Source organism: Stegodyphus dumicola, chromosome 8, assembly GCF_044657685.1.
Source record: "Stegodyphus dumicola isolate Sdum_Otavi_A_Nest chromosome 8, ASM4465768v1".
Taxonomy (NCBI): Eukaryota; Metazoa; Arthropoda; class Arachnida; order Araneae; family Eresidae; genus Stegodyphus; species Stegodyphus dumicola.
This window is the reverse complement of record NC_140775.1, coordinates 105,249,289-105,321,377: the sequence shown is the minus strand read 5'-3', so window position 1 is coordinate 105,321,377 and position 72,089 is coordinate 105,249,289. Positions and strand designations below refer to the sequence as shown.

Sequence of the window (72,089 nt, the reverse complement as noted above, 5' to 3'; positions counted from 1 at the left end):
CCTTCCGAGACCCATTTTTTTGGGGGTCCCTCTCTCATCCAATCTTGGAAAAGAACTTTGTCCTATTTTTCTAGGTCCATTCAAAAAGAAATGAATCTATCCATAAATTTTCTTAAAAGAAAAAAAACAAAAAAGATCCTTTACCTCTTGACGGTCCAAAGTCGAGAATCTTGGAAAAAGTTATCCACTCTCCATCCAGTCAAACTTCTCTGTAGAAAATCTAGTAGGTGCATCTGCATTCTTGAACACCTGGCAGTTATTATTGGACGCGAAACGTCGAATGCTGAAATAGTTAACAGTGAGCCCATTCTTAAAGAAACGGGGATGTTTTATTCATCCAGTCGAGTGCGGAAAAATTTCTGAGAGCCGGAGAAAAATTTCTCTGGTTGGAAAAAAAAAAAATACCCCCCTTTTAGTCTGAAAATTGATGTCTTCAATTTTTGAAAAATTGAAGACATGATAAAAATTAACATAAAGTTTTTTTTTTTTTTTTTTTTTTTTTTTTTTTTTTTTTTTTTTTACATCTCAGAATTTTTTTCTGAGCCAGCCGATCTCATTTCGTTTTTTCGACTTTCAACTCTTCTCTTTTCTATAAAAGCATTCCACGTTTCTGTTCAGAACACTGTGGGCTGTTCAAAAGGCAACACGCCTCCCTCTCTACCCTAATCGGGAATCCTGATCCAGGTGTTCCCCGCTTCACGCTACCTATCTTCACCCATTTCTAAAGAATCTCAGAGAAAACTAAAAGCGAGATTGCAAAAAAAGAAATAGCCTCCAGTGAACACAATTCCAACGACAGTGGATAGCTTTTTGGGGTCCTTCCAGATATATTACCGGTGACCGATAGGTTGTTCAGGGTCTACAGCACAGAATGTACCCCCTTTTGTCTGGGAATGTTGTCTCACCGTTTCTAAAAATAGACCAGAACCCATTCTTTTCTTGGAATTCTATTTTTAGAAAAGATGAGTCATGGTCTATTCTTAGAAACATTCCTGGACAGCAATCCTAGACAAAAGGGGATAGTTAATTGACAACATTCCTAGACAAAAGGGGATAGTTAATTTTTATCATGTCTAGAAGACATGATAAAAATTAACAAAAAGTGTTTTTTTTTTTTTTTTTTTTTTTTTTTTTTTTGACTCGAAATTTTTTTCTCGGCTTTCAGAAATTTTTCCCAGCCGATCACAAACACTCATGTTTTATCATTTTTTTTATTTTAGAATTCATCAGCCTTGTTCCTCCTCCCCTCTCCCTCTCTCTCTCTCTCTCTCCCTCTCTCTCTCTCTGAGGAGTCTATATAAACGGATCGTCAGCGAGCTCTTGTTCATATCAGACGAGTGTTTCGCCTTGAGAACGGAAAAAAAACACAAAAGCCATGCTGCTCAAACTGGAATATAACGATGACTATTACGTGCACGCGTATGTGGATCTAGGATTCCTGTACTGGAATGCCAAAGATATCTTGACTCTCTTGCCTACGAACGTCTCGCATACGACGAATGTTCTCCAAGTCTTTTTTCCTAATCGACACCATTTTCTTCGACAAGGCGATTTGGACAACTACTCCAAAGAATGGGGTCAACCGAACCAGATTGTCCTCACTTCGAATGAAGCGGCCTTCGTCGCTTCGAAATCCTTGCATAACAAGTCGCTCTTCCCTTGGATGTGTAAAATATTCATGAGACCTCTGACGAAAATTGAGGAGGACGGGGAAATGTATATCACCCTCCGAGAGACTGTGCAAGACGAACAAGAAAGGAAAAAGAGTCCTCTCTTTTTCATCACTCAATTCGGAATCCATCATCTCCCCAAAATCATCCAGACATCAAGCCTTCGTTGAAAAGTATCAGAAAGAGGATGATGGTGATGATGATGATGATGCGCTATGGTCTCCAGTCGCTTAAAGAAGGAAAAACGTTCTCCGCTTTCCCTATTCCATAGACTGGAGAGTTGAATCAGGAGACCAAAAAAATGGGTCTTGGAAGGAATGAGTGCATTTCAAAATGCATTCAATTCCTTCCGAGACCCATTTTTTTGGGCCACTCTCTCCTCCAATATTGGGAGAGAGAGAAAAGAAATTTATCATCTCCTGTCCACCCAAAAAGAAACTATGTATTTTTGTTTTTCTGGATGCGGCCGAATTTGTAGATGAATCGTCCAGAAACCGGCCCTCAAGCCCATTTTCAGACTATTTCTATACATATTCGGTCATCAAGATGGTCCGGGGACGACTTTGTTTGGACATCATTTCTATATAGATGGTGAAATTTGTATAGCCATTTCTAAAGAATCTCAGAGAAAACTAAAAGCGAGATTGCAAAAAAAGAAATAGCCTCCAGTGAACACAATTCCAACGACAGTGGATAGGAAAAGTGAAGAGTTGAAAGTGAAAGTCGAAAAACGAAATGGGATCGGCTAGGAAAAATTTCTCAGAGCTCAGAAAAAAATTCTGAAATGTGCAAAAAAAAAAAAAAAAAAAAAAAAAAAAAAAAAAAAAAAAACTTTTTGTTAATTTTTATTATGTTTGTTTATTTTATCTTATATTTTGTTTATTTTATATTCTAGAGATGATAAAAATTAACTCACCCCCCCTTTTGTCTGGGAATGTTGTCTCCCATTTTCTAAAAATAGACCATGACTCATCCTTCTAAAGAATAGAATTCAAAGAAAAGAGGGGACGACTTTGTCCGGAGACGACTCTGTCCGGGGACGACTCTGTTTGGACTCAACCATAACGTCATTTTAATATAGTGGAATGTGTGTAGAAATAGTCGGAAAAAGGACTCGAACGCCCGTTTTCAGTATATTCCAATACAAAATTGATTGTCCACAACATAAAAAAAGACATCATTTTTTTCTTGAATAGAGCTCCATTTGTATTGTAATATACTGAAAACCGACTCGAACGCCCGTTTTCAGTATATTCCAATACAAAATAGGGCAGTCCACAACATAAAAAAAAGACATCATTTTTTTCTTGGATGGAGCTCCATTTGTATTAGATTATACTGAAAACCAACTCGAACGCCCGTTTTCAGTATAATCCAATACAAAATTGGCTGTCCACAACATAAAAAAAAGACATCATTTTTTTCTTGGATGGAGCTCCGTTTGTATTCAAATATACTGAAAACCAACGTGAACGCCCGTTTTCATTATACTCCAATACAAAATTGGCTGTCCACAACATAAAAAAAAGACATCATTTTTTTCTTGGATCGAGCTCCATTTGTATTGTGAATGCCCGTTTTCAGTATATTCCAATACAAAATTGGCAGTCCACAAAATAAAAAAAAGACATCATTTTTTTCTTGGATCGAGCTCCACTTGTATTGGAATATACTGAAAATCGACGTGAACACCCGTTTTCAGTATATTCCAATACAAATAGGGCAGTCCACAAAATAAAAAAAAGACATCATTTCTTTCTTGGATCGAGCTCCATTTGTATTAAAATATACTGAAAACCGACGTGAACGCCCGTATTCAGTATATTCCAACGAACGCCCGTTTTCAGTATACTCCAATACAAAATTGGCTGTCCACAACATAAAAAAAAGACATTATTTTTTCTTGGATGGAGCTCCATTTGTATTGAAATATACTGAAAACCAACGTGAACGCCCGTTTTCAGTATATTCCAATACAAAATTGGCTGTCCACAAAATAAAAAAAGACATCATTTTTTTCTTGGATCGAGCTCCATTTGTATTGAAATATACTGAAAACCGACGTGAACGCCCGTTTTCAGTATATTCCAATACAAATTGGCAGTCCACAAAATAAAAAAAAGACATCATTTCTTTCTTGGATCGAGCTCTATTTGTATTGAAATATACTGAAATCCGACTCAAACACCCGTTTTCAGTATATTCCAATACAAATTGGCAGTCCACAAAATAAAGAAAAGACATCATTTCTTTCTTGGATCGAGCTCTATTTGTATTGAAATATACTGAAAACCGACTCAAACACCCGTTTTCAGTATATTCCAATACAAATTGGCAATCCACAAAATAAAAAAAAAGACATCATTTCTTTCTTGGATCGAGCTCCATTTGTATAGAAATAGCCTAGAAATCAGTTCGAACGCCCGTATTCAGTATATTGTAATACAAATGAAATGACATGAAAAATGCAAAAAAAGGAAAAGTAGCCTACCTTGACGGAAATTCTATTCCAAAAGGGGAAAACTTGTATCCAGGTGGGCCCACAGCACGGCCGGAACTCAAGCGAAACTCGATAGGTTGAAATCGATCCATTAAATAACATTCTTAACAAACAGTAAAGTTTTATTCACATCGAGTCGGCTGGGAAAAGTTTCTGAAAAAAAAAATTGAAGACATCAATTTTCAGAATAAAAGAGGGGTATTTTTTTTTTTTTTCTTTTCAACCAGAGAAATTTTTCTCCGGCTCTCAGAAATTTTTCCGCACTCGACTGGATGAATAAAACATCCCCGTTTCTTTAAGAATGGGCTCTCTGTTAACTATTTCAGCATTCGACGTTTCGCGTCCAATAATAACTGCCGGGTGTTCAAGAATGCAGATGCACCTACTAGATTTTCTACAGAGAAGTTTGACTGGATGGAGAGTGGATAACTTTTTCCAAGATTCTCGACTTTGGACCGTCAAGAGGTAAAGGATCTTTTTTGTTTTTTTTTCTTTTAAGAAAATTTATGGATAGATTCATTTCTTTTTGAATGGACCTAGAAAAATAGGACAAAGTTCTTTTCCAAGATTGGATGAGAGAGGGACCCCAAAAAAATGGGTCTCGGAAGGAATCGAATGCATTTGCACTCATTCCTTCCAAGACCCATTCTTTTTGGTCTCCTGATTCGTCTCTCTCTCTTCTCAGTCCATTTCCATAAATATAGGGAAAGCGGAGAACCTTTCCCTACTTATTTCTAAAAATCTTTTCTTTATTTTTTTCTCCTGAGTTTATGTATATATCAATTCAAATACTTTTGAGAACGGTCATCCCAATTCTCTGTCGTCTTTTCGGTTTCATCGTCCCAACACTCAGTGGACATAGTCTCAGTAGATTTTGGAGCATGGGTCGTCCGTTCATTGTCCCAACATTCAGTGGACATAGTCTCAATAGATTTTGGAGCATGAGTCGTCTGTTCATTGTCCCAACACTCAGTGGACATAGTCTTAGTGGATTTTGGAGCATGAGTTGTCCGTTCATTGTCCCAACACTCAGTGGATTTTGTCTTTGGATCCTCTGAAGATATTTTGGGGGTCTCATGAGATTCTTTGGAAGGTTCGTCCCAACAGGCTGCTGGATCGTAATGGGGAATATTTTCAGGTATGTCTCCCCAACCCTCCGTCTTCCTCGAGTTATTGGAGGAAGTTGACGACAAGGAAGAAGAAGAAGAGCCCATCAAGTGGAAAGGCGTATGTTCATCCGGATGTTCCATCACTTGGAAACAGGACAGATTATCCCATTTCTGGATGAGGTTATCGTACGCTTTTGGGGACGGATCCTTCTCTAACTGATCGTAGGCCTTATCAAAAGCTTGCAGAGGATTGTCTGCTTCCTCCTGAATCCTCTCCTCTTTCTCCGTTCCGTCTGGATAAACGTGATTGATATGAAAATCTCCTTCCGTAATATGCCATCGATAGTTGCGCACTTTGTTTTCGGCACAATGGAAATATTTCCTCCTTTGATGATGTCGGGCACATTTTTCCCGATACTTCCAAATGATTCCATCTGGCACATAAATTTCCGTCACGGGTTTTTGATAATCCAAGGCTTTAGCAAAGAATTTAGCTTTCTGGCATCCCACCACATAAATCGTGGAGAAGCTGTGAGTGAGCGATTGGAGAATGCGTCCTAAATGGTTGTAGGGAATATGACCCTCGTTCCAACGAAGTCCGTGCCGGTTTCTCGTCAGCCAGGCATTCGTCTTTTGGTTTTTTTCACTCAGTTGGTGGAAGGGGTGAGGAGGAGCAAACGTCAACGATCCCACGGTCAAAAAATCTTTTGTCGCATAGCCCAATTCTTTTAAAACGTAGTTAAATTCACCCTTCTTGTGGTTGTAGGACTGGAAACCCTCTAGATCGAGCACGATAAAGTTTTCTGAACACGCCATGGCGATGAATACGGTGATGTCTTCCACAAACAAGAGCAAAAAAAGAATCGAAAAGGTATATATGTATAACAGGCAAGATCTAGAAAGGAAAAAAAAACAATAAAACGTTTTAGAGTCGTCGTCTTGAAAGAGGCATTTTTCTTTTCAAAGGGTTAAGAAGTTTCAAAGTTTCAAAGGTCTTTTTAAATGAAGTTATGATTATTATGATTATTAAAAAAAACAAAGAATCAAATCGAGTTTATAGATAACCATATTCATAGGACCAAAGGGACTTACCAGCTGAGTTCACGTCTTCTTCTGTTCTCTGAAGAAATCTCGCGGAGGACACACACTTTTATACTCGCGCGACATCTGTCGGGATCGCGACCCCATCTAAATGTCAGGGTCATTCCAACCTCTTAAAACGATCGGAATGAAAGAAACACTTTGATAAAAAATATATTTATGAAAAGATATCTGAGGGTCGTGAGAACATTTTCTCTCCCACCCCCCGCCTATTTCAAAAAAAAAAATAAAAAGTCTTTCTTGCATCGCGTCAAGATTACAAAACAACTCACAGGACTTGTTTATCTCGATCTTGTCAGGATCACCGTTTCACATAAGAAGATGGATGGACCCTGAACTTTAGACATGATAAAAATTAACTCTACCCGCCTTTTGTCTGGGAATAGGGTCTCACCGTTTCTAAAAATAGACCAGATCTCATTCTTGGAATTCTATTCTTTAGGAAAGGAGGAGTGATGGTCTATTTTTAGAAAGTGTGAGACAACATTCCCACACAAAAAGGGGGTAGAGTTAATTTTTATCATGTCTAAGACATGATAAAAATTAACAAAAAGTTTTTTTTTTTTTTTTTTTTTTTTAAGGCTGAAAATTTTTTCTGAGAGAGCTGAGAAAGATTTTTCCTCCCAATCTTTTTCGACGATGAAAAGGGAAAAACTACTGATCCGATCTCCCTAAGCTTTAGGGAAAAAAACAAAAAAAATACTTATGAAATATTCATGTGTTGAAATTGACTATTCAAATAAGTGACATTTTGTTTCTCATTGGAACTGTTCAACGGCGAGTCCACTCGTCTCATTCTTTGGGGTAGAGGATGAAAGTACAGCGGTTTGTTGAAATCGATGATAGTTTCCTCTTTAGTCGGCGGAACTGTAAATCTATCCCGTCTTAACTCTTCTAATCTCTTTGAAAGTCTTTCCACTTGCTCTGCTAAGGTTTCCTCGGTACTCATGGTCTCTCTTAGTTTAGGGAAGTCTTGACGTATTGGCTAGAGAACAGAGGGTCTTTTTCTCTCTATACATATATCATGTGGGAGCGTGTGATTTATAAACCCTTGTGAAATCTTTCTACGTCTTGTGCAACTTGGAAGATTCGTCTTGTGTAACTTGGAAAATTCTTCTTCTTCTCGTCGATTGGGCTGGAGGTATGGAAAAGAAATGGGATTGGAAAGAAATCAACACATTACAAAAAAAAAAAAAAAGAACTTTTTTTTCTATTTTTTTCTCTAGGGATTTATATACCATTTCATTCATGAACATTCAAGGGTTCTCTCCAAGACCAAATTTTAGAAGAGGACCACAAAGAGTACACTTGAGGATCCTCTTTCAGGTCTAGGTGAGATAAGGGTTGAGACCAATATTCTTGGGTCTCTAAAGCATCCCAACTTAGACATTTATTATTATTATTAGAAAGTTCATCCTCCTCCTCCTCCTCCTCCTCATCGTCGCACGAGTTCTCCTGGGGAGATTCTTCCGCCTCCTCTTCGTCTTCGACAGCTTTGCTTTCGGAGGGGTAACAATGTAATTTCCGGAAAACGTAACTACCCTCCATCAAATGGTATCGAAAATTTCTCACCTTGTTCTCGGCACAATGAATCATCTTTTGGAAATATTGGTGTCGCGTGCATTTCGACTTGTTCCGCCACTCGGTTTTCCCTGGGATGTAAAACTCGTAAACGGATCGCTGGCAGAGCTTGCTGAAAAATTCGGCTTTATCGTATCCATTGACGTAGATCACCTCCACATTTTCGGTCAGCATTCTCAGGATTGTAGGAAGATGCTCGTAGGAAAGACGACCCTCGGTCCATTGCAGGCCGTGTCGGTTATTTGTAGTCTGGTTGACCACAGCTTGATTGCGGGACGATAAGTCATCGTAATGGACAGGAGGGAGAAAAATCATGGATCCGCATAAGGTTAAATCGCAAGTGATGTAGCCCAGTTCTTTCAAGATGAAACATATATCTCCCGTCTTTGGATCATAACAGTGAAAGTATTCCATGTCCAGAACAATGTAGGAATCTTTGAGAGGTTTGGCACTCAAAATGTCCATCTTCTTCAATTGAGGAAAAAAGAAAACAAAATTCTCTCTCTCTCTCTCGCTGTGTGTCCTGATGGAAAAAATGGATAGCGTTCTCTCGCCGTCTCCTCTTTTATATATATAGAGAGAGAAGGTTGCACGTGACAGGTCGTATGAATTCTGGGAAAGGTCACATTCGTATATATATTCGGTTTTGAATAATATCGTGCGTATCTCAATACACATCCATCATAATAATAATAAAGGTCACCTTGGAAAGAAAAAGAAATAAAAAACATGGAACTCGTGCTCGACTTTAAAGGTTTCTACGATTCTCAAGGAACCTTTATTGTGAAAGAATTGGCTTACGTCACATTAGACGGTACTTCTCGAGGGGTATTTGTTTTTAAACCCCCGTTTCCATGGCAAATGCTCACCGAAAAAGAAAAACGAACCGCTGTGTGGGCGAGTGATTATTATCACGGCTTGTCGTGGTACGAAGGAGAAATTCCGTACAGTTATTTTCCATGGGTGTTAACGATGTTGACGGAACCTTTTTCCATGATTTGGGTGCGAGGAGAAATGAAACGGCGGTTTTTAGAGAAATGGTTGCAAAGATCCATTTATTGCATTTCGGGATCGACGCAAGAGATTCTCAAATACAATGGGATCGAACACATGAATTGTCCTAACCATACAAAAGGTTTTTTCCATTGCGCTCTACAAAAAGCGGTTCGGTATCATTATTATTTAAAGACACTGAGAAGAAATTCGCAAGGTCGATCCTGCACAATTCAATCTTGACAGAACTCATTAAAAAAAATACATATATCACGTTACTTCTTCAACAGCACAGATGGTTCTGAAGCGAAACTTGGAATTTTGAAATAATAGATCAGGGAGAAATCATTCTTAAAAACAAATGGTAAAGTCTCGAATCGGCTGTGAGAAAAAAAATTTCTCAGAGCTGAGATAAAAATTCTCTAATGAAAAAAAAAAAAAAAATACTTTTGGTTAATTTTTATCATGTCTTAGACATGATAAAAATTAATGACCCTCCCTTTTTGTCTGGGAAGGATGTCTCACCCTTTCTAAAAATAGACCATGACTCATCCTTTCGCTATGGCAATCATTCCATGAATGAATTACGATTTGTTTTTCAAAAGAGTGAGACAACATTCCCAGACGAAAAGGGAAGGGGGTCGTTAATTTTTATCATGTCTAAGACATGATAAAAATTAACAAAAAGTTTTTTTTTTTTTTTTTCATTAGAGAATTTTTCTCAGCTCTGAAAATTTTTTTCCAGCCGACTCGAGACTTTACCATTTACATTTACGAATAGTCTTTGGATTATTTATTTATTTTCTTTTAAAAAGAAAAATTCTGAGCTAGACCTATCTATTGGCTTAACATTCTGGTCATAGAAACAGTCTACAATCTCATTTTTTTTCGAGGCTAATGCACGGGTTCTCCAATCAAAAGGGTTACTATAAAGGGATTGGTTTGAATGCATTTATCTGCAAATGTTGTAGGATTCTGTTGTTGAGAAGAGGGTATATTATTATTATTATTATTATTATTATTATGATTGTGGCAGATTCGTTTTCTACATGGAAGTCTAATCTCCTCCGAAGACCTTTTCTGGGGATCGTCGATAGATGGTTTTTCAATAGGAATTGTTTCCCTCGGATCCTCAAGAGATAGAGGGGGGTCCTGTCTTGAGACATGGAGCGGTCTTCCTCGAGAAGTCTTGAGAAAGGGAGGGGATTTTCGGTTCCCTTATTCTTGAGGGGTCTTGACAAATTGAGAGGTCCCTCATTTTCGAGGGGTCTTGATAAATGTAGAGGTTTTTCATCTTCGAGGGGGTTTGATAAAGGAAGAGGTCCCTCCTTCTCGAGGGGTCTTGAGAAAGGGAGAGGTTTTTCATCTTCGAGGAGGTTTGACAATGGGAGAGATCTCTCCTTCTCGTGGGGTCTCTCTTCCTCAAGGGGTCTTGAGGAAGGGAGAGGTTTTTCATCCTCGACGGGTTTTGACAAACGGAGAGGAATCTGAACAGGCTTCTCCTCATCCCCATCATTATCGAGGAGGATGAGGATAGGCTTTTGGAAAGGTTTTTCTTTTTCTTCTGAACAGGCTCCTCTTGATGCTCCTGGAGAGGGATGGGGTAGTTGTTCCACCATTCTATTTTTTCTTGCTCGAGGATTTTTTCAAAAGTCGTAGCCTCTCTAAGATAAGACGAAGGAGGAGAGTCCTCGAGAAGAATATAATAGGTATTCTTCCCAGTCTTTTCGATCGAGAGAGGTTCGTGCAAACATTTGTGCAACCATTCACTAAAATGAACGAGAATCCCTTTTGTCTTCTCAAGACGATCCATAATCCTATTCATTTGCGAGACGGTTAGAAAGTGGGAGGTGTAAAAATATTTGGCTCGTTTCATTAACAAAATTTGTGCATCCAAAGGTGGAATGTCACGAGCCATCAACACGTTTTCGTCGGATAAAAATTCGTCCCGCATCTTTTGATAACTCCCCACGGTATGATAACCCGCACATTTTGAAAAATCGGAGGCTTTCAGGTAAACGACTCCTTGGATGATATAAAAGGAAAGATCAACATATTTATATTTGAAAGGAATACACGTAGTGAGCTGGGGATGCCTCCTCATGATCCACTTGGACAAAAATACGACTTTGGGGCTCTCCCCTTTTATTTATAAAGAGAAAGAGAGTGTGACCTTCCCTTCCCTCCTCCTCTCTCCCTGCTTCCTCTATCTCTGGACGTCCTTGGATTGGAAAGGGTGACTTTGAAAAAAAAAAGAAGGTCATGGTTGGATAATTTTTTGTTTATTAAATTATTACTTTTACTTCCTCATTCCCACACACATTCATTTTTTAAGAAAAGAAAAAGAGGTCATGGAGATAAGATTTCTGGGAAAGAAGAGAGAGAGAGAGAAACAAAAAAAAACAAATAAAACGGACGTCATAGAGCCTCTATGTGTGTCTGTGTTTGTCTATATATATAAAGGCGAGAGTACTGGGCGAGATCATTTCTTTTCCATTGGGAGCCATGTCGCTATTAGACGTTTTTCCAACTCAACGGATTTCGAACGGGGAGGATTTGAAGACGCTAAAGCAAATCTCCAACTTGAAAATTTTTTTAGCGTGTCATTGTGCGACATTTATTCCGCATTTACCACCTCATCAAGCGATCGTTTCTTTCAACCAAGATGTCGAATCCTCCAACCTGCTCGTTCAGAATATATACAGAAATTTATTCGAATCGCAACAAACGAAAGAGGAATCTCCCTTCTCTTGGAATCGGATGGATCGAGCTTTGACACGGCCCATTCAAACAGACCGGCGATATACGGATCCGCGTACGAGTTTTCGGTGGAAGAATATTTTTCTCACGAAACGATATTTTACGTTTGGAGTGAGAACGACGGCTGAGGACGAAGTTCATATTGTTCAGACCACAGCCGCTCCTCTCGCCTATTACGAATCATCGTCCCCCAATCTGAAGGAAAGAAGTTTTAAAGTCAGCGACAGGATGAAATATAAGAAATATATTCTAAGACCTTTTCAAAACTATGTTGTTCCCTCGAAAACGCAATATCTCATCGTCACAACCCAGAAGAGTCTCTTTCTCGTCGATCGGTGCTCGTACTCGCTTTGGAAACAATTGAAAGAGGAGATTTCTTTCCAATCGCCGATGATGTTTCAAGAAAAAGAAGAAAACCCTCCGCCACCTTTACCCATCCCTTCCTTAGATGATAAGAGGAGCTGGACCAAACCGTCATGGTCCGAAACAAAATCGACCCGGCAACGGAATGAAATTGAAGTCATCACAATTGAAGATGAGGAGGAAGGAAAAAAAATTACCTCTTAAAAAACGGTCGACTTACCGGAACCTACCTGGCGTGCAAGATCCGCTTCAGAATCCAGAAGCTTCTTCTTCTCCTTCCCCGAATTGTTCAAACAGGCAACCTCTTTCGGACTCCTCACAGACAGAACCTCTTCCAGTATCCTCTTCTTCTTCTTCTTCTCTAACCTGTCCCGACATCGTAGAGGTAGAATGTCAGACGGGTCCACAAGCTTCAAAAAGTCCCGACATCGTAGAGGTAGAATGTCAGCCGGGTCCACAAGTTCCAACGGGTCCAGAAATCATGGAGGCAGAATCACAGCCGGGTTCACAAGTTCCAACGGGTCCAGAAATTATGGAGGTAGAATTTCAGCCGGGTAAACAAGTTCCAACGGGTCCAGAAATCATGGAGGTAGAATCGCAGCCGGGTCCAGACATCCTAGATCCCTCCACTCATCCCAAAGAGACTCCAAGTGTTTCAAGACAGCCTTGTGAGGATCCAGCCCTTCCCGTATGGAATGATTATATGGACTTACAAAATTTGGTGCAACAGGAAGGAGAAGAAAATAATCATACGGATGGGTGGGTCAAAGACTGTTTAGATCATTTAACCTCGAATGAAATTGAACTGTTATGGAATTGCATTTCTGAAATCACATCGGAAATGGGATAAAAACCAAAACAAAAAAAAAAACATTTTTTTAATAACAAATTGGAGGAGGGTCATGATGTCAATTAAAAAAAATATTATATAGAGTCCAATCTTGGTGGTTCACTTCAGTTTTCCAGCATGAGGTGATCCACGTTTCCCGAAATATGGATCCCATTCCAAGAGAGATTGTGTAGAGCCTTGACTTCAGTTCTTTTTTTTCCTACCAAGAGGAGAGGGTCCCCAAAGGGCTACCCATGTCCAAAGAGAGAAAGTGTAGAGCGTTCATTTCAGTTTTTTTTCCAAGTTTAGGGGAGGGAGGTCTCAAAATGACATCCCCCCATTTTCAAAGAGAGATAGTGTAGAGCGTTCATTTTTGTTTTTTCCAAAGTTAGGGAGTTTTCAAATGGCTACCCATTTCAGAGAAAGAGAGAGAGAAAGCGTAGAGCGTCCATTTCAGTTTTCCAACATTAGAAGGTCCCAAAATACCTTCTGAATTCAAAGAGAGATCGTGTAGAGCGTTCATTTCCAGTTCTCCAAGATCAGAAGAAGAGGGTCCGCTTTTCCCAAAATGGCTTCCCAATTCAAAGAGAGAGAGAGAGAGTGAAAGGGTGTGTAGAGCGGTCATGTTCATTCTCCAAGATAGGGTCGTCAGCTTTTTCTCAAAATGTCATCTCCCCATTCAAAAAGAGATCGTGACCAATTTTTTCCAGTTTTTTCCAAGATGGGGGGGGGAGAAGAAAACCTAGGATGGAATAACACGACACACAGGGAGAAAGAGAAAAAAAACGCCATCTTGTCATTTTCTGATAGGGTACCGGTGTTCGAATACTTTTGTGACCGACTGTACAGGATTTAAGACAGGTGTTTTCTTTATTAAATGAGGCCGGTCTAAAAGTTAATGTCGAAAAGTGCAAATTTGCAGCCCCTGAATTAAAATATTTAGGTTACAAAATATCGCAAAAAGGGATCGAGACAGATGAATCAAAAATAATCGCTGTACAAAAGTATCCGACTCCAAACACGGCAAAGAAGCTCTCTTCTTTTCTAGGACTTTGTTCATATTATAGGTCCTTTATAAAAGATTTTGCGGCTATCGCTGAGCCATTGTTAAAATTAAAAAGGAAAAAGGCAAGATTCTCGTGGACGGCCGAAGCCAATAGTGCTTTCGAAAAATTAAAACAAGCATTAACGCAAGCCCCTGTGTTGAAATTTCCTGAAAAGGGTGAAAATTTAGAAATTTCAGCGGATGCTTCGGATTATGCGGTAGGAGCGGTACTTTCGCAAAATCAGCAGCCCGTGGCATTTTTTAGCCGAACTTTAAATCAAACACAAAGAAACTATTCCGCGACCGAGAGAGAGGCACTTGCAGTTCTGTTAGCAGTGCAAAAGTTCCGAGTCTATTTTGGAAAGGCGCCGATAACAGTATATTCTGATCATGCGGCGGTAACTAGATTGTACTCAGGGAAAAATTTATCCCCAAGGTTAATAAGATGGGCACTCAAGCTGCAAGAATATAATCTGGTAATCAAGCATACCCCCGGAAAGGAAAATATCGTAGCAGATGCCCTATCACGAATTAAATTAGACGAACAGGGTAATACCGTAAAAGTTGCAATGCTTACAGCGTGTACAATAAATTCCCGAGAAACTGTAATAACAGAACTGGGTAAGGATCCTGAGTTTGGAAGTATTTATGAGTATTTGAAGGATCCTGAAAATTTTAGCTACCAAGATATTGTGGCGATAAGAAATAGGGCGGCCCATTACGAACTAATAGATGGTCTATTATTTTATACAAAAACTACGAATTCCAACAACGAATTTCGACCTGTTATCCCAGCTAGTCTTAGATTAAATATCCTGCAGGAGCTCCGTGACAGCCCTTTAGCTTCTCATGCTGGTATTCGAAAAACTATCCAACGCGTACGCGAGGCAGTCTACTTTCCTGAACTGCAAAAGTTAACAAGGGCGTATGTCCAGTCCTGCCCAACATGTCAAGCCGTTAATTATATTAATTTCCGCCCGGCCGGGTTTCTAAATAGTATTAAATCCGAGTTTCCAAATGAAATAATTGGCATCGATTTATTGGGCCCTTTCCCAAAAAGTCAGTTAAATAAAAGTCGCTATCTCCTTGTTATGGTTGATCATTTTAGTAAATGGACCGAAATTGTTCCCTTAAAACGAGCCTCCGCGAAATTAGTTACTGATTCTATTTTAAATAAATATATTTTAAAATACGGGGCGCCCCTAAAAGTTATATCGGATAATGGTCCTCAATTTGTAAGTAATATATTTGAAGACATGTGCCAAAAACTGGGCATACGTCATTTAAAAATGGTCCCGTATCGGCCGCAATCAAATATAGCGGAACGGGTCAACAGAAATATAGTGAAAATTATCCGTAGTTATGTTAAAAATTTTCATAAAAGCTGGGATAACTATGTCAATGAATTTGCTTTCGCCCTTAGGACAGCAAAACATGATACAACGGGCAAAACTCCTGCTGAGTTTTTTATAGGCAGAAAGATTATAACACCGTTAGATAAATTATTTTATGTGCAACAAAGAGCCCCAGAATTTAAAATGGGTGATATAGAAAAACTAATTAAGGAAGCAAAGAAGAATACTGAAGTAGCACAAAGAAAACAAAAACTGTATTATGACTTGAAACGACGGGGAGTAACTTATAAAGTAGGGGATGAAGTTTTAAAACTTAAGCATTCACTTTCTTCAGCACCAGAAGATAAAACTGCCAAATTTTTTCCACGATTTGAAGGACCATATGTTATAGAAAAAATAACTCACGCTGTTGTAGTGTTAAAGGCCAGAAATGGTGAAACCTGTTCCGCAAATATTGATCAAATTAAGCCCTACTTCGATCGTAATAAAATGCAAATATTTTCAGATCTTTTGCAGGATCCGGCACGGCAGACACCGCAGGTACAAGTTCCAGAGGTGGGAAAACGACAAGTACAAGGGCAAGCCAATGAGAGACAGAAGCAAGTGAAAAGAAAATTGCCCCGCGGAAAAATTGAAGGTAAAAAGAAAAAGAAGCCGTTCCACCGTCCAGAAAACAGAGTTCACGAACACCCCCAGAATGAAGAAGGGAGAAGGACGACGTATGTGAAGAGGACCAGGAGAAACGACGGCAACTATAACCCGGCTTTAAAACGGAAGATCGACTCATCCGACAGAACTCTCCACAGCAAAAGTCGCCGAACTGCGGAAGGGCCATCAGTGGCGGAGGAAAAAGTACAAGAAAAATTTGAACGGCCAACAACGAGGTCCAAACAGGATCACGACAGAAGTTTCCCGGTTCCGCCAAGACCAGCTGCCTTCAAACGGCCAAGACCACAAGCAGAGGGGAAAAGGAAGGTGTTCAAGGGTGGCCGTACTGGTGAAAAACGGAAGCTTCCAGAGGAAAGCACTGAAGGGCGAGCCCGTACAAGAAGGAGGATAAACCAGGCTACGGTCTGCAGTACCTTTAAAGACTGGGCCCAGAAAAGGATGTCCGAATATTACAAAGATAAGTAAAATTTTATGTTACTTTGCAAACTTAAGTTAATCTTTCATTCTTACTGCAAGTGGCAGATTTCAAGAAGTTTTACCTCATGCGAGGTCTACCTTTATCGCCAAAAGGGCGAGAAATGAGTTGTGACCGATTTTCTTATTATGTTTTCAATTACTCGGGCGTAAAACTAAAGTTGATGTATAATAGCGTTGTGTAAACTTAAATTTTTGTAAAAAGCTATTGTATAAATTTTATTTAAAACATTTTAGCAAGAGAGAAGTTTTAGTCTGAAAGACTTTTTGAAATGTAGTATTATTTCAATGTAGAAAGAATTGGCACTTGCTTTGAAAAGAATAGAAGTTAACAATGTACTACTAATGTATGTTTTCAAATGTGTAAAATTAACGGCATGTTGATATGTTCTTATATACATGTGAACTGTTATTTCAAATGTTAAGAAATACCGTGATATGGTAAAAGTGAAAGTAATGTTAAAAATTTGTTATTCGTGTGACTGTAAAGATTAAATCATGGCGAATATGTGGTAAAGGTTGAATGATGTAGTTAGGCTCTCTGACGCTACACTTTAGAGTTAGCCACTTTTAGAATAGTACCTCAGGGTTAGAGTTGAAAGTAGGGTGTGTTAAGAGGTCTCGTTATGTTGAATTTTAACACGTTAGTGTTTTGATTGTAGGAGGAAGTGTGGCACACGTAGACAGAAACACATTCGTGTTTGGTGTTCTTTTACAACACATGTCAGAGAGCACGGGGAGAGATAATTAAAATAGTCACGAATGAAATAAGAATGTTAAGAGAAGTATATTCTATATGTTATTTGCAATGTCATTGTGTAACATTTCATTAAACTAGTTTTCCTTCCAGATCTCTGGAAGGAACCAGAATTGAATAAAGCTCCTGGTTAGATGCAGTACAGAGGAAAAAAAAAGATTGTTGTATATCCTGGGAGCTGCTATTGTAACAAATTTCTTTCTTTTAAATTTTCTAGTTTCTAACGAAGTTATGATTGTAAAAGATTGGCCTCGCGTTAGATTCTAGAGCTAAAAGTTTTCAACAAGGTCGTTTTAGACCTCAGTTTCAAACTAATTAACTCTGGCGGGAAGTATGTAAGGATCTTAAGTTTTACTAACGTTTATTTTATTTTAAATCTTTACTATCACTTCTTATTTTCTACTTCCGGCCAGAATTATAAGCGTGAAGGTTTTTATGCAAAGTTTGGCGAACGCCAAGTATTTAAGTGTGGCCTTTTTGCCAAGCGAAAGAGAGGAAGCAGTGAGTTCGAAGCAGGCCGCTTACCTTAGAAGTTACGCAGTTGCTATTTGCCTTCCAGGCCAGAGGTTTTAATCCTCTTGATAAATTAAACGTATTGTAGTGTTCACAGTCTCTGTGCTACATACGCTTCCTGTTATTATAAGGCCAATCTTACACGTGTATTATTCTAAAGTTAAATTAGAGTTTAGTTTTATTTTGATATCTTTTACGTTAGACCCCGAGTGGAGGGTCATTGTATTCCGAAGTACGGAAGTCATTGTATATAAAAAAAATAAAGGGTTTTGTATACCCTTCGTCTGTATCCTGTCTACTTACTACAATTAGTGAACATAGCTTTAGTAAGCTCTCTGTTCTTAGTCAGGTCCTTGTATGTTTCCGAAGAAGGTTAGAAGAAACATTGAACCTGATAAGATGAGGGCGATAATTCTGTGCAGTTTTGAAATTTAATGTTTCTCTTGGATACTGGACCTTTGTTGAGAGAAGGCAACGGGAAGTTGGTTAATTTATTTATTAGGATAACTAATATTTGTATTCAGGGACATTGCTTATTTTATTGTAATTTTGTTATATGTAAATACATTTTTAAAATTTTTTTATGAAGTTGTTCTGCAGAGTAAAATTCCACCCAGTTTACCCAGTTTTTAAATTTAACGTTTGGTGTTCCCTTCAGGCATTTTTCCGGTACATTTAAAAGCCAGACCAAGGCTGGCAGCGTAGCAAGATAACAAAGATTAACAAAGATAAATTACATCCTTATACTAATATTATAAATGTGAGTTTGATTGTGTGTTTGTTTGTTTGTTACGCTTTAACGTCTTAATTATGTAACCGATCATCATGAAATTTTCAAGAAATATTTTTGATATATTAGAAAAGGTTAAATGCTATAAAATGTCTTCTTTTTCTTCTTCAATGGCCAGACAGCAAAGGATGGGCCCTTGCCTTCCTCAGAATGGAATTCCAAGATCTTCTACCCCTGGCCATGGACATCCAACTGGTTATTTTTAAAATTCGTAAGTCTCTTTCCAAACAGTCGAGCCATTTAAATCTAGGTCTCCCTCTTAAAGAAAATTACAAAAGAAAGAAATTCATTAGAGAAAATTCTCCAATCAAAATTTATGTAATAAGTTATGTTAATAATGTGAATATAATTATTGTATAAACTAATTGTAAATCAGGCACAATATATGGCAATGTAAAAATTTTAGAACTATTAATAAATACTAGACAAGGGCGCACGTGGGCAGAATCGATTAACCGTAATAGTAGAGGGATGGTGCCCACGTCCTCCGTTACTATATCTATATTTTTAAGGATTTACAGAGTTCAGAGTTAGTTCTTCTTCTCCAGATATTGTTACATTTTATTCCACCAAAAATACTTCTCAAAATTATTACTACTATATCTATAGTAATCTCACTACTACTATATCTATATTTTTAAGGATTTATAGAGTTTAGAGTTAGTTCTCCAGATATTGTTGCATTTTATTCCACCAAAAATACTTCTCAATTTTTTTTTTTTTTTTTTTTTCAAAGACAGAAATGATACTTTTAGCTTTTTCTGTCATTGCCCAGGTCTCAGCAGAGTAAGTAATAAAATGTCTTCGTACGACTTTTTAATTAGCCGAGATATTAATTTAAAAAAACTACTTTTTCCCTACATTTTCACTTACTTTGTTGGGTTTTTCCCTATGAGATACATTCCGCAAGAGAGAAGAAGAGGAAGAATGACCTTGCTTGTTTGCATTAACTGTACATAAGTCACGTGATCTCTGAGTTCATCTGCATTGTTTTTCACAAAAGGTATACATAAGTCACGTGATCAATTAGGTCATCGGAATGTATCTCATTAAAGGGATTTGGCTACTCGCCAATTTATATTTTCATAAATATCTATGGAACGGCGGTTAGTTGAATTTTGAGATACTTTATCCGCTGATTTCAAAAATTCGTCAGAATCCATCGATACCATTCTCATCTTCCTACGGCTTTAATAAGCTGGGATATTAATTAAGAAATCTGAAAACGCTAATTTGAATGCGACTCAACAGCGACATTAGGGATTTTTTTCTTGTCTTCCCTTTCTTTTATAAACTGGTGATAAAAATTATAACTTTTGATCTAATTATCGAAATTTTTCGAAATTTAGAAACTTGTGTCGCTCTCTGAAGGGTAGGAACAATGGTAATGTAACTCTTTTTGTGGCTTAATTATTTCCAGCTTAATCACAGATGAAACAATACTCCGCTTGCTATTGTTAACTCTTTGTTGAAGGCGACAGAGGGGGAGAAGTTGGTATCCGGTAGACCGCTAGGTTGGCGAAAAGGTCAAAGTTCACGGATTTACACGTGAAAAATCATTTTAAAATTAATAACTTCTAATTAACTTATCGACTTGAAATTATTATCAACATTTCGATTTTTGTGATATATTTAATGTTTTATTTCGTATTTTTTTTAAATTTATTCATTCGTGTTATATATTTCTGTTATCGTTGCTTGAAAAATTGCATTTACATTTTATATTCTTTACATTTTACTGTGTGCGATAAAAAATTTTGCTTTATCATTTTAAGGCGCTCGAATGTTCTTTATTTTGAAATTTTACCGGAGTGTATTTTTAAACTTCACGTGGAATTGAAATTCATTTAAGGACATCAACGCGAGCGAAGCCGCGGGTAAAGCTAGTATGTAAAATAAAATTATAACAGCAACGTAAATGTGAAAAAGGGGCCAAGTTCGGGAGAAACGACGTCCTAAACGTCGGATTTATAACTTGGCAAGTTAATTTTTAATTAAAGTAGTCAAATTTTTTAACGTAATTAATTGACAATTAAAACTTTCCAAGTTAGAAATCCGATATCGAAGGAACTAAAAAATTATTTCTTAAATGAATTGAAGAACTCTGTGCATTCCTACAGCTATGATTAAAGGAACTGCCCGTTTTGTCATCCGTTTAGATCTTAACTCTTTTGCCGGTGATACCGACTACACTGAACGTTGTTTCTCCCGAACCTGGACCCTTTTTCACATTTATGCTGCTGTTATGATTTTATTTTACAAATGTAGTTTATCTTTATTAATCTATTAAAAATCTGTCTATTCAAATTCTACTCAATTAAAATTGTTAAGTTAAACTCAGAATGGCGCAAATTTCACTGATAAACATTTATTTACATCGAATGAAGATGTTTAGGGAAAAAAAACAGCTGTTTAAACATACAGAGCTAAAAACAATTATGTCATCTGTTACAGTTTCTGTTGCTAGATTCCTAAACTTTTATAAGTAAAGGCTCAGAAATAGCATCTCTAACAAATACCGTAATAATGCTGTATCTATAGTATCAGTAAATAAAATGAATTCCAAGTTCAGCCAAATATGAACTTAGTATTTTGAATTAGATCTCGAGATATAAATATAATGAGATTTGTACAAATTCGAATTTTACTTAACGGTAGGATTCAAGGTAAAAGGAAATGAAGTACGTATAATCGCGACGAACCGATTTATGATTAAGGAGTTTCAGATTAGATAATCGTAAATTTTAAAATGTTTAGCTGGTACGAAACAACCAGATCAAAATGCACTGGGCGCACAAGTGCTAATTTATACCTACAGTATAAATGGGATATCTTCAACTACGAAAATCATCGCTTTAATGTAAAAACAGGTAAAATGAATGCATTTTAAATACAATAGAAATTGACAACTCTAATACCGTAGTCTAATTTATAGAATATCATTGCTAGTATGTCTAAGACCAATTTTATTACTTCTGTTCTTTCTACGAATATTTTGTTATTACAACCACAGAAATAGTTCCAGAAATCTAAATGCAGCATTATGGTGTTATGTCTAATTCAGTATTTCCTTTTCAGCATACATTTGTATAGTTCATAATTATTTTATTGTTAAAACAGGTTATACAACAAAGAATATTATGATTTGAGGAGTTAGAGCAGGGAGAATCATCGTATTATTCAAAAATTTGCGGGTCAAGTTTCGAAGTTTTAATTACAGAAACTTCTATTATGTTTAATTTTATTTGTGCATTTCCGCAGCTAATCCTGTAGATTTATGAAATATTGAGCTGATTCTTATTGTTTTAACACCTACAATAATCTTTGTTGATGTGTTACTTTAACTCAAAGAATATTCTTATTCTTATTTTATTTCATCAACAGATAAAATGCATTAAATGAAAGAAAAAGAAAATAATAAATCTTGCCCAGAACTACATGATACCGTTTATTGCATTTCTAATGTCTAGATTATAGTATATCGTCAGTAAACTAAATCAAAGTAAACAATAGCATGATAAATGATAAAATTGGTATTTCACTTGGTTTTGTTTCATTATTTTCTTGCAGCATTACTATCTTATTATTTAACTTTACATAAAGCTAAATTGAAAAAAAGTTTAAAGTTAGGCAGAAAAGCAACCTAGTTTTAACTAAAATTTGGACTGAATTTCAAGAGCGATGAGACGATATTTCTTATCTTCAGGCGCAAGAACATTTTTTGCAAAATGCGAGGAGTGTTGACGGTTTCTATACCGATAATTTTGCAAGTAGTTTAATTTACAGTTATATTTTTCTGCATGTGAACTCAAAGGGATCTTAAGCTCATCCGTCACATTTTGGACTTAATTTTAAAAATATTTGAGGTAGGTCCTTAAATAATTTAAAATGTGTACTTTCATGCTAAAATATTTGTTTGGAACATTAAAGTATGCTGCCTGTTCCTCTTGCCCACTTGTCATCCTGATGAACAATTCGAATTTAGAAGAATATTTTCTCACACGTAGGCAACTTCTATTCATAATTAAATATCCGACTGCAGTTTTGTATGTTATCACGAAAAGACAATTATTTTTATAATAGACGCTGTTAAAGTACGACCCCACCTAGCATATAAGTTTGATTGGCAGCCAGGTACGAGTATTAACGCAACCACTGTAATAGACAAAGACGGATTAACCTGTTTTAGGACCCTAGACATTTTTTATTGCCGGACCCCTACACCAGAAGTGTTATGCAATTTCTATGAGAATTTTCTAACGGAATAATAAATGATAGGTATATTATAATAAATAACAAAAATAGTTTTAAAAAAATTTTAAAACAGTTTCCATTGTTAGAATACTTATAAACATGCGTTTGGTTACGTATCAATACAACCAATAGAATTGGAACTTTTTGTTTGTATGTCATAAATTAAGAAAACGAAATTTATTCTCTTAAATGCCAAAACCATAGTTTTGAAAAAATAATTTTAAAATTAATTGAAAAGTCCTTTTTTCTGGCTTTCAATACTACAAATTTATGAATTATTTTTTCGTAATTAATATTCTCCAACGCAGTTTGTTCTACGTATAGTAAAGCTAAAAAGGTTAATTTTGTTTGACTTGATGAATTCCGTAAATAATTTTTACGCGTTTTAACACCGAAAACGATCTTTCACCAGATGCATTCGATACGCCCAAAGTTACAGATATGCGTAATATGATTTCCATATTTGGAAATGTCGATAAAATTTTTGTAGTTTATAAACCGTAGCATGTCAGATGGCAACGCGTAGCCTCAGAACGTTGAAATTTTGTATATAGGACAGCTATAGGATGTAGTTGTGCACTTCCCTTTTTAATGGCAATCGGGGGCACCAAAAGTATGTAAATATATATATATATACATATACCCACTCTGTTACTCAGCTCCGTGAGCTCATTTTTTTATTCTTATATGATGGTAAATTATACATTTTTTTTTTTTTTGCTTTAGAAATGATTGAATTATGTTGTTCTCATCATCCGGTTAAGGTTTTTATGCCTTTAGTTAACCTGCATGCACTATTTGTAGAACTATCAAAAGTTTAAAAGTTGTTTAAGTGCGGCTAAGCCTAAATTTAATACCATAGCAGCCATATTTGTTTAAATTTAAAACTTATATACTTTGCAGAATATTCGATTTGTTGCTAGTCTAAAGAAACTAAGCTTCGCAACAACAACTGTTTCTTTTTTTATTTGTCTAATTTCTTTCATACATCATTCCAGATTTGTTGTAGTATTTGAATAGAACATGTGGCAATATTAGATAATTCTTCAGGTGATATAATTTTGAACTATAAAATGAATCAGATGTAACGCTGTTAAGTGAACCTAGCGTCAAAGTGTTGCTATGGTAAATAAATATAGTGGATTTTAAAGAATGCATTTATTCTATTGTGGTTTTTGCGCTATCGACGAAGTAGATTTAATTCAATAGAATAATTCAAAAGTCAAACAACAATTTTGTGTTACAAAATTGTAGATAAACTCTATAAAGAGAATTTTTAATCTACTTTTCCCTCTATATTGCAGAATAAATTATTTTACTCTTTTAGTTTGTAAGGTATATTTTAATTTTATGACAGGTGTTTTAAATTTATGCTTCTCTCCAATCCTTCCTAGCTTCAGCTTACAACTCCCTATACTAGAATGAGTTTTTAGAATCGCGTTACATGCAAATGAGAAGTAGAATAGTATTTAAGTCCAGTTCCACTGACTTCGACAGGGAGAGTTAGAATTCCTGAATAGTGCGCGGTTGCCTTTGGATTACGTCTCTGTAACTGTTATAACGCTCAGTCGTATTACGTGCCTTTTGATAGCTTCGCTGGCCAATATTACGGGCCAACTGCTAGTTTAAAAATGTGTTAGCTTCGGTTAAATCTCTTTAGTTAGTCATTAGTTAGATCTTATTTCTTACGTTTTAAGCCGAAGTGGCGGCTTTGCTTTACGCTCTGAGAAAGGGGGCGAATGTTTCTATTACTGGACTTTAGCGATTATTCGCTTAGCAGTTCACTATGTTCCTCGCCATTACATTTAACAAAATAAAAGTGAGGAAATCTATAAGTTCATTAATTATTATACGAGTTTTAAATAAAAGCTTATTTTAAAAAATGTTTTTTTAACCATATTTTATCCAGTTCTGCTTTCTTGTAATGCTGAATTTTGTCGTCTCTTCCACTGCTATTCTCTATGCTCAAATTATTTAATGCTGCTCGAACTGTTGTATCGTCTGCTACAGCTTGAAACTACAGCTCCACCGTGATCATGGTTATCATCTTCGTTATAATTCAATCTGTCTTGTCTCGCACAATGTCCTTCAGAACCATCAAGAACATTACGTTTCCTTAAAGCTACTATTATTGCTTCATCAGTCAGAGTTCATGAACCCAAAATCCACAAAGAAATCAAGTAATAAGACGACAGCAAATACGAGATGAACAAGTCTATTTTAAAATTTAGGAGAACTTGAGTTCTGAACATCTTAAGGGAGTTCGTGATACTTAAAAACTTGAATATTTACGACTGTACATTCGATTACTTAAATACTTAAAAAATGTTTTTCAGAACCTGTGCAGCAAAAGATTCTGAAAATTATAGTGGATTGTATAGACGTCCAGAAGGTATAGTATACTGCAATATCGAAGGGCCCGGGTTCGCATCCCAGAGAAGGCATGGCTGTAACTGTCCGTCCCTTCATAGGAGGTAACGGTGGCTTTCTTATTAGGTGCTTCCACAAAAAGTAGCCACCACTTTCGGCCTTACTAGTGGCTGAGCCTAAGTCCGCTAAGCGCCGCCAACGGAAAAAAAATAGTGGATTATATTAAGGACTGTATGCAGATCTCGATTTTTAGTTCTTCACAATAGTGTGACTGTATAAATCTTGTCATTTGATCATAATTTCAGGTATGAAATCTTCGAAAATTACTATGTCCTCTGCATTTGTCTCACCCTCAAGAACAAGTCAATGGACTTTGAAGTGCCAAATGCATATTTATTTTATATTTCTATTTCCTAACGTTCATTTTCCCATTATCTGCTTTATTTTGCATACCTGGACATTATCTTAATTTTATGATGTGTGTATCAAGAAGTATGGACTTCTTTACTGCCTCTTAATCTCCTGGTTCACCATGCAGGAGAGTTACTTTAGATTTTTAAATGACAATAACTAAACGACTGTCTCTCAGAAAGACGAATAAGAGAAAGATTTACCTAAAAGCGTTAGATTCAATAACGCGCAAATATCAAAGCTTTAAATTCGTGTGTACCTGCAATTATCATGTGTTCACTCTTAATAAAGGAGAGGCTGATGCATCCGAAATCTCAAAACCAGTCATGGTACTAATACACATATTCTATTATATATCCAAACTCTATATTATTTTGAAAAACAATTTTTTAATTAATAATTCTGAAATTAACTTTTTTTCTAGCAAAGCACCGCGTTGATGATGGAGCCCCATTGACGTACCTTCACTTATACATTCGGCCGAAGAAACTTCAGGTTAGTTTATAAGTAATCTGTCCCATATTAAAGATTAAACAGTACGAGGTCTCATGTACGTGACTTTCAGAAAAGTTGTTTGCATTTACATTAGGTAAATATGCATTATTAAAATATAGGTACTGTAAAACCCTTGCTGAGCTCTGGAATTACGTTATTAATGTACTGCACCCCAGTGCAAAATCACCTTCTACAAAGTTTACTTTGTAAAAAGGTGTCAGATATAATTGAAGTTAAGAAATTATGTATAATTTAAATAAACCCAAAGAAAGGCTGATTGGGACCGCTGGCCCCGTCCTCTCCAGACACGGACATGCTGGTCATCTGCTTCAAGAGTGAAACGGGATTCATCGCTGAACAGTATTAGATGCCAGCCTGATGGCAGCCATGATGATCGGCTGCGACACCACTCCAGATGACTCCGCCGATGTTGGTGGGGTCAGAGGCAAACGTCTTAAAGGCCTCTGTAAGCGTAACCCCACCTCAGACAAACGCCGTGAGATGATGGACGCAAGGCCACCTCCCATCAAGATGGTCTTGGTGGACGGTATCACGGGAGGTATAGACGTGACTGTAGTACGTTAAATAGTCGACAATGATACCGTTGGGACGGTTCGAGCCTGGCAAACAATCATCCTATCTTGCCTCGCATTTTGTGCTCCTTGGCCTTCCAGAGCCTTCATTTCGTCGGCAATTTCCTTGTAGCAACCATTGCTGCCAATATCTTTGCACAGGAGTGTCTGTACGCTGCAGATGGCAGTCTAGCTTGATATGACCACTCAGCTTCACGCAACCGTACAATGCGACCACGTTCGAAGTCGTTTAGTTGTCTGTATGGTCTTCGATATCGTTGTAATGGCATCTTTAGTTGCTTCTTTACGGAATTACAATGGCAGCAACGATAAATTTTCCGCCTCTGATTTTGGTTTTATACTTTGCGAATTGCGCACTATAAATGGGCTCTATGATTGCAATTCCTGTTCATTTGCTTTGAAACTTTGATCATTTGCATGTTCGATCAAGATGTTTTTGCATACTAAATTTCGTCACGATCGCAAAAGCCCGTCTTGCTGCTTCGAATTTTTTGCAAAAGAGTGTATTTGTTAGAAAGGTCGAAGTAAGACTGACCGAATCGAAGAACTCACTTATCCGACAACTTATTTACTCAGCAGCAGTTTTCAGATACCACGGTTGCTCAATTCTATGAATTCTCGATAGCAGGATAACTCAATACCGGCGCTGCGCTATATTACGATCACATGTTGTTAATCAACTATACGAAACTGATACTAGTGATGGTAATAAAGTAATAAATTATTTGTTTTAATTTATGACGGTTAATGAATCTTCTTTTGCAGAAATTGATTTTATCTCTCCAACATGTCTTCGAACATGTTATAAAAGTCGATATATATATATATGATTAAGAAAAAGGATACAGCACAGTAAGCACGGAAATAGATAAATAGTAGATTAAATATTATATAAGGGATTTAAAAAGTAAGTTACACTTGATTATTGAAAGTGGAAAAAAAAAGAAACCATTGAGCTGTGCTCTGCTGTACAATACGTCAAGGATATGTTACGGTGAAGCACCGAAATCTGGAGAATGTCGACTTTCACCGGTGATCGAATGTCAACATTCACTCTTGGTGTATGTCCGAATAGTCTCTTGGTGTATGTCCGAAATATTTTCCAAATACTCTTATTTCTGACTTACACCGGTCAATGTCAACATTCACCATGTACTAATGGTGAATGTTGAACATATAACAATATTATATTTTCTTCTCCGTAATTCAGTCGCGAATAAACGCACTTGAGACTTGAAATAAGAACTTAAGAACATGAGAACCTAAAACACACAATACATTCAAAATGAGAAAGGAAAATAATAGAAGTTAAAAACTTACTTAATTATACAGTACGTTCTAAATGAGAAAATAAAATAACAGTAATAAAAAACTTACTAAATTAATGTGATTCAAACCTTATTTATTGCAACAACTTAAACTATTATGGCACTTTATGACCTATCTTTTCGACTTTCACCAGAGCATTTCTGTGATTGTCGACATACACCGGTGAGGGTCCGAAAAAACAAGAATGTAGTGAAATATTCGGTCTTTCACCGACGTATTTGGTGAATGTTGATATTCTCCGGTGAAAGTCGACATTCTCCAATTTCGGTCTTTCACGGTAACAGATACATCACAGGTCTGTGGGCAAGAAATTTCAGTCTGTTCAGTAACAGTTGTCTGAACGTTAAACTAGTTGTTCAGTTCCCTGCCGATATAAATTTACTTCTCCTACAGAACAACTATTTGGAAGTACTCTTCCTGGGAAATTGTTGTATATTGACATTAACATTTCTGCAGTTTCGGAGTCACACTGAAACTGCTGTGAATTACTTCATCAGTCTATAGGATAATATCATCTGTAATTAACTTTAATGGCCTTCCTCGTCTATCCATTAATATGCTATTCACCATTATTTATAGAACGTTAGAGGATTTATTTATGTTTTCCAATTTACCCCATTGAAGTATTCTTTCGTTCAAATAACATTATATAATAAGATAAACTTATTTCAAGTTTGAAAAAAAAATCCATTGGTTTTTCTAAATATTTAACAATAAAGAAAATCCTATATACCAATCATTGTGAAACTTAAATTATTTATCGCAAATAAATTTGAATTCAATTAGATATTATCTAAGAAGTGTTGAATATAGTTATTTTTTTTTACTGTTGACAATTTAAAGCCAATAAAGTTTTATAAGCAAAAATATTTAGAAAATTTTATATGCTCTTATAATCTTTGTAAATACTTGAAAGACGTCTTTTATGGAAAAAAATTTTGTTTATGTCCGATAACCGAGCTTTTTGGGGAAAAGCAAAAATCTATGCTTTCATTCTAATTAATTCAATCTCAAATAATTAAAGAATTTTTTTAATTTATTTATTTTTATATTTTTGAAGCACTTATCGGATTTTTAACTCAAGCGTTGTGCTGAAATATCATTTTTTGGCATCGACCGTGAATAATTCTGAATTGTTCTGTGAAAATCTACTCATATCAGCATTATTAAAAACTTGAGTAAATATTTCATGTCAATGAATAAGTTTGAAAGCAATTTATTATTTAACAGGCTCACTATAAACTATTATTTAGAAGAAATTATACTTTTAGCTGGAACTAGAGCGTCTAAGCACAATCCACCGTAATAATAAATGCCTTTTGGAGAGGCTGGCAAAAATTCAGAAGGAAGGGGCTTGGGTTGATAACAAGAATTATCATGAAATCAAGAGGTATGTAGTATGCATCAAATTTATTCTTCCCTCCTCCTGTTTTTTTTCTTTTGTGTGTATGTGTTTTCATATAGTAATAATAAAAACTTCTTGTTATTTATATTACCGTATTGTTGCGTGCGTACGGGTTCGTTATGAAATGAATGCACAAGTCCGATGAAAAAAAATGAACAAAAATTTATTATTATCACAACAAAAATGCTTAAATTTTCTCAAATTATCACGCAGTATTACAATATCTCACAGTAGTTTTCTTTTAACTACTCAAATGTCCAATAGAACGTAATTCAAAACAGCTAAAGAACGCTAATCCACGAATTCGCTACAATCAACAAAAGTAGTTTTTTTAAACAACAACAAACTAAGCAACTACTACAAACTGCGATGTTTTCCTCCTTTTATAAGATTTTAAAATCACGCGCTAGAATTTTCCAGTACTTTCTCGAAATCAAAAAGAGATATTTATTTATTTAATGCACGCGCTCTTGTATTTTCAATTTTCCGGCTTAGCTTTCTTTTAATATTCGTCACGCGCTGCACTGCGCGAGAAATAAAACCAATTAATTTATAATTGAACTAATATTAGCTTTTTAAATACCAAATTCGTAACACTGCCCCCTTCCCAAGGACTGCACGTCCCGGGCAGTACAATCCCTGGACAGGAAGCTAAATTTACAACTGTGGCATAAATGCAACTGAGGCATAAACATTACATTACAATATCAAACAATATAAACAATAAATGCAATAACTAACTTGAACAAATCAAATGCTATCAAATACTAAATACAAAACAAATACTAAATACAAATCAAATACTAAATACAAATCAAATACTAAATACAAATCAAATACTAAATACAAATCAAATACTAAATGCAAATCAAATACTAAATACAAATCAAATACTAAATGCAAATCAAATACTAAATACAAATCAAATCAAATACACATTTATAAACAAAAAGGACCATGGTCTTATACTATTTACAATTATTTACATTATGTACTATGGCCATAGTAATGTGCTAACCTGTCGTAATGAACGACTTTAGGTTTAGTGTTCGAAGACTTACGAATCCGAACCACGACGTCATTCAGCCTGTTTAGGACTGTGTACGGGCCATCCCAAGGTGACTGTAATTTCGGACAAAGTCCTTTCCGTCGAGTCGGATTCCACAGCCACACCTTGTCTCCTTCGTGGAATTGATGTTCAGTAGCTCTTGTGTCGTATCGGGTCTTCATCTTCTCCGTCGCCAAGTTGACTCGCTCTCGTGCAAAGTTGTGCATCACTTCAAACCGGGCTGGAGATCTTGAATATATTCCTCAGACGATGAAGGAGCATCCGGAGGGCGGCCCAACAATAGATCACAAGGCAGACGAAGGTCACGACCGAAGAGCATTTGTGATGGAGAATAGCCGGTACGTCGTGGACAGCACTGCGATAAGCCAGTAAAAAGAGTGGTAATTTCTTGTCCCAGTCCTGTTGGTTTCTGGAAACCACTAATGAGAGGTTATTAAGGATGGTTCGATTGAACCTCTCTACCATGCCGTCCGACTGGGGTTGCAATGGCGTCGTTTGAGTTTTGTCAATGCCGAGTAGTTTGCACAGTTCTTTGATCACTGCCGAGGTAAAATTCCTTCCCTGATCGGAATGTAACTGAAGAGGCACTCCGAACCTGGAAATCCAGTGCTGTATCATTACCTCAGCTACTGTGACAGCCTCTTGATCAGGAACAGGGTACGCTTCAGGCCACTTGGTGAAGTAATCAATGACAACGAGTATGTATTTGTTGCCATCAGCAGTTCGTGGCAGAGGTCCTAAGATGTCAAAGGCGATACGTTCAAAAGGCGCCCCTACGTTGTAACGTTGCAGCTTGCCTCGGCTGCGTCTCTTCGGTCCTTTCCGACCTGCACAGGCATCGCAGGATCGGCACCACTTTTGCACGTCATCCTTTGCATTATTCCAGTAAAAGCGCTCACGAACTCTCTGTAAGGTCTTCATTATTCCAAAGTGACCTCCCGTAGGGCTGTTATGTAGTTCTTTAAGGACATCAGGAATGCGGGATCTTGGAAGTATCAGCTGCCATCGGAACGTCTTCCCATCATCCGATTCAAATTTCCGGTATAAGACGCCGTTCCGAATGTGAAGTGAATCCCAGAGTGCCCAATACTGTTTGGTTGTAGGACTACAGATAGAAATGTCCTGCCAGGTAGGTTTTCTGGTTGATGACTCCATTAAATCAATTATCGGTTTAATGTCGCGGTCTTCCAGCTGGTCTTTCCTGACTTCATCATCACTCCACGGTTCTCGATCAGCCGATGCTGATGTTGTAATTTGTCTTGCGACCGGAGTCAGCAGCTCGTATTTCGCTTCCACCCTGGAACAATATCGGCAGCTTTCTTGGCAAGATCTTCTAGACAGGGCGTCGGCGTTTCCGTGTGATGATCCCTTACGATGACGGATAGTGATGTCATATTCTTGGAGTCTCTGTATCCACCTGGCTATTTGACCCTCAGGATTCTTGAAATTTAAAAGCCAGGTCAATGATGCATGATCGGTGCGGAGCAGGAATTTTCTGCCATATAGATAGTGATGGAACTATTCTACGGCTTTGACTATGGCGAGCAACTCTTTCCTGGTGACACAATAATTCCTCTCCGGTTTAGACAGGCACTTGCTCCAGTAGGCCACTACACGTTCTTGGCCGTCTATTTCTTGGGACAAAACAGCACCGACACTTTCATTGCTCGCGTCGGTGTCAAGAATAAATGGTCGGTCGAGCTGAGGATACGTCAGGATTGGAGCAGATGTTAAAGCCTCCTTTAAGTTGTTAAATGCATCCTCGCATTCTTTTGTCCACAAGAATTTTTGCTTGCTCTCTGTCAGCTTGTGAAGGGGTCTTGCGATGGAAGAAAAGTCCTTCACGAATCTCCTATAGTAGGTGCAAAGCCCTAGGAAGCTTCTCAGCTGATGGACATTTTCAGGACGTTTCCAGGATTTAACCGCTGATACCTTTTCAGGATCCGTGCGCACACCTTCTGCAGAGATGACATGTCCCAGGTAAGTCACTTCCTTTCGGAACAATTTGCATTTAGCGGGACTCAGCTTCAGATTGGCTTCTTTCAGTTTCTGAAGCACCTTCCTAAGATTTTCTAAATGTTCTTCAAAACTCTTTCCGACGATGATGATGTCGTCCAGGTATATCAGGCAGGCTTCGTAGGAAAGACCTTTCAAAACAGTCTCCATAAGACGTTCGAATGTTGCCGGCGCATTACACAGTCCAAACGGCATCATCTTGAATTGCCAAAGCCCTTGTCCCGTAGTAAATGCCGTCTTTTCTCGGTCTTCAGGCTGTATTTCTACCTGCCAATACCCACTCTTTAAATCAAGTGTTGAGAACCACTTGCTTCCAGAAAGAGTGTCTAGAATGTCGTCAATTCTAGGAAGAGGGTACAGAAAGAGGCGCAGCTCCCCATCCACCTAATCGATTTGATTTTATGACTTTTCCAGGGGGGCGCCAAGTTAAAAACCACATAATAAAATACGCCCATTAGGATATAACCTTAATGGACCTTAACGGCACAATAATAATTAAAATAAATACAATAGTTAGAAACTAACCAAACAAAAGGACAAAACACAAGACACAGACCATGCTCTATCATAAAATCACTAAACACATGTTAAATCAAAATTCCGACATTAACACGATTATTATTAATAAAATTCATTAATTCCCTAGCAAATTCAAATTCAGTGTTTTTTCCAGTAAATGTATTAATATGTCCAAACTTTTGTCTTATATCATAAGTTAAATCACATTCATTTACAAAATGTTTAACTGAACCCGTAACTCCACAATTATAACATAACTCATTTTCTTGTAGACCGAATCTCTTTAGGTACTCCGGGAAGCGTCCATGTCCTGTGATAATTTGATTAAGATCCAGGCAGCATGAAATACATTTATTATATGTAGGGATCAAACTATAACTGTAATCCTTTTTTCTATCAGACTCATTCCAATCCTTTTTCCACATATCAATATAAAATTGTTTTATTTTATTTACAAGAATTCTTCTAGATGGTTGGACAATGGAACACTCCCCGGATTCGCCCATAACTGCCTCCTTGGCCAACACATCGGCCCTTTCGTTACCCAAAATCCCAACATGGGACTTAACCCATTTAAATTTCACAACATGAATTTTGGTGATTTCTTCATAGAGACATTTAATATCAACAACTAATGAGTTTTTACATTCGTAATTTTTTAAGGCCTGGAGACCAGACAGACAATCACTATAAATTGATATTTTATAATGTATAAATAAGTTATCCCTTATCCATCTCAAAGCATAAAAAATAGCTGCCAATTCTGCCTGGAACACTGAATTAAAATTTTCCAATTTAATTTTATCATTGTAAATTTCAGTACCATAATAATATACAACATAAGAAAAACCTATCTTACCATCGATTCCAGAACCATCTGTAAAAATGTCAATTTCACCAAATTCAACAAAATGAAATTCATAATCAATAATAACTCTTTTAGCAGGGTGTATACAATAAGGATCCAAGTTATAAAAAGCAGTACAACAAGCAAAAAATTCCTCATAATGAATAAAATCAATCTTATTAGTAGATAATAAAAATTTATCGTAATAATACCTATAAAATATAGAAAGAGGCGGTGTGCCGGCCAAGATGCAGAGAATTTCAGATGGAGTAGTTTTGAAACACCTAGTCAGTGACAGAAGCCAGGGCCGCTGAATTGTTATTAACTTATTCCTTATTCTTTGGAGTTCCGCCGCCCTAGAGCCCCAACTACCTATTCCATACATTATTATAGGTATGATAACAGCATTATAAATCATTCTGAGTATATTTCTTTTAGTAATCAATACTTTTTTGGAAAATTTCTTTTATAAAATAATAAAATTGCATCAGATTTCTTCTGAATTTCTTTAAAATGAAGTTCGAAATTTAATTTATCATCTATAATTACACCCAAATATTTCATGTGATCTACTCTTTTCAACAGGGTACCATAAAATCTTAGCCTGGGTGGTCTAGTATTTTTGCCGGCCCTAGGGAAAAACATATATGAAGTCTTTCGCAAATTAAAAATCAACTTCTCATCCTCGGCCCAGTTCTTTAGAATATCACTCAGCAGTTGAAAACGCTGTTCTAATTTTTCTAAAGATAGATCATATATTACATATAAAATATCGTCTGCATAGCAGATCACATTTACGTATTCAGGAAGAGAAACATTTAATAACTTAAAAATAACGGCGCTCCAGAGCAGCGGAGCACTAGGCGAGCCCTGAGGGCATCCTTTATACACATTTTTAAAAATTTTAAAATCAGCATCATAAGAAAATACAACCTTTCTGTTATTAAAATAATTACACAAAATTGCAAAAATATTTTTAGGTATTTTAAAATTCTCAAGGGTGGAGAGCAATGAATTCCATATAACAGAATCAAAAGCCTTTGAAACGTCGAAAGAAACAATTATCACATGAAAATCTTTCTTCTTTTGAACTATAGTGTTTGTTAAATCATAAAGTGCATCATTTGTTGACCTTCCCGAAACAAAACCGAACTGTCTATTTGAAATAAAATTATTCTCCAAGAAAAAATGATATAACCTATTGGTAAGCAATTTGTCCAGAACTTTTCCAAAGAATTTCAATAAACAAATAGGTCTAACTGCCTGGTCACCCTTTGGAATGAATATTACTCTTGAGATCTTCCACACTCCCGGAAAAATCGACAAACTAAAACATTTATTATAAAGTAGAATGAAAAATTTCTCAAAATTTTTAAATAAACATTTAACCATAACAGCATGTATACAGTCAATTCCAGGAGCACTTTTATTTCTCAATTTTCCCACAACATAACGAATCTCATCTATAGAAAATAAAACATCATCAGCACCACAGTTTGGAGATGTTAAAAGTTCATCTTTAACAATACCATCCTCAGGATTTCCACAATCAAAGTTTTCCATAAAATAATCCCTAATAACATCAGAAAATTCATCAGTACTCTGCTCATCTTTCCTTATAATCACGTGGGAAGGTCTAGATTTACGTGTTGCCGATCGAAAGTAGCAATCATAGTAGTCTTTATTATCCAAAAAATGCTTCATCTTATATTCATATTTTGTCTTTTTAATCTTTTTTCGATAGAGAGCCATTTCCTTTTTATATAATATTTTTCTTTCTCTTCGAGTGTCTTCATCAATTTGTCTAACTTGATAATGTTTTCTTAAAGCCCTTATTCTTCGTTTACATCTCTGTAAATCAGCGTTCCACCAATATGTCATCTCTACTTTCCTTTTACGTAAAATTAGATGTTTCTTAGCATTCTTTACTATTAAGTTTTCAAATTCCTCAACAAATTCATCAAGGATAATAGGATCATAAATTCCATCCAAGGAAGGAATCTAGGAAGAGGGTAACTGTCTTTCTTCGTAACCTCATTCAACCGGCGCAAAATCTTGTTGAGTCAGCGCAAAATCTTGTTGAGCCGTCTTTCTTTCTGACGAGAACGATGGGAGATGCCCATGGACTCGCTGAAGGCTCGATGACATCGCCTTCTTCCATATCTTTTAACAGTGTTCGCACCTCTTCCTGTTTAGCAAACGGTAGACGTCTTGGATGTTGCTTGATCGGGGGATGATCGCCGGTATCTATTCTATGTTGTGTCAAACTAGTTCGACCCACGTCAGAAGACGAGCAGGAGAAAACAACTTGAAGATCTTTGATGACGCGATCGGCAGCATTCTTCTCTTCATCGTTATATTGCGCATTCTGCAATAACTCCGATGTAATGCTCTCTGATGAGGACACGGATTCTTGGATATTGCTCTTTCTTTCAACGCTGGTTACTGGAGTACATGCTGCAACCACGTCGCCTTTCTTAATAACTCTCGCCTTCTCAGTTACATTGGCAACTCTCACCGGGATAACCATTCTCGATAGGTCGACGAGTGTTGAGGCTACTAGTACTCCTTTCGGGCTATTACAGTTATTGGGATATTCTATGATGCCGTAGCGGAAATCTCTGTTTTCGGCTATAGATCCAGGGAGTAAAATTTCTGTTCTTGCCGGTATTGTGATATTGTCTTGTGCTATGATTCTGTGGACAGATTTAACTTCTTCATTATTAATTCCAAATAACGTTATGTCCTCAGACGCAGAATGCAATTCGTTATTTTTAAAGTCCAAGGAAAAATTGTATTTCCTTAGAAAGTCCAATCCGAGTATGCAAGAATCAGTGATCTCTGCTACATATGCCGTGTGATGGTAAGCGGCACTTTCAAACGTGATGTTAACATTTACTTTCCCATTGATGTCGATCTTCTCACCGGACACAGTCTGTAGGGTAACGCAGGGCGGCGTCCAGATAAGTTTGCTTTCCAGTTGTTGAGCCAAATCTTTTCGGATGATGGTAACGTTGGCTCCTGTGTCTATCGTCATATTGCACGGAACTCCATTAATATGTCCTATTATGAAAAGTCCATTACTGCCGCCTCTCATTGCAGAAATCTGAAGCGCTTTAAACGGGGGCTTTTCATTATCTGGCAACCTCCGCCCCGCGAGATGGCCACTAATTAGTTTCCCTGCTGCTTGTTAGAAGCGGTCTTAACATCAGTACCCTGGGGTGTTTTGCAGTTTCTTCGTATGTGTCCTTCAGCACCGCAGCTCCAGCACTTAACTGTCGGTTTCTTCTCACCAATATTCCGTCTCAAGGCGTTCAGTTGTCTAGTTAAATCGTCCAGTCGAGCGGTGACTTGATCCCCTGGCTCCTGGACTTGAGCAGCTCTGACTGGGTGGCGGTCTCGACGAGTGGCTTGCTGGGCTGCCTCAAATTTCATGGCGTACACTAGAGCACTTTTTAAATCTTTTACATCCGCCATTCGTAGAGCTTTCTGTATTTCAGTATCTCGGATGCCGTCGATTAAGTATTGCAAGGACAGGATTTCCCTTGTTTCTGTCGGGCATTCCGAAAAGGCGAGATGGGACAGCCTTTCAACATCCGCGGCGAGCTCCTGAAGTGTTTCGGTAGGCTTCTGTTGACGAGATTTTAATTGGAGCCTGCTGTAGTCTTTTAAACACTTCTCCCCAAAGCGCAGCTCCAAAGCGCCGGACAGAGCTTCGAAATCTAACCTTTTGTTTTCGGGAAGAGTCTGAAGGATATCCGCTGCGTCGGCTCTTAAAGAAGCGGCGAGATGACAGGCCTTAGCTTGGGAATCCCATCCATTGGCATCCGCAACGATAGAAAACTGGGTCTTGTACACTTGCCAGGATGTCTTCCCATCATATGTGGATAGCTTCAGAAATGGACGAGCAGGCATCGGTAAGAATTTAAAATCATCATTCTTGCTCCCTGCCGTCGCTACGAATTTCTTTAACGTTTCCATTTCTTTGGCAACTGCAGAAACTCTCTCATCAATTTGTTGTTCGACTTGGTGTTGGACGGCACAAACTCTTCCTTCAGTTCGTTCCTCCACAGCCGAAACTCTCCCTTCTATATGTTCTTTTACAGAAGAAACTTTTTTTTCTATTTCTTCTTTCACCGAAGAAACTCTTTCTTCAATTTGATCTTTTACGAAAGAAACTTTTTCTTCAATTTGTCCAACTTTATTTTCAACTGTGTCAATTTTGCCTTCCATAGCTTCAAATTTATTTTCTATTATGCAGGTAATTTCTCTTTTCATTTTTTCTTGACATGCTTCAATCTTTTCTTGACCAGCTTGAACGGCTTTCATTTCGTCCTTAACGGATTCCTGGCCCAATTTCATTTCTTCCTTAACGGATTCCTGGCCCAATTTCATTTCTTCCTTAACGGATTTGACGGCCCCTTCCATCTTTTCTTGGAAAGCAGCAAATGCAGTCATCATTTGCCTGAATTGTTCTTCCATCGCTCTTGTTATTGGCATTCAAATCCCACTTCTGACACCAAAAATTGTTGCGTGCGTACGGGTTCATTATGAAATGAATGCACAAGTCCGATGAAAAAAAATGAACAAAAATTTATTATTATCACAACAAAAATGCTTAAATTTTCTCAAATTATCACGCAGTATTACAATATCTCACAGTAGTTTTCTTTTAACTACTCAAATGTCCAATAGAACGTAATTCAAAACAGCTAAAGAACGCTAATCCACGAATTCGCTACAATCAACAACAGTAGTTTTTTTAAACAACAACAAACTAAGCAACTACTACAAACTGAGATGTTTTCCTCCTTTTATAAGATTTTAAAATCACGCGCTAGAATTTTCCAGTACTTTCTCGAAATCAAAAAGAGATATTTATTTATTTAATGCACGCGCTCTTGTATTTTCAATTTTCCGGCTTAGCTTTCTTTTAATATTCGTCACGCGCTGCACTGCGCGAGAAATAAAACCAATTAATTTATAATTGAACTAATATTAGCTTTTTAAATACCAAATTCGTAACAGTATAGTAATAATAAAAACTTATTGTTATTTATATTGCCGTTGCTTTAATACGACTGTAGGAAATGTTACTTTATATTTCGCTGTTCTCGGTGTTTTTACTCACAGAAAATTAAACGCGCAATATACAAAGAAATCAAACATAACTATTTGGAAATATTAGGAAGTATAAGCAGAACTCATTCTAAAGAAATTCCAAAATTAATGAAGTAATTTTGGAAGCCTTAATTTTTATCAGTATATGTTAACCGCTACACCAGGAGATCTATATTAATGCCTAAAACATAACGGAACCAGTTTCTAGATTTCATTTTATTAGTATCTACAATTCTTCACATTTCCCTGACATATTTAATGAGGAACTGGAAGGATGAAGCGATCACGAATAAATTAATCTAATTTAGTGACTGTGATCCATCGCTTTTAGTTAGAGCAACATTCCCCCCAGAGAATTGTTTTAACATTTCAGTCGCAGCTGTGACTATTTCTTGAAAATTACTTGAACTTCAATTGCAAATCGTTCATATAAAGACGTATTTTTTATCGCTGAATATATGAGAGACCAGTTTGGCTAATTAGGGCATTGAATCAGTGCCATGCATAAATAGGGATTGAATGTTTATAATCTTAAATTTTTTATTTAATTTTGTACTTACTTTTGTATTACATGTAATTAATGTTTAATGATACATTTGTTGAATATCATCAGAAATAATATGTTTCATATCTGTTTGTATACGTTGGGGTTATATAATTTGAGCAGATTTCGTACATCATACTTGACGTTAATGAAAACTCGAAGTTTTCAAATAACAAAATATCTTGTGGATTTAATAGGTATATTAATCACAGAAATAACCAGAAAAAGTACACATTCATGTCCAAAAGTTTTGCAGAAAAGTGAAAAGGGTGGACAAAAAGAAAAGTATTTAATGTATTTCATTGAAACGTTCAATGATCACTGTTATAATATAGATACTAAAATGGAGAAATATAAAGAAAATGCTCGATAAATCGTTGAAGAATAACGGCAAAGTTTAGGATTTTTGGTGACAGGAAAGCTTCGTGGTGGAGGTCTGTTAATAAGATATATGATGCTGGAAATACATACCTGTGACACTGATTCGTGTCAAGAAAAAAGCTATCATGTGATTGTTTGGATTATCTGCGCCCATTCATGAAGCAGACATATTCTTAGTTTCTTGAAAGTACTGGAGAGGTTCACGGAAAGAAATTAAATACACTAGAAGCATGTTCTTCACATTGTCGATGTGATTTAAACTGGGTGTTTTCGATGGCCATTCCATACAAAGCAGTGTTTCTAATCATTGGTTGACAACGCGAATCCTATGAACTCACTCATTTTTCACAGAAGTAGAATCATCACACATGATCGCAAGAAATGGACGAATGTATTGAGTAAGGATATGAACTCTATACCGCGCTGCTGTCATAGTACCGTGAGGGAAGATAACTGATCAATGCGACCACCAACAGTAATCATTGCTCAAACTATTAAATAACTGCTTCTGTAAGTGTGTGTTTGTAGATGTTACTTGGCGGTAACGAGTTTCAGACATTTTTCAGGCAAACAGCCCCAAGAATCAGCCTATAGACTAAATCATGACGCATCCTTAAACAGCACAATAAACTATTATTTTCGAGTTCAAGATAAAGTGATCTTGAACGCAGAAAAAGCGGATCTCTTTGGAAGAAGATGTCAGTGGGACACAAACAATGCTCATCTTAGTCGTTTGTGAACAGGCTGTTGAGAAAACTGTCGAGGCTGCAAGACAGAAAGCAAGCTGACGTGTAGTAACTGGCTATGGCATCGTGCTTCCTTACATTTAAAATGGTTCTATTGACCAATTGTGACCCTTGGGCATTAATTTACTGGTTTTCATGATATTGTTCCTTCATTTTTAGTCCAATAAATGATAGAATGATTGACATTTAGGCTTTACTATACTTCTAACTGTCACTACTTCGATATGCCCTATTTTTCCTACTATCACCTGCCGCCACTCAGATGATGACATTTATCCATTTCACAAAATTTAGCTGTATTTTCGATTTTTCTTCTGGATCCGTATTGCAAAGTTACTACAATGCCGTTTTTACATCTACTATATTTCTTTGTTTAAAAAAAAATCTTTAACTTTTTTTCCTTACTGAGGGCTCATTTCAACGTGCATATGTTTCTCATGTATGCAAATTCTGTGATTACACATTACTTTTTTCGCCTAATATGATAATTTAAAAATATTTTTGGTTTAAATTTTGAACACCAACCTGTTAAGTTAATCTCTTTATCTAATTCATTAGCTTTAATACTGAGATTTCTTTGAAAGTATTTCAGTTTATGTAATTTTTAGAGGCAATGATTTTATAGTACATGTTTTACTAAAAGAAGTTACTTATCATTTCGAAGGAATTGTACATATCTGCATCTTCTTACTTTTTTTGAATGTCTGAGAATACTATTTAACAATGGGATACATTTTATAAAATATCATGTAAAGTATACTGTGTAACAGTAGTATAATTACTGACTTCCACATTATACATAAATGATTTATTTTGAAGTTTGAGTTTCTTGACTTTATGAACACATTATATAGCAGATTTTTAACACTATTGTATTATATAATGACTGGTTTAGTTAAAAATGTAATATCTCCTACTTCATTCTTTTTTTTTTTTTTTTTTTTTTTGTAATTATTCTTCACTAAATAATGTAACTTTTGAAGTCCTTTTAACAGTCTGAATTTTTTTTCAGTCTGAATACATGGAAACGACAACAAGAAATGCTTGAACTTGCTTACAATAATCAAACCGTGTTAGATCGGCTCCTTGACGTCCATACTGAGTATAATAGGAGTAAATTTGAAGACGAACATTTGGTACATAATCTTAGCTTTTATGTTTATCTTTAATTGCATCGTTTATCTTTAATTGAATGTTTTCTTTGACAAAATACAGAACAGTAACTTTATCTCTATGTTTTAGTTAACCGGCAATGTAGACCGTATTTACTCTCATATTTACCTCTTCGTTTTGCTAACTAAGTCGTATGAAAATTGAGAGGGGCAAATTGTGCGAATAATTTAATTCCCAAAGGAGGCAGTTGCAGTAAGAACATAACAAATCAAAAGTATTCATGGATAAACTACCAGTATTTAATATAATACTAATTATTAAAAAGAAACATACATTCAAATGAGAATGCATCTTAGTAATAATATCATAATGTTTAGAAACATGTTTTACACTTGCTTTTATTGTTGTTACTCGCTACTCCGTAGGCCTAAAATTACTCAGTGCTACTGAAAGTGCTTGTTTGTGTCGTTTGTTACAATTTGCAAGTCGTCACCGTTGTCATTATCACCATTCTATCTCTCTTCCCACGTGGAATGAGCCATCAAGAACTTTAGATATAACGCTTACTTGAAGCTTTACACTATTATAACTTCACCAATAAGACCTCATACACACACAAAATCCATTAGCAAATAAATTAAATGCAAGATCTCAGGATTTTTCCTTTTCCAGTAAAATTGTCTTACCCTGCTGACGCCTTACGCGTTATAAAACTTTCGGAATTATTCTTTGAACGGTTTATTCATTGATACGTGCGGTGATTTGCAGAAGTAATATAAGTCCTCCTGAAATGATGACAGGACCATTATTTGTTCTGTTAATTTACTGTCCATCATTAGCAGTGATTTCTTAAGTGCACGAGTACCTGATCAACGGTTGCATACAGTTTCGAGCCACTCTTTTAAGTCAGATGACCCAGCTTTTCGGGTGTACCGTTAGAAAGTTTTAATTTCGACAATGTTTACTGTTCAAAAACTGTGCAAGGCGGTACTTTTTGTCAAATGTCTCTAATACGAATTTCGGAAAGCGAATGCAACACTTGATGATTCGAATACGAAAGCTACCAGGGTATCGACGATATATCATTGGTGGCTATTTGATCTTGATTTTCTAGATAAAATTGAAGACTACATATTTCTTTTAGATTTTAATGAGAAACATCAGCAAGATATATTACAGTAATAAACACAGAATATTTTCTTTCGGCGCAAGAGCGCCCTCTTATAATGAAAAGTTGCACCACACCCCACCTGTACTCTGTTAAAATACACCAAATTTACGCATCAATAATGAATGTTCAAATAAATACAAATCAACACTATGCAAAATAATATATACAAATCAGCATAATACAAATCAATGTATATAAATCAATACTGAAAATTACATTGCAAATTAATACTATATGACATAAAGGAATATTTATACACAAAGTTTAACTTTCAGAAGAGTAGATTAATTAGATTGGCCTTCGATAAGGTCCTTGGGCAGTACGAATCAAACATGAACGCTCATACTCATCTCTACCTTTATAAACTTCTGTAATTCCTAGAGGCCATAATAATTTCGATTTCATCGACCTTTCAGGCAATACAACCTTACTCTTTTTAAGATTCCTTTCCAGGTTATGGATTTAAAAAAGTGTGCGCAGTCTGTAATTCGAGGAGATAATTCTACTTCCACTTTTTCCAAATTTGTTTTCAGAGGGTTAGATTGATAAACTTTTCTCCTAGTTAAAGTCTGCCTGTTAAATGGTTTATTTCTGAAAAGGTCGTCAAAATGTGCAGGATACGAAACATTGTCTTGCTCTGGAAACAAGAAATGGGCAGGTGTGAGAGCTTGTGGCTCTTTTATTTCATCGTGGGCATAAGTAAGAGGTCTTTGATTTAGAACTAAGTTTCTGACAGAAGAGTCTAACAGCTAAGGAGACGCCTTCCAAGAATTTTTATGAAAGGTTCTTTGATGCTTTTAATGAAGCCTTTCATAAAACCCACCTCGCCAAAGAGCGTGAGGCGCAATATATTCTAAGTTATGCTGTTACCTTTTAATTTTGACTATTATAATTTTTGCAAATTCTTTCAGAATTTCATTAGCGGCTCTGAAGCTCTTAGCGTTGTCGGAATAACTTTATAATTTTCCCTCCTAGCCAAAAATCTCCTTAATGACAAAGTAAAATTTTTTGTTGACATATGTGTGATTAATTCAATGTGCACACCTCTAGTCACGCTGAATGTAAATAATGCTATGTAAGCATTTTGAGGAATATCCTTTCCTGATTTTATTAAAACTGGGCTAGTAAAATCTATTCCAGTAACAGGAGGGTTTTTAGTAATTCTATTTTTGGGTCGTTTGTTAGTTATTTATTTAGTTGGTTTCAAATTATAGTTTCGACAAATTATGTAGTTCCCTAATACTCTTTTTACAATTTGTCTACCTCGTGAAATCTAAAATCTAGACCTAATTTTGGCGAGCCTAAATGTCACTCCACCATGAAACATTTTTATTATGCTTTCGAATAATAATTAACTCTGTATATTTGGACTGCTTTGGAAGAAGCACAGGGTGAACTTCATCTTTTGTAAATACTTCTTCTAATCTTCCTTTTATGCGCAACACACCACTACTGTCGAGAAATGGGGCTAAATTCGAAAGTGGAGATTTTTTAGGAATCGACTTACCATTTTTGATTCCCTGTAATTCTAAGTTAAATTCAATGTTTTATCCAGCCTACTTCTGCACTTAAGTTCTTTTGCTGTTAGGGGACCTGTAACCGTTTGCCGTTTTTGAAATTTATTAACAAACCGTTTTACTAGTGCAGTTACTCTTAATACTTTTAACAACCCACAACTATATTTCCTGAAATCTAAAATAAATTTAGAATTTTCTACCAAGCATTTATTTTGTATTCTAATTTCAACTTCCGTTTTTAGCTCTAAGTCTGCGTCTGTAGTTTTCAAGTTTTCCCTCTTAGTAGGCCAGTATTCAGGTGATTGGCTTAGCCACGGAGGACCGTTCCACCAAAGCTGGTTCGTAGATAAATTTACTACGGAAATTCCTCTGTACAGGATATCTGCAGGATTATCTTTCCTTACAAATTTCCTAAAAGCTCAATGTGTCCAATTATTGGTATCTGATAAAGATATATATTTCTTCTATCCTATTTTTTACGAAAGTTCTGTACTTACCTGATTGTCCTTTAATTCAAAATAACGTAATTATAGAATCGGTCCAATAATAACTAAATGTATTAAATTTAAGATATATACCTACTTGATGGGCTAATCTTGCGGATAATAAAGCTCCCATTAATTCGAATCTTTCAGAGGAGATACATGACTTTTAGAACAAATAAAACTAATACTTATCCTCCCATCTTCTGATAGATCAATAAATATAACACTGTTCCATAGGCCAAAAGAGATGAATCTTAAAAAGAATGAATTTCAAATGAAATAAATTTGCAATTCAAATTTGAAAAATAACATCTAGGCATCAGGAGAGTGTTCTACTTCACTGCACCACAACTACCACTTTTGAACCAGTGGGGATGGAAGTTTGTCATCCAAGTCCATATTATGACTCCGTAGTTCTTAAAGAATTCATTTCAACTTTATAATAAAAGGCTCCAGAAAACCGATAGGATCATAGATATGATCCACTACTCGAAAAATAAACCTTTCCGAAGAAGTTCTGTTCTTGGCAAACTTTAGTAGTTCTTCACGTTGAAAGATATATTGTCCGCCTCTGGGTCCCAAACCAGACTCATCACCTTGGATGGTGAGTCAAGTCCCGTACTTGAGCTCCTCTCTTCATCGACGTCGAACTCAGCATCTTTCCATAGCTCACGAAATTTCATGGAATTGGTTTTCCATTTTGGTAATATCATGCTACCTCTTTTGAGAATTTTCACGCTTTCAATAGGAAACTTCTAAGCCACTTGCAAGTCTTCTCCGCCTCCCATTAAATTGCCATTTTGACAATAATTAGCAAGTATCGGGAAATTCCTCTTTACATTTATCTATTTTCTCTTTACATTTATATCTTATTTGTTACTTTATATTTCAGAGCTGCAGCTAATAAATATGGACTTGGTTTTAGTCCGAATAAAACTCTACTAATGTTCATTTCTTGATATGAATTAGAACCGATATCATCAATCTCGTAAATTTTCTATTACTAAGATCGATCAAAATTTGTAGATATGCTTCTTTTATATGGCTGTGAAGGCGATCGTATTTTGCCGAAACTTTAAAATCATTTTAAATAGATTTGGATATAAATTTAATCCTCTAAATAAGCAGTCATTAATCGAAATTTGTCCTCCGTAATGAGGAGATCCATCAAAAACAATTGAACTGAACTAGTAGATTTGTCCTCCCGAATGACCGAATGGTGGGGTAAGTAGAATGACTGTTCAAAACATGACACTTCAGTATCAAACGACGAGGTCTTAATGATAACTTCCTTATGATAATCATCAATTACCTTTTTATAATCCTAAAAAAAAAAAACCTGTATAATTTTCTAAATCTCCTACCCAAACCTTCGAAATGTTTCCGAAACACTTCTCTATTATTCGATCATTTCTCTTTCATACCTGGTTTCCACGGCAGCTTTACACAATATCTTCCTTCTGTGAACACAATAGAGTTATTAAATTCCTCAAGTATTTCCTGTTTCATTAAATTTAAACACTCCGTTCCTTTGTTTGTAATACTTAAATTTTGCAACTCCCAGAAACGCCTGATTTCAACTGACACAGTGCTTTAATCACCCAAAACTAAGTTTACAGCAGCAGTCTTACTCAAATCACTACATTTTACTTGCAAGGATTATCCTGGTTCAGTGCTTGCAGCTACCAATAACAAAACCTTTTAAAACCTTTTGTTAAACTCCAATAAAATTTCAACTTATTAACAAGGAAATTTCGTTATCATCGGACACTTGACTATATCCGCAGGTTAAAGTGAATCCCTTGGCCTCCATATCACTTCTTGTACTCTCATTCGGTAAATTAATACGACTAAATGAATATAACGAAAAACTAACTTCTATTATTTTTTCGTTATATTCATCTATCGTCTAAATTTCACCTCCTTCCTTCAACAATTCAACAATATCATTATTTAGTATGTTAACAATTTCGGTTTTACTACTCAACTGTTATAAATATGAATCACATGCATCTATGTTGATATCTGATCCATTCAAATATTTGTTTGTTTTTTCCAATAACTTTAAAGTTTGTTCTCGGTGTGTGTCACGCTTAGTTCGAGGATTTAACAATTTAGCTATTTTAACAATTTCTAGCAACAAATTTTACTCTTCAAATACTTTAACAATAAATTCTATTCTAGAATTCTAACAAAATAATTTGTAATTTTCAACAACAAATCAAACTTCAAACATTAACAACAAATTCTAAAGAAACAAAACAAATTTTTCGCAGCAAGGAACACTTGGTGAAAATTTCCTTCCTTTACAGATAACGTTTAATTGTATGCGAAGACACAGATTCTTGTGCAACACACATTAATTCTTGCACTGGGGTTCTTGACACTGCTGTGAGATCTATCACTGAGTATAACATGCTTGTTTTCTCGTACGGCAATGTGACAAGGCTGGTGCAATTGTTTTCATCGATAAATCTGCGAGGCATCTTGCATGCGACTAAAGCCGATGCTGCTTCCTACACGATATATACCGGCGGAGTCTGTGGCGTACCTTGGGACCGCAGATATCGTCATTTGCATAGGTGTCCAAATACTTATTGGTAGTCAGTGTATAAGCTTGACCTTCGGGAATTTAGATAGCCTGGTCAGCTGCACGTCACGAAAGGCGTCTGAACTTTTCACGGAGTATAAACTCCATGGAGCTTTCCCCCTTCGCACTCTTCTCAAGACTTCTTTATTCGAGGTCTAACTACAAGGACAGAAATTGAGGATATCAAGGAAGAACTTGAGGCTCTTAATTACCCTATTGATGATATTAAACAATTATCAAGAAGATGAAATGGGGAAGTCATTAAATTCCCACCTTTTCTGATATCGCACCCTAAAATCGAAGCCAATAAAGGCATAATTCATGTTAAGTACCTATGTGATCTCACAATTAAAGTAGAAAAATACAAAGGACACCAAGACCGCATATTATGCTACAGGTGTCAAGGTTTCATCATACTCAGACGGAAAGTCATTATACTCCCAAATGTGTTAGATGTGCCCAGGAACACCCTTCTAGAGCACGCTCACATAAAGATGATAAACACCTGACACTCTGTTGTGCAAAATGCGATTCTTCTCACGCCGCCAGTTTTAGGGGTGTGAGAAGTTCCTTAAAATAAAAAGCGACTAACCTAAAACGTTCCCTAGCCGTGTGGTCAAGAATAGGTTGTATGCTCAGACGCTTTCGACTGGTATATATTTTGATGCTCTTAGTGAGGCTAAAAACGTTTTTCACGATTTAGGTGAACTAGTTTCCACCATTAAGAACACTGGCCTTTTTTCTACAAGAAAAAATTAGACAAATTAACCAAATTAGTCAGGACAAAACCCGGCTGTAAATACTGTTAATGGGGAAACACAACATTAAAAAGGCACCAATCAAATTAATGGTTTGGAACGCGCATAGCGTTCACAACAAAATTCAAGAGCTACACTATTTCCTTCTCAGCTATGAGACTGATATAGCTCTTATTACTGAGACTTTTGCTACGGCCAGCAGTAGCATTAAAATCACAAATTACAAATGTTATATGTGTGACAGGGAGGAGCCGCAATCTACATACGTAACTCCCTACAATCATGTTTCATTCAGGACGATCGCAGAAACGTGCATGAGTCAGTTACAGTTTCTGTCTTGCTCCCGAAGTATGGCACGGTTATATTTCTGTGCAATGTATAACCCGCCGCAAGTACGTTTGGATGACGCAATCCTCTGTGAGCTCTTTCTTAGAGAAAAGCCTGTCACTTTGGCAGGTGATTTAAACACAAAGAGTAATATATGGAACTGTCAAAAATCTAATAAAAATGGAGAAAAATTGAGAAATTCATTACAAATCATCACGTCGCATTGTACGCAACTGTTGAGGCCACCTACTACCCGGATAGCTCGCTTTTCGAGGAAATTTTAGATATCATTCTTACCACGTCCAAAACCCCTATGTCGCTCGAAGTTAAACAGGAATTAACATCTGGCCACGTCCCTTTTATTCCCACCCTTGGAGTTATTAAAAATATTGATGCGCAACCAAAAAGGCTTACGGACTGGAAGCTTTACGAAAATATACTCTCTAGTAATCCTTCTACGATCAGATGCTGCGAACGTCGGACAGATATTGATCTTGTGATTGACTCTTTCACGGAGAGTATTATTTCTGCTATTGATACTGCTAATTACACGATCCCTGCCAATTACAACCTTGGCACAACAGACTCAAAAAAAAAAAGGTGCAGTCTAACATGGGATCCGAGGTTAAAAAAGAGTTAAATGAGCTTAATCGAAATATTAAAAGCAACATGAGCAAGTATAGACAAGAAAGATGGGAGGAGAAAATCCTTAGCTTAAACGACTCAGACGAATCCTTCTGGGCATTCGCCAAATGATTGAAACAAAAACCTACACTAAATAGACCAATTTTCACTGGGAATAAGACTACGATTACTAATAAAGAGAAGGTTATGGTACTTGCAGACCATTTGGAAAATCAGTTCAGACCCAATGAAAAACCATGTGACCATAACTTTATAGAATATGTACATAACTTTGTTTCTGACTGTTTCTCAGCGCCCTCAGTTAAAAAATAAGACGGAGTTTACGTCAACCGATGAAGTCTACAATATTATTAAAAAGCTAAAAAATCGAAAAACCCCAGGGCACGATGATATCAGTAACCTGGCGTTGAAGCATCTTCCTAGGAATATTATTTCTAAGTTTGTCAGTATCTTAAACGCCTGCTTAGAGAACACCTACTTCCCAAATATCTGGGAAAAGGTAATACTAATACCTAAGCGGAAAGGCAATGCTAATACTAAGGTAATAAATACTAATACCTAATGCTGGAAAGTATCTTACGAAACTAGAAGGCTACAGGCTCATCAGTTTCTCTTTGGTATGGGCACAATATTCGAAAAGGTCATCATGGCTAGAATGTAGCAGCCCTTCGACAAACTACCCGTTGAACAGTTCAGTTTCCGAAAGAACTTATCAACAACGAAACACTTGTTCGCTTGTCTGAGTTTATTGGTAGTGGTTTCTATAACAAGTTAAATGTTACCCTGTTCATGCTGAACGTGGAGAAAGCTTTCGATCGCGTCTGGCATGAGGGCTGATCTTCAAGCTTGAGTTAAATTTCACCAGAGAACATATTCTTGTGCGCTCATTCATCACTAACAGAGTATTCTCCGTATCTGTTGGTAATGATACTTCGGACAAGAAAGTATTGCGTACTGAGGTCCCTAAGGGATCGATTTTAAGTCCTATTATGTTACAGACCTACCTAAAGATGATCAAAATTACTTTCTCGGCTGCGCCGATGATACGGCGGTAGCAGTCAAATTGAATAATGCTAATCATGCTGTTTAAAAACTACAGAAATTCATGCCAAAAGTGGAAGTCTGGTGCACTCGTTGGAGAATAGATAGATAGTATAAACAGGCAGAAATCGCAACTCATGGTTATACGAAGAACTGGAGAAATGCTCCGATTAAGAAAAATTATTCTCTTCAATGATGAAGCTCCCCCTCGTGACTAAAGCTATTTACTTAGCTTTTATCTACAATGATAAGTTGACGTGGTAATATCATGTCAAGAATGGCAGGAGGAAAGCCGTTGCGACAATTAATAATCTCAGATCGCTCACGGGGAACTTTTCAAAGCTTAGCCTGCATAAGAAACTTCGTATTTGCATGGCTATGAACAGACCAATATTTTCCTACGCATCACCCCCCTGGGCTACTTCCTCTCATAAAGACATAGCCAAATTGCAGCTCACTCAAAGCAAATACCTCAGGATCATTATTGATGCCCATTTTTTTGTAAGCAATGATACGCTTCATAAAGATCTTAAAGTTGAAAGAGACGCGAATTTCTTAGGCCGCATGAATGAAAACTTCTTTAATAAATCCCTCACTTATAACCATCTTACCATTCTACAGGTGCTTACTATCAGGTACTTCAAGAAGATCAAATTTATCGCCTTCTCACTTGAGACTCTAACTTTCCCACCTGACACTCCTACCTCTGACATCATCTGCACATCTCATTTACACTTTTAAATGTCTTTATGCGCTCACCTCATTTTTATATGCACTCATTTAGGAAGTCTACCTCGCTAGTATTTTATGAGGTCACTTGATCTTAGGACTAAGGACTTTTCTACGTTTTTGCATTACATCGCTCCGTCCTGTTATACCTCTCCGTTGGTCTTATGTGCCCATGTGTGCCTATCTGACTGAGCTCAAAGCGTTCGCGCGATATCCCGGCGATAACTGTCAAAAACCAAACCAAACTAAACCTTCACACTGCACTGTGGAGACTAAAAACGAAGAATTCCTACCTTAGTTTGTGTACTAGTCGTTAACGTTGTATTTTTTTTTTCCTATCATGCGCCTTTTTTTTTTTAAGATAAATTTAAGTAAAGTAGTTAAGCTATTTTAATTTTTAAGTTCAGATCGATAGTTAAGTTTACTTATTTGTTTAGCATTCGTTAATAAATATAGCGATCGACTGTTATCTAGAGCTAGAATAAGTCTTCATCATGCCTGCATGATACTGCGTTCGAGCCTTCAAATCAAACAACGACGGCACCAATGAATATATATATTGGTGTTCAAGTTTTTAAAAGATACATTAAAACAAGATTTGTGGTTTAAAAATATGCCACGCGATTGCAGCGTTGTGTGTGAGAAACGTTTTCGAGAAAATAGTGTCATTCGGCTCGATTATTTATCAGAAAACAAAATTACGGTTATTCAAGTTTGTAGAGGGCACCCGAAACTCATTTTCTCTGGTATCTGAAAATCCAGCAATTCAGATGATGAGCAGGGAAGAAAAAAAAGCCAGTATGAATAAAAATATTTTAATGAATTTTTTACAAAGGAAAAAAATTGTATCATTTGAGGATTTTCTTCTTCATTACTGAGTAAACTAAACATTTCAGATAATTCAGATATAATTTTACTTAAAATATGCTGATAGAACTTGAATTTTTTTCCTTAATTTTAATCCGCAACCTAAAATTGGGAAAAGTATTTATGTGTCACTTCATATGGATACATCAACATCTGTTCAGTCCTTTGATTCCTTCCTTGTCATCAGAATATAAAGATATCATTGGATTAGTAATAATTCGCTTGCTGTAATGTTGTGTAGCAAAATTATAGTTTATTTAATTCATGTTGGCAGATGTCAAGATGAATTCAGAAGGGATTTAAATTTTTTCTGCGACTTTTGATCTGCTGTTCTTTTTATTAAATAATAACTGAAATGAACTAAAAATACATCTGCATAGTTTCTGAAAGTTCCGATATGTAGTTTTAAAGAATTGAATGTATTATTGATCGTTCATTCAAGTTATTCTTAACATTTAAAATTGCAATAATGATCAATAAAAAATTACATTGTAATAATACACTAAAAAAGTTATTTTTAAGTCACTTTTAATTTGCTAAATAATGTTTATTTTATTTTATTTTGTCAGTAAGTTATTTATACTTTAGAATCTTTTTATTCTCCTCCTCCCCCTTTCCTTCGCATCTGCGAAATAAAACCTGCAAAAATTAAATTTGGGCTGAATATTTTTCGGAATGCTTATTAAAGAATTTTATTTACTTTAGTGTTTAGTGGAAGTAAGAATAATCAAACATTAAAGATTTATTTATGTTAATAAATATCAACCATCTTTTTATTTATTTATTTTAAAACTTTGCGTTTCAGCGAATCCTAAAGGATCATTACTATATAGTATAAAAATAATTGCACAAAATATCTTAAAACATTGGTTAGAACATTTTCTGATTATTTCTTAAAGTAATACCTGTTATGCTATTAATCTTAACTGCAAATGAATAAACGACCTTTTATACACGTTTTTCCGTAAGTATCTGGAAATTTAATTATTATGCATTTTAGAAACAGGAAAATCCAAGGGAGCTAACGAGCCTTGGTATATCACATTGTTATCATCAGTAGTTAGCCAGGCCGTGTTTTCCAGTTGGCCGTAATATAAGCCATGATTCTTTCTCCTTCAAACTCAGAAACTTGCTCAAATCAGAATTTTTTTTTTTTTTTTTTTTTTTTTTTTTTTTTTTTTTTTTTAAGAGTACTTCTAAAATACTGGCACAAATTATTTGCATATGCGGTGCAATGCTAATTATTTGTACGTGTACGTTCTATCGAGAGTAACGCATGGTGAAAATTTCCTACTTGTTGGACGCTTCTTTCATTATACTGTACTTGGGATAAGCCAGTAGTGTATTATTTTAAAGAAATAGATTACGTAATTCGAATTTATATATCCGAAAATTTTATTCACATAATTGTAATGATGTTAAAAACAGAAAAGAAAATTAATAATTTGTATTTTCAGATGAGTCAAAAATATAAAGCAAACATATTGAAGTTTCCCCGTGACTGGCGAGAAATAAATGAGAAGATGCGACGTATACAGGAGGACATCAGATTCCAAGTCCTAAGTATGCGCACTGGAAAGGTAACGTGCAGCTTCTTGTTCATTGTTCTGATTATTGTTCTTTGATTTCAATAGATTACATGTATGATACAGTTATTTAATAGTGAGTTAACAAAACTTTCAAACATAGAAAACCTTTGGTTGCTTCGGAATTCAGTTTTTCTTCATTTAAAATTTATTTTAAATATTTTTTTTTTCCTCTAAAATTGTTTCCCAAAAAGAACTTTTTTGAATTTTTAAGTAAAGATTTTATATTACCTTATGAAATTAAGTGTCTTTACAAAGCAGAGTTATACAAAGTAGCAAAGTTATATTTTAAAATTCTTCTTAACTATTTGGTTATTTTACAGATTTTTAATTATTGTCAATTTAATTGATCTCCACTTCAATCTTCTTCAGTATAGATTAAAAGTACTCTTTAATCAAATTTAAGTTTAATTCTGTTAAGAAATTAGAATATCAAACTTTTAATTAAAAAATGACTCCATTTTATTATAATCCTTCGTATTGCAAACTTCCGTTACCTGAGTGCCTCTAATGTACATTCAGGTCAGGATTAAAAATACCAGCAAAAGAAAACAAAAGCTATAATTCTATTTTCTAGAGCAATATATTTTGGTTTTAAAAAAATTTGAAAACGGAGGTTTGATAACTTAAATACGAAACCAGTTCTCTCAGAAATTTCTTCATAAAACCTTTCTTTTAGAACGGCTACTTTGCGTGTTCTCTTATTGACACACAGTGTTACCGTTTTGCTATTAACTAACAGTGGTGCCTATGAAGACTGCTTTGTATGTCTTAAAAATTATTGATTACGGTTCTACAATATTATTCTGTTTGAAATCTTTTATTAGCTAAACATGCAGACATCGATGAATACATTTATGCTAATAGTTTGTAAGGATCTTAAGTTTTACTAACGTTTATTTTATTTTAAATCTTTACTATCACTTCTTATTTTCTACTTCCGGCCAGAATTATAAGCGTGAAGGTTTTTATGCAAAGTTTGTCTGGCGAACGCCAAGTATTTAAGTGTGGCATTTTTGCCAAGCGAAAGAGAGAGGAAGCAGTGAGTTCGAAGCAGGCCGCTTACCTTAGAAGTTACGCAGTTGCTATTTGCCTTCCAGGCCAGAGGTTTTAATCCTCTTGATAAATTAAACGTATTGTAGTCACAGTCTCTGTGCTACATACGCTTCCTGTTATTATAAGGCCAATCTTACACGTGTATTATTCTAAAGTTAAATTAGAGTTTAGTTTTATTTTGATATCTTTTACGTTAGACCCCGAGTGGAGGGTCATTGTATTCCGAAGTACGGAAGTCATTGTATATAAAGAAAAATAAAAGGTTTTGTATATCCTTCGTCTGTATCCTGTCTACTTACTACAATTAGTGAACATAGCTTTAGTAAGCTCTCTGTTCTTAGTCAGGTCCTTGTATGTTTCCGAAGAAGGTTAGAAGAAACATTGAACCTGATAAGTTAAGCTTCCTTATAATATATCTGAAATTACATGGTATGATAAAAGCACTTGTCTCCATTTTTTTATTTCAAATATGTACAGTTCTTAATATTTTGATAAATAAAATGCTATAATGCTCTCCTATTCCCTTTTCAGTAATACTCCAATTGTTTTATTGTCACTGTAGTCTTTTGATTGAACTTTGGATATCCTAAATAATTCACAAAGTTTCATAGTGCTGGAATTTGTTCCATATTTATTTAAATACCTGTATACTAATACTCTTCCTCTTATTTTTTATTGTATAATGTACAGCATTCACTGATTTTTATTCACGTTTTTCTCTTCCTTTTGAAACCAAGTAGGGAAGAAAACGAAAGAAGCCTCAGTGGTTAAAACAGAAAGAAGCTTATGAAGCCATGAGAGCGGAAAGAATAGCGAAGGAATTCTCTGAGACAGCACAACAAGAGCGAATTCTCAGAGGGAAAGACAAATTAAAGGTTTCAGAAAAGACAAGAAATGCAGTACCTGATAGAAAGTTGCCTGATAAAAATAAGAAGGTAGAACAAGAGACAACAGCAGGAGGTAAAAAACGCCTCACAGGAAAACAAAAGAAAGAAAGAATTAAAAAGGCAAGTGATGGAGTAGGAAAAAACAATGAAGACCAAAGCTGCAATGAAAAAGAAACTATGAAGAAGGATGGCCCATCATCAGAAACTGATCATTCCACTATTAAAGAACACGTTGATGAGGAAATTGCAAGCAGTGCTACAGAAGACGAGGAATGCAGTTCTGAAGACCCTGGAGCTACTGTAAGGGATGGTACATTATCAGAAACTGATCATTTAACGGTTGAAGGAGAAAGCGTCGCTGAGCATTCAGATGATACTGAAAATAATAGCAGTACGGAAAAAAATAATTAACATAAGTAATTAAATTTAAAAAATCAAATTTTCACTTATAAAGGATAGATAATTTAAATTTATGTGACAAAAGGAAAGGAGAAGAATTGTATGATACACTCAGGATTTCTAAAGTTATTAAACTGCCTGTAAGTTGTCCTTTCTAGAAATGAATATCCATATATCAATATAAGTTTTGCTTCACCTTTTGTTACAAAAATTACTCATTTTCTCAGTCGCATCCCTAACTGCATTAGTAGACAGTATTTATTTATTTATATTATATTAAATTCACTTAAGATAACCTTAAAAATCTTCTTCATTTGCCTATAAATGTACAGACAGAAAATATTTTCTCACAAGGATACAGCTTACAATTTGTCAATCTTTTGAAACTGTAAAATATACATTAAAAAAATTCATTCGTAACTCATTGCCGAAGCTTTTGTAACAATCAGTTTTTCTCAATGGAAAAAAAAAAAAAGACGGCCTTACTTGTCGGATTTTTTTTTAAGGTGCTATGCAAGTAAAAGAGCTAGCTGTGCTAGTATCTAAGTCGCCCTCGCATTATTGAGTTCGAAATATTGGGGATGCCCAAGAAGAATAATTAAATAATCTAAATAGCTTATTTTACGATTAAAGTAAGTTAAATGCTTTTCTGTAACCATAAAAGTTTAGGGATTTGTGATAAATTATATGAATATATTTTTAAAGGCTTCAGGTAACACATAGAAAGTGGATATGATTTTCAAAAAGATATTCTAAGTGGGCACAGAGACGATACATTGTCTTATATTCAGCCATAACGCTTGTTTATTTAATAAGTTCGTGGAAAAGTCATACCACAGGTACGAAATTTACGATACTTGAATTTAACTGTTACAGAGCTTACTCTTTATAAAAGAAATACATGAAGTGATATCGTTGAAGCATGAACATAGTCAGCGAGGTGCAGGGAGATGCACTTGCAAACCCCTAAAAATGCAATTTTTTTTTTTCAAATATTAACCATACTAGCAGCTTCGCTGCCAGCCTTCGTTTGGCTTTAAAATGTACCAGAAAAATGGCTGAAGGGAACACCAAACGTTAAATTTAAAAACTGCGTAGAATTTTACTCTGCATAACAACTTCATAAAAAAAGTTATTACGTATAACAAAATTACAATGAAATAAGCAATATCCCTTACTACAAATATTAATTATCCTAATAAATAAGTTAACCAACTTCCCTTTGCAAAATCTTAAGAACTCAAATGGTATAAAGGAGGTTAAGAACTTTGTTTCCTAAAAAAAAATCACTCAAAATTTTTCAATACCTTAAAAACTGTGAAATGCGTAATAAACAACATAAAAGAATACAAAAAACAAAAAATTCTGAAAAGCAAAGTATAATTAATGATATTTTATCTTATATTTTCAAGAGAAAAAATTACAATGAAATAAGCTATATTCCTTAATACAAATATTAATTATCCTAATAAAAAAATTAACCAACTTCCCGTTGAAGAAAAAAAATCATGCAAAACTTTTCAATATCTTACAAACAGGGAAATAAGCAAAAAATAACATGAAAGCAACTCAAGAAACATAAAATTCCGCGCAGAATTTTACTCTGCAGAACAACTTTATCGAAAAAAAAAAAAAAAAAAAGTATTATATATATAAATGACAATGAAATATGCCAAACTCTTAAAAACAGTGACATAAGAAATACGATGAAAAATTGTTGCCCAACCCATATTTCTAAAAGAATGAAACTATTCAAAATGATGCGATTTCATCAAAAATCTATCAACAACAATAAGACAGGAAAATTGTTGCCAAAATCACATTTTTAAAGATGTGAGATTTGTACTCGGAAGCTTTATTTAAAAAATATTTTTTTAAATACAAAATATTATCATTTTCCCAAAATTCTTTTTGTAAAAGCAGTCGCAAGGATGAAAGTTTAACGTGCCCCAAAATGAAAGAAAAATAAACTATACATTTTTAGAAAAAATCCCGTTGAAAATGTTTTAAGCTCCCTTTGTTAAATAAATTCGTATTTAATCGATTTATTGAAACACGAAATTTATTTTAAGTTCGTAAAATAGCTAAGTGCCTACGTTTCATAACGATGTGAAAATGGAGTGTGTAGGATAAAATCTCGCTTTTCTATAGCCCATTATGTCTCAAAATGATGCGATTTCGTCACAAAACATAAAAAAAAAAAAAAAAAAAAAAATTAATACGAATTTCGAAAAAATCGCTTCGAGGTGCACTGGCTCTTGTCTAGATGCACCTATGTACCAAATTTCGTAGCCGTGGGTCTATTAGCTTACGCGCAGCGCGAACGAAAGACACACACCCACACCCACAGATTCTTTCTTTTAATAGGCCCACCAGCGGCCGAGCGGTAAAGACGATGAACACTGGTAGTTCTGTCCGAGGTTCGAATCCCGCGAACAGGCTGGCTGCATGGCCGTTTTCGTGGTTTTCCCCATGTGTAACGTATATACGAGCCAGTTTCCCTTAGAAACTCCTCCACGAAGGCATCCCTCCCTTTAGGCGAGATAGCCCTCGTGTGCTTTGCCATAATTAAATAATCCTAATCATTTCTTTTAATATATGTAGAGATAAAACTAGGGGTGTACTACAACTGCGCTAATGAAAATCCTCCCCCCCCGGGTCGAGCTTTAGTCCAACTGCGCCAATCAAAATTTCTTCCCCTGCTGCCTACAGGGTTACAATTTAACTTTCGAAGCCAATTGTAGCCAAGAGGAAAATAAAAATAAATAAATAGAATTACATATCACAAGAACAAGTAAAAAAATATCTAACAAGCAGGCTAATTACTTGAATAACAGTAATAAATGCGAGAGCTTACAAAGAAAATAAAAGGTATTGGTAAGCATACATGTTAGCATTACAAACATCTTTTATTTATTATAATAATATCATAAATTAAATAATTATAAAGCATACAAATTATATTTTTAATAAATTTTATCAATAATAGTCAAGATCAAAATCGTAAAAAACAACCTTATATTTAGCGTAGGTATAATGAAACACTCAATCGATTTCGAGGGCAGCTAAAGGTCCCTCCTCATCAGGAGAAAGAAATACATAGAAAGAAGAAAATAGGAGAAGGAGTCACAGAAACACGTGGTGCTTATCAGCACTGCACGTGGTTATAACTAGATTTTTAATCAGAGTTGCACTGGCCGCCTACTTTTACTGAGCCAGGCTGTCTGATCAAGCATAAAGAAATATTAGCGAAGTTAAAATAGGGAGCGAGGGGCAAATGCACATTACGCTCAAAATCTGAACTTCAAATAATGGAAAGCAACCACTGAACGGATTTTTTATACCCTCTGGTAGTACCAAGCGCGAGGAGGTAACGCCATCTATCGGCAAAAATAATGAATTAAGATAGTAGAATTTTAAAGGCATTAGGAAGGACTGGATTGGACTTCAAATCATTAACTAAACTTTCTAAATCTTTGTGAATGTGAAAAGCCTCAAGAAAATCCAATTCGCCTATGGAAGAAGCCTTTTGGATGATTTTTGCAGACCCAAAATCAAAATTATGGTTAAAAGTCCAGCTATGATACGCTATTGAAGACTTGTTAATTTCGCCTTTTTTGACATAAGATTCATGTTCCTTGATACGAAACTTCAACGCTCTTTTTGTTTGGCCAATATATCTTAAACCACACTGATATGATATACTATAAATTCCCCAAGAATTCAAGACAGAAACGCAATCTTTTAGAATCGAAGGGTGAATTTTGTTAATAGGGGAGAAACCGACTTGAAAATTGAATTTCTGGAGAATCCGTGCAATTGTATAGCTAACAGAAGGATAAAATGGAAGCACGACAAGGTCATTAATATTATTTCTAACAGTAGAATGTCTTCTTTGATGGGAATCTGAAAATTTTTTGACGGCTTTATCAATAATCACGGGAGAAAATCCACGGTCAATCGCAACTGCTCTCAAATAATTAAGTTCATTGGTAAGCAAAGATTCAGAGGAACAAACTTTTAGCGCGCGGAAAACATAATAGTAAAAAGAAGCCATTTTTTGCTTAACAGGGTGGCATGACTTGGCATGGGGTGGTAAACAAACTGCAAAGGGTTTACGGTACACAGTGGTGCTAAAATCGGTTTCATTGCGGATTATAAGAATATCGAGGAAGGGGAGGGAATTGTTGGATTCAATCTCAAGAGTGAATTGGATGGCTGGATCAATTGAATTCATAATAGATAGAATCTCGGATAAATCCTCTTTATAACCGTCAAAAAGTGCGAAAGTGTCGTCAACATACCGAATCCAAAGACGAAAAGATAATTTATCAAATAATTTCATCTCAAAATAGTGCATATAAATGTCAGCAAGTACCGGACTGAGAGGATTACCCATAGCCAATCCTTCAACTTGACGAAAATATGCATTTTGGAAAACAAAGTGGGTTTGACTTAGAGAAACTTTAGTAAGCGAAACCAACTCATTAATTTCAGTATGTGTGAAGTGAAATTCCCGAAGCCTAGTTTCAAGACAATTTAGTGCTCCTTCGACCGGAACATTAGTAAACAATGATTTGACATCAAATGAAACCATAATGGAACGAAGTGGGGAAATATTTTTAAGTTTATCAATGACTTCAACAGAATTTTTTACAGTGTGAATATTGTTAGCAAGTAGAGGAGAAAATCTGGAAACTAAATATTTGGCCAAAGGATATGAAGCAGTACCTATGTTGGAAACAATTGGTCGAAAAGGAATACCGGTTTTGTGGACTTTTGGAAGAGCATAAAGTCTAGCGCAATTAGTAATAGGCGGAATAAGTGATTTCTTCAACTGAGTTGGCAGAATGTGGGAAGATTTAATAGCACTTTTTACTTTCATGACGTCCGAAGTTGAAGGATCTTTAGGGATCGAGCAGTATGGGCCTTCATTTATCAATTTAGAGACTCCAGTAATATATGTGTGTTTGTCCATAACAACGATCTGTCCGCCCTTATCAGCTTTAGAGATAATGATATTAGTATCAGAATGAATTTCACGTAAGATCTCATTTTCCTTTTTGCTAAGATTAGAACCCAAAGATTTATTGTTAAAATTAACGTTATGAGTAATTAGGTGGCGGATTGTATCCTTCTGCGTTTCCGAAATTTTGGAGAATTTAAAGGCTTTCTCTATAAGGGCGATGATTTGAGGAATTGAAGGTTTAGATGTCTTTGAAAAGTTGAAATTAAATTATCTTTTCGTCTTTGGATTCGGTATGTTGACGACACTTTCGCACTTTTTGACGGTTATAAAGAGGATTTATCCGAGATTCTATCTATTATGAATTCAATTGATCCAGCCATCCAATTCACTCTTGAAATTGAATCCAACAATTCCCTCCCCTTCCTCGATATTCTTATAATCCGCAATGAAACCGATTTTAGCACCACTGTGTACCGTAAACCCTTTGCAGTTTGTTTATCACCCCATGCCAAGTCATGCCACCCTGTTAAGCAAAAAATGGCTTCTTTTTACTATTATGTTTTCCGCGCGCTAAAAGTTTGTTCCTCTGAATCTTTGCTTACCAATGAACTTAATTATTTGAGAGCAGTTGCGATTGACCGTGGATTTTCTCCCGTGATTATTGATAAAGCCGTCAAAAAATTTTCACATTCCCATCAAAGATGACATTCCACTGTTAGAAATAGTATTAATGACTTTGTCGTGCTTCCATTTTATCCTTCTGTTAGCTATACAATTGCACGGATTCTCCAGAAATTCAATTTTCAAGTCGGTTTCTCCCCTATTAATAAAATTCACCCTTCGATTCTAAAAGATTGCGTTTCTGTCTTGAATTCTTGGGGAATTTATAGTATATCATGTCAGTGTGGTTTAAGATATATTGGCCAAACAAAAAGAGCGTTAAAGTTTCGTATCAAGGAACATGAATCTTATGTCAAAAAAGGCGAAATTAACAAGTCTTCAATAGCGTATCATAGCTGGACTTTTAACCATAATTTTGATTTTGGGTCTGCAAAAATCATCCAAAAGGCTTCTTCCATAGGCGAATTGGATTTTCTTGAGGCTTTTCACATTCACAAAGATTTAGAAAGTTTAGTTAATGATTTGAAGTCCAATCCAGTCCTTCCTAATGCCTTTAAAATTCTACTATCTTAATTCATTATTTTTGCCGATAGATGGCGTTACCTCCTCGCGCTTGGTACTACCGGAGGGTATAAAAAATCCGTTCAGTGGTTGCTTTCCATTATCATTCGAGGGGTGGACGCCATAGGAGAAGGTTCGTCGCTGATATTGTGCCTGCCTCCGGTCCTGTATCACGTGTACGCCCTGCCTGATCGTTTGCGTGTGTTGCGGAGTGCGACCACGTGCTAATTACTATCCGCTTGCATCAGCATTTTTAAATGCTAATCCTCGGTTAGTATTATTTTATAAAAGCCTGTTTGCTTTTATTATTTTTCTATTTTGACTTATTTTAGGATTTTTAATATTTTTTATGCCTTTTCTTGCGAATTAGCCTAATTGCTGGTACGAGTGATACCGCGCTTTATTATTACTGATTTCCGGCGCTATTTTTTAGCGTAATTAATTTTGCATTATAAATTAATACATCTGATTTTAAAGTAATTGCGTGCGCGTAATTTTTAATTTTTGGATTTGGTCGCTGTGTCTACTTAGTTACCCCCAGGCTCACGCTGTCAGGGGTAAGATAGGGGCCTAGTAGACTTTCGCCCGCTCATCCGTCTGCCGGAACACCGTCGAGTGGGTCCGGTTCCGGGGCGCGGGACCACGTGCATTGTTTTACCACGTGCACCATTTTATTTACTTCTTTCCACGTGGCCATCATTTTTTCGGATTTGGTTTATGCTATCAACCGGCATTTTCGAGGTAATTCTATTTTTTTTTTTTTTTTTTTTTTTTTTTTTTTCGGTTTACCACGTGCACGATTTTGACTTTCGTTGCTTCTTTCCACGTGGCTATTGGTTTTCAGTATTGGATGTTTCTCTCCTTTTGTAATGTTTTTGTCATTTGTTGATGAAAATTGTCTTCATTATTTATTGGTGTTTTTTCATGTTATGAGTAATTACTTGTTTGGACTTTCGGAATTACATTTCTTTTGTTCACTTCGCCCGCTCATCCGTCTGCCGGAACACCGTCGAGTGGGTCCGGTTCCGGGGCGCGGGACTCTGGATTGCTGATTTGGGCGCAGGATTGCTTGTTTTTGGAATGCGATATGGATACGATTTTGGAAGCCGTGAGGATTCAAATAAAAGAACTTGAGACTATTCGCCTGCAAAATGGCACTTTCACAGATACAGAAAGTAAGATGCATAACTTCTTACTGAGTATGTTTGATATGCTAGTTGTAGTTAATAATCAATTAACACAACAGGATTTGATTAAAACACAACAAAACACGTCTCAAGAAAGTAAATCTGAAACTGATAGGGATAGAAGCCCTATTAAAATACATAATAATTTCGACTCACTAAAGGAAATTTCTCTAGAACAACCCACAAGTTCGGACGAAGATCTCCCTAAAACTAAAGGAGACCAAACTGTCAGAAAACGTACCCAAAGACCCAATGCTAAGAAAATTAAGATTGGTAGTCCTGCTAAAAGTACTCCACAAAAACCACTAAATCAGGAAGGAAATACTCATACATCAGCTACGCTAGTAGCAGCCAATGAAAGCATGGATACTACACGACCAGATAATGATAATTCCACTGCCACAATTAATCCAAAGCAAAATAATAAAAACTCCAAAATTCCCCCTATTACGTTAAGAGAAAACATACTGAAATGGAGAGAAATAAGTGATATTTTCATACAAAAACAGATTAAATTTCATGGAGAACAGATTCCTAATGGAAGTATCAAAGTGATCACGCAAACCCCAGAGGATTACCGGACAGTTGTCCAAATTCTCAAAGAAAAACAGGTAGAACATCACTCTTATATCCTCCCTGAGGACCGATACTTAAAAGTTGTCCTTAGAGGACTCACTGCAAACTCCCAAATTGAGGACATTAAATTTGAATTAGAACAATTAAATTACCAAATATAAGAAATCAAACAAATGACCAGACGACGCAACGGGGAAGTTACTAAACTACCGTTATTTTTAATATCACTTCCAAAAAATGAGAAATCTAAAGAAATCTATAATGAAAGATTTCTTTGCCATATGAAAATCAAAGTTAAAGTGTACATGGGAAGACAAGGACCCCTGCAATGTTTTCGTTGTCAGGGTTTCAATCACACACAGGCGGGTTGCAATTATGCACCCAAATGTGTCAGATGCAGCAAGGAACACTATGTGAAAGACTGCCCTGATAGAAATAATAGAGAAAAGCCTCCGGTTTGTGTAAATTGCGGGGGTTCCCACACTTCCAGTTTCAGGGGGTGTGAGAAATTCCCGAAAAGAAAAACTGATAAAACAATCAATTTCCCCAGCAGGGTTATTGAAAACAAAACTTATTCTCAGGCGTTGTCCTCTGGACTTTATTCTGACATTTTAAGTGAAGCCAAGCAAGTCTTCACTGACCTGGCGGAACTCGTTTCCGTTATAAAAACTGCTGGTTTTCAAATTTCACAGCAGGTCAGAGGAATACAGGAAAATAATCAGGAGATAAAAACTTCCACTACAATTGTCAATGGGTCAAGTTAGACCTACGCTTGCTCCTATTAGAATCATGACATGGAATGCTAGAGGCATTGCTTATAAAACTACGGAACTTTATACCTTTTTCAGGGATCATGATATTGACGTGGCGATGATTACAGAGACTTTTGCTACGCCAAGTACCCTGATGAAAATCCCGAATTATGTTTGCTATAGATGCGATCGACTAACTCACCGTGGTGGGGGGGTCGCAATTTTTGTCCGCAGCTCCCTACAATCCTGTCTTATCAATGACGAGCGATTTAATGGACACGAGCTGGTCACGGTATCTGTCCATCTCCCGCACTATGGAAATGTGTATTTTAATTCAATGTATAATCCTCCGAGGAACATTCTCGATGTCAATTATTTAGCCAAGATATTGGATATTAACAAACAGGTTATTTTGGCGGGTGACCTTAACGCAAAGAACCAAGAATGGAACTGCAGGAGGACTAATAATAACGGTATTAAATTATCGGAGTTCATTCAAAATTACCCGGTTTATTTACATGTGCCGAGTGAGCACACTTATTTACCCAATAACGGAAATTCGGGTGATATTCTTGACATCTTCCTTTCTACCATTTCACTATCTTTTAGCCTAGAGGTCTTACAGGACCTGGACTCGGATCACTGCCCAGTCATTGCGACTCTTGGCACGACTAAGGAAGTCATGGAAGAGCTTATCAATACGACGAATTGGAGGGAATACAATGAAATTCTCTCTGAAAGTCGCACAAACCTTATGTTACGCACTCCCGATGACATTGAACGTGCTGCGAGGCAGCTGACGACAGATATACAAGACGCTTATGACGCTGCCACTAGAAAGATCCCAAGAAAGCATATCACAAATAAACTGCCAATTAGAATTAAAAATCTTATCAGAGACAGAAACAAGATCAGAAAAAGGTTTCACCTTACCTATGAACCGAACACAAAGAAAGACATGAATAGACTCAGTAGAGAAATCAAAAAACAGATAAGTATTTACCGTAAGGAGCTATGGGACGAAAAGATAGAAAGCTTTAATGAGCCAAGTAATTCTTTTTGGTCTTTTGTAAAACGATTAAAAAATAAGAATACGGTAAACAGACCAATTTATCACGAGCATGGGATTGCACTTACTAATAGTGAAAAATGTAACACGCTTGCGGAACATTTTGAAAAGCAGTTTACCCAGAATACATCACCATCTAATCCGGATTTCTCTACCTTTGTAAACTCCACAGTTTCTAACTGGAAGGATAACTATGACTCGCGGAGTCATCTTGAGCTCACTTCACCCCAGGAAATACTTAGCATCATCAAGAAACTCAGGAACAGGAAGGCCCCTGGGCAGGACAATATTAACAATGTGGCGCTTAAGTGGCTGCCGATTAACATGGTCAACAGGTTCACAGGCATTCTAAACGCTTGCCTTTATAACAGTTACTTTCCGCAAATATGGAAATCTGCCAAGATGATAGTACTCCCTAAACCGGGAAAAAATCTTACTAAAACAGAAGGGTACAGGCCCATTAGCCTGTTACCCAGTATGGGTAAAATACTAGAAAGAATCATCCTTAGCCGTATTCAGCCTCACATGGATAAGCTACCTCTAGAACAATTTGGTTTTAGAAAAGCGCTTTCAACGACTAAACAGCTAGTTCGGCTCAACGAATTCATAGGCAGTGCACTGCATAACAAGAGATATGTTGCCTTACTCATGCTGGACGTGGCGAAGGCGTTCGACCGCGTCTGGCATGAGGGGCTTATTTATAAGTTAATCAGCTTAAAGTTCAGTGATGCGCTGATTAAAATTATTTATTCCTTCCTGAAAAACAGAACTTTCCACATTCATATAGGAGAAAGTAAATCGATTATGAAAGAAGCAAAGGCCGGGGTCCCACAGGGATCTATTTTAGGACCAGTACTCTATCTTTTTTACGTAGCGGACTTACCTGCTGAACACCTTGATCAAAACTTCTTCATGGGGTGCTATGCAGATGATACAGCTTTCGCTGTCAAGTCTGGGACACCGAATTTTGCCCTAAAGAAACTCCAGAGATTTATGCCTAAGCTGGAACATTGGTGCGCCAAATGGAAAATAGCAATCAATGCTGATAAGTCCAAACTGCTTATCTTTAAGAAAAATAAGATGAATCATCCCTTGACAACACAACTGATACTCTTTGACACTGTAGTACCGGTTGTCAAAAGTGCTACCTACCTTGGACTAAAATATTGTTCAAATTTCCTATGGAAAGAACATATTAACTGCATTAGAGGAAAGACTATCGGAGTATTACGAAGTCTCACGCCACTTCTGTCTGCGACTTCCAGATTAGACTTAAAAAGGAAAAGACACATATATATGGCTATCATACGTCCTATCTTCTCATATGCCTCTCCCGCCTGGGCAACTGTACAGAAGAAGGAGATTGAAAAGTTACAGATTTTACAAAATAAAGCTCTTCGAATGATTACTAATGCTCATTATTACGTTACAAATCACACCCTACACCGGGACTTAAAAATGGAATCAGTCGAGACGTATTTGCATAACACAAACATCAAATTCTTTAACAAGGCTCATGAATGTGTTCACATGACCGATCTTAATGTATTGGATTATGTGATTCTTAATGAAGATGCCTCGTTAAGACCACTCGCGGCCCACCTCGCCAGGGACTTAAATTTCCCAACGTAAAATTTTTTCATGAAGGGTACGCAACGCATTGTACATATTGTATATAATGTAATTATTTTAGTTTTATTTTTCAATTGTAATGTAAGTTTTTCCTTTTACGTTTCAGTAGTAAATATGTAATAAAGTATGATTTATTTAATTGGTATGATCTGTCTTAAATTCAAATGTCAAGATTGAAATTGTTGGATTTTGTCTGTGTCTTGATGCTCAACACAAACATGTCACACAGTTCCTCACGGCTCCTGCTTTGCGTTTTACTATTGCGCGCGCCTTTAAAGGCCTTGCGACGCATGGTCGCCCCCTGTAAACACCTTTGACCTCTCCAAACTAGTCATGAATCTACAACGTCACGTGCCCTTTGGGCTTATCTTCAAGAGCCGGACAAGTTGCGCAGCCGCGCGACATTTCGGCTATAGTCGCACAGACTAGACTAGACTAGGCTTTCCATTATTTGAAGTTCAGATTTTGAGCGTAATGTGCATTTGCCCCTCGCTCCCTATTTTAACTTCGCTAATATTTCTTAATGCTTGATCAGACAGCCTGGCTCAGTAAAAGTAGGCGGCCAGTGCAACTCTGATTAAAAATCTAGTTATAACCACGTGCAGTGCTGATAAGCACTACGTGTTTCTGTGACTCCTTCTATTTTCTTCTTTCTATGTATTTCTTTCTCCTGATGAGGAGGGACCTTTAGCTGCCCTCGAAATCGATTGAGTGTTTCATTATACCTACCCTAAATACTCGTATAATGTTGTTTTTTACGATTTTGATTGTCACATTAGCGTGTTTCTCCTAGTCTAGTTTGTGCTATCAACCGGCATTTTCGAGAATATTTTACTGTTTATTGTTTTACCACGTGCACCATTTTATTTACTTCTTTCCACGTGGCCATCATTTTTTCGGATTTGGTTTATGCTATCAACCGGCATTTTCGAGGTAATTCTATTTTTTTTTTTTTTTTTTTTTTTTTTTTCGGTTTACCACGTGCACGATTTTGACTTTCGTTGCTTCTTTCCACGTGGCTATTGGTTTTCAGTATTGGATGTTTCTCTCCTTTTGTAATGTTTTTGTCATTTGTTGATGAAAATTGTCTTCATTATTTATTGGTGTTTTTTCATGTTATGAGTAATTACTTGTTTGGACTTTCGGAATTACATTTCTTTTGTTCACTTCGCCCGCTCATCCGTCTGCCGGAACACCGTCGAGTGGGTCCGGTTCCGGGGCGCGGGACTCTGGATTGCTGATTTGGGCGCAGGATTGCTTGTTTTTGGAATGCGATATGGATACGATTTTGGAAGCCGTGAGGATTCAAATAAAAGAACTTGAGACTATTCGCCTGCAAAATGGCACTTTCACAGATACAGAAAGTAAGATGCATAACTTCTTACTGAGTATGTTTGATATGCTAGTTGTAGTTAATAATCAATTAACACAACAGGATTTGATTAAAACACAACAAAACACGTCTCAAGAAAGTAAATCTGAAACTGATAGGGATAGAAGCCCTATTAAAATACATAATAATTTCGACTCACTAAAGGAAATTTCTCTAGAACAACCCACAAGTTCGGACGAAGATCTCCCTAAAACTAAAGGAGACCAAACTGTCAGAAAACGTACCCAAAGACCCAATGCTAAGAAAATTAAGATTGGTAGTCCTGCTAAAAGTACTCCACAAAAACCACTAAATCAGGAAGGAAATACTCATACATCAGCTACGCTAGTAGCAGCCAATGAAAGCATGGATACTACACGACCAGATAATGATAATTCCACTGCCACAATTAATCCAAAGCAAAATAATAAAAACTCCAAAATTCCCCCTATTACGTTAAGAGAAAACATACTGAAATGTAGAGAAATAAGTGATATTTTCATACAAAAACAGATTAAATTTCATGGAGAACAGATTCCTAATGGAAGTATCAAAGTGATCACGCAAACCCCAGAGGATTACCGGACAGTTGTCCAAATTCTCAAAGAAAAACAGGTAGAACATCACTCTTATATCCTCCCTGAGGACCGATACTTAAAAGTTGTCCTTAGAGGACTCACTGCAAACTCCCAAATTGAGGACATTAAATTTGAATTAGAACAATTAAATTACCAAATATAAGAAATCAAACAAATGACCAGACGACGCAACGGGGAAGTTACTAAACTACCGTTATTTTTAATATCACTTCCAAAAAATGAGAAATCTAAAGAAATCTATAATGAAAGATTTCTTTGCCATATGAAAATCAAAGTTAAAGTGTACATGGGAAGACAAGGACCCCTGCAATGTTTTCGTTGTCAGGGTTTCAATCACACACAGGCGGGTTGCAATTATGCACCCAAATGTGTCAGATGCAGCAAGGAACACTATGTGAAAGACTGCCCTGATAGAAATAATAGAGAAAAGCCTCCGGTTTGTGTAAATTGCGGGGGTTCCCACACTTCCAGTTTCAGGGGGTGTGAGAAATTCCCGAAAAGAAAAACTGATAAAACAATCAATTTCCCCAGCAGGGTTATTGAAAACAAAACTTATTCTCAGGCGTTGTCCTCTGGACTTTATTCTGACATTTTAAGTGAAGCCAAGCAAGTCTTCACTGACCTGGCGGAACTCGTTTCCGTTATAAAAACTGCTGGTTTTCAAATTTCACAGCAGGTCAGAGGAATACAGGAAAATAATCAGGAGATAAAAACTTCCACTACAATTGTCAATGGGTCAAGTTAGACCTACGCTTGCTCCTATTAGAATCATGACATGGAATGCTAGAGGCATTGCTTATAAAACTACGGAACTTTATACCTTTTTCAGGGATCATGATATTGACGTGGCGATGATTGCAGAGACTTTTGCTACGCCAAGTACCCTGATGAAAATCCCGAATTATGTTTGCTATAGATGCGATCGACTAACTCACCGTGGTGGGGGGGTCGCAATTTTTGTCCGCAGCTCCCTACAATCCTGTCTTATCAATGACGAGCGATTTAATGGACACGAGCTGGTCACGGTATCTGTCCATCTCCCGCACTATGGAAATGTGTATTTTAATTCAATGTATAATCCTCCGAGGAACATTCTCGATGTCAATTATTTAGCCAAGATATTGGATATTAACAAACAGGTTATTTTGGCGGGTGACCTTAACGCAAAGAACCAAGAATGGAACTGCAGGAGGACTAATAATAACGGTATTAAATTATCGGAGTTCATTCAAAATTACCCGGTTTATTTACATGTGCCGAGTGAGCACACTTATTTACCCAATAACGGAAATTCGGGTGATATTCTTGACATCTTCCTTTCTACCATTTCACTATCTTTTAGCCTAGAGGTCTTACAGGACCTGGACTCGGATCACTGCCCAGTCATTGCGACTCTTGGCACGACTAAGGAAGTCATGGAAGAGCTTATCAATACGACGAATTGGAGGGAATACAATGAAATTCTCTCTGAAAGTCGCACAAACCTTATGTTACGCACTCCCGATGACATTGAACGTGCTGCGAGGCAGCTGACGACAGATATACAAGACGCTTATGACGCTGCCACTAGAAAGATCCCAAGAAAGCATATCACAAATAAACTGCCAATTAGAATTAAAAATCTTATCAGAGACAGAAACAAGATCAGAAAAAGGTTTCACCTTACCTATGAACCGAACACAAAGAAAGACATGAATAGACTCAGTAGAGAAATCAAAAAACAGATAAGTATTTACCGTAAGGAGCTATGGGACGAAAAGATAGAAAGCTTTAATGAGCCAAGTAATTCTTTTTGGTCTTTTGTAAAACGATTAAAAAATAAGAATACGGTAAACAGACCAATTTATCACGAGCATGGGATTGCACTTACTAATAGTGAAAAATGTAACACGCTTGCGGAACATTTTGAAAAGCAGTTTACCCAGAATACATCACCATCTAATCCGGATTTCTCTACCTTTGTAAACTCCACAGTTTCTAACTGGAAGGATAACTATGACTCGCGGAGTCATCTTGAGCTCACTTCACCCCAGGAAATACTTAGCATCATCAAGAAACTCAGGAACAGGAAGGCCCCTGGGCAGGACAATATTAACAATGTGGCGCTTAAGTGGCTGCCGATTAACATGGTCAACAGGTTCACAGGCATTCTAAACGCTTGCCTTTATAACAGTTACTTTCCGCAAATATGGAAATCTGCCAAGATGATAGTACTCCCTAAACCGGGAAAAAATCTTACTAAAACAGAAGGGTACAGGCCCATTAGCCTGTTACCCAGTATGGGTAAAATACTAGAAAGAATCATCCTTAGCCGTATTCAGCCTCACATGGATAAGCTACCTCTAGAACAATTTGGTTTTAGAAAAGCGCTTTCAACGACTAAACAGCTAGTTCGGCTCAACGAATTCATAGGCAGTGCACTGCATAACAAGAGATATGTTGCCTTACTCATGCTGGACGTGGCGAAGGCGTTCGACCGCGTCTGGCATGAGGGGCTTATTTATAAGTTAATCAGCTTAAAGTTCAGTGATGCGCTGATTAAAATTATTTATTCCTTCCTGAAAAACAGAACTTTCCACATTCATATAGGAGAAAGTAAATCGATTATGAAAGAAGCAAAGGCCGGGGTCCCACAGGGATCTATTTTAGGACCAGTACTCTATCTTTTTTACGTAGCGGACTTACCTGCTGAACACCTTGATCAAAACTTCTTCATGGGGTGCTATGCAGATGATACAGCTTTCGCTGTCAAGTCTGGGACACCGAATTTTGCCCTAAAGAAACTCCAGAGATTTATGCCTAAGCTGGAACATTGGTGCGCCAAATGGAAAATAGCAATCAATGCTGATAAGTCCAAACTGCTTATCTTTAAGAAAAATAAGATGAATCATCCCTTGACAACACAACTGATACTCTTTGACACTGTAGTACCGGTTGTCAAAAGTGCTACCTACCTTGGACTAAAATATTG

At 36.4% G+C, this 72,089-nt stretch overlaps 1 protein-coding gene across 1 annotated transcript; it reads left to right on the top strand.

Annotated features, from left to right (window-relative positions):
• The first annotated feature begins 21,169 nt into the window (after window positions 1-21,169).
• LOC118200619 (uncharacterized) lies at window positions 21,170-56,064 on the top strand. The gene is made up of 6 exons (XM_085822959.1): window positions 21,170-21,379; window positions 25,969-26,039; window positions 29,233-29,351; window positions 41,622-41,745; window positions 53,310-53,432; window positions 55,235-56,064. The coding sequence occupies exons 1-6, from the start codon at window positions 21,259-21,261 to the stop codon at window positions 55,790-55,792; spliced, it is 1,116 nt and encodes a 371-aa protein (XP_085679085.1). The 5' UTR covers window positions 21,170-21,258; the 3' UTR covers window positions 55,793-56,064.
• Window positions 56,065-72,089: the final 16,025 nt, after the last annotated feature.

Excerpts from the sequence above, each read along its gene's own strand:
- LOC118200619 (XM_085822959.1), top strand. The coding sequence starts at position 21,259 with ATGTTTAGCTGGTACGAAACAACCAGATCAAAATGCACTGGGCGCACA. Across the intron at positions 21,380-25,968 it reads TCGCTTTAATGTAAAAACAG|CAAAGCACCGCGTTGATGAT; the intron begins GTAAAATGAATG and ends CTTTTTTTCTAG. Across the intron at positions 26,040-29,232 it reads TTCGGCCGAAGAAACTTCAG|CTGGAACTAGAGCGTCTAAG; the intron begins GTTAGTTTATAA and ends TTATACTTTTAG.